General features: G+C 48.0%; 2 protein-coding genes across 4 annotated transcripts; one reads left to right on the top strand and one right to left on the bottom strand.

The window, feature by feature from the left end:
* Positions 1–5193: 5193 nt before the first annotated feature.
* On the top strand, positions 5194–29573 carry YARS1 (tyrosyl-tRNA synthetase 1). Its single transcript, XM_016217839.2, has 13 exons — positions 5194–5340; positions 8747–8893; positions 9038–9213; positions 14308–14437; positions 16391–16471; positions 19397–19489; positions 21572–21707; positions 22161–22246; positions 24497–24632; positions 25570–25667; positions 26552–26745; positions 27285–27426; positions 28731–29573. Exons 1-13 carry the CDS (start codon positions 5284–5286, stop codon positions 28839–28841), a joined length of 1587 nt encoding a protein of 528 aa, XP_016073325.1. The 5' UTR covers positions 5194–5283; the 3' UTR covers positions 28842–29573.
* Positions 29574–29860: 287 nt separating this feature from the next.
* NHSL3 (NHS like 3) lies at positions 29861–57614 on the bottom strand. 3 transcript variants are annotated; one of them, XM_087820272.1, is made up of 7 exons: positions 57380–57614; positions 36351–36521; positions 36212–36267; positions 35805–35928; positions 34897–35013; positions 32251–34806; positions 29861–31852 (listed from the first exon to the last, which is right to left on the bottom strand). In XM_087820272.1, the coding sequence occupies exons 1-7, from the start codon at positions 57612–57614 to the stop codon at positions 31830–31832; spliced, it is 3282 nt and encodes a 1093-aa protein (XP_087676398.1). In that variant the 3' UTR covers positions 29861–31829. The 3 variants fall into 3 exon arrangements, with proteins under 3 accessions (XP_087676398.1, XP_087676399.1, XP_016073313.1); XM_087820273.1 differs by lacking the exon at positions 57380–57614 and adding an exon at positions 47905–48097; XM_016217827.2 differs by lacking the exon at positions 57380–57614 and adding an exon at positions 38494–38669.
* Between the last annotated feature and the right edge of the window lie 315 nt (positions 57615–57929).

The raw sequence follows: 57929 nt of genomic DNA, 5'->3' as shown, positions 1-57929 counted from the left end.
GAAGGAAAGGAAGGAATTACAGAATTTTAGAATTAAAAGGGACCTATGTAATGCACAGCATGGCGATTATAGTAAACAACACTATATTTTATACTTTGAATTTGCTAAGAGAATAGATCCTAAAAGTTCTCATCACAAGAAAAAAAATTTTAACTATGTGAGGTGATGTATGTTAACTAAACTTATTGTGGCAATTATAAGACCATATATACATATATCCAATCATTCTGTTGAACACCTTAAGCTAATACAATATTATGTCAATTATATCTCAATAAAACTGGGTGGGTAATAAATAAAAGAAAGAAGGAACCTAGTTAAACTTACTAATCTTAGAAATTAGGTGGGACAGAAAGGAAAGAAATATTACGTACCTATTATAAATCAAGCACTGGGAGACATTTAGAACTCTAATTTAACTCCTTCAACTTAACTGTAACATAGGTCTTATCAAAGAAGCTGAGGTTTCTGTTGTATGTATTTAAACTTAGAGCTTCTAAGACCTTTTCTCTTATTTTACCAGCAATTGTGAGAGTTCAGGCACTGAAGAGGTACCTCTATGAACAGAAACCTAATTTCTCTGCCCAGTGACTGAGTTTTTTATTTCTTTAGGCAGAAGTTGACTTTTGAAAATTTCTTTTTTACTTAAAGTTTGTGGTTGTTAAGCACAAGTATTACAGGCACTGGAGTTAAGCAGCTACATTTCTAAGAAGCCCTTTCTGAGCCCTTACCCCCATTCTCACTCCACCTCCTTCCAAAAAGTCTAGTCCAAGTACCTGCTTGACCAAATAAAGAGTTCAACAGATTTTCACTCTTGGGAAACTAAAGTTCAAAGGCATAAAGTAACTCAACCAAATAACTCAACATAGAACTAAGAATGCTAGAACAAGGATCCAAACTAAGGTCTGATTGCAAAGGCAATGCTTTTTCTTGTATTTTTTCTACCACCTTTATGATAGACTTGCCCAGGGTTGGTCAGCAAATGGCAGAGCCCTCTAAATTCACTTCACCCTCTAATATACATGAAAGATATGGACAACAATGAGGGTTTTTGGTGCCTTGGTAAAAATAATTTAAGCCACCTTATTATGCACAGGTTTCCCTTGACTTCCCAGGCAGAATGGAAAAGCAACACAAAGGACCAATATCTTTCATAACCACTGAAAACATAAATTCCTATGCCATAAGACATCCAGAGTCACAGAGCTGGCTCTTCTGAGCTTCTCTCAAAGAATGTTCCACGGGGCTGGGAGCAAAAGCATGCAAAACAATACCATATACATATAACTTTTAACTTGCACAAACCACTCTCTTCATAATTTTCTCATTTTAAAACATACACAAAAATAGCATAATAGCATAATCAACCCCATATACCCATCACCCAGGCCCAACAACTACCATCAACCAACCCATAGCTAATCTTACCCTATCCACCTCCCGCCTTAACCAGAATATTTTGAAGCAAATTCCAGGCATCACATCATTTCATCTGTAAATAACCAGAATTCCTTATAATAAAATATCTGGTTCAGATTTCCAATAATTTTATAAATGTCGTATTTTTAAGATTTTTAAAAATCAGTATCCAAATAAGGTCCATACATTGCAATTGACTGATATGTCTTGTATTTTCATCTACAGCATCCCCCTTTTTTTGTTGCAACTTACAATACCATAAATTGTGTATGCATAGATACATATATCATTAAATTACAAAAACATGCATAGGGATAAGGAACACCAAATTCAGGATAGTGGTTGCCTCTGGTTGTGGGGAGGGAAGAGGAATGGCAAGGGGCCATAAGAGCTTTGATTCTATCTGTTTTATTTCTTAAAAAAAAAAAAAAAAAAAAGGCCTAAAACAAATATGGCAACATTAAGATAAAGCTGAATGGTAGGTATAATGGTATTCATTCCTGTTGGTATTCATTCCTGTACTTCTTATATGCTTAAAATTTTTAATAATAAAAACATTTTAAAATTAGAAGTCAGTGGTGATCCAATGATTACATTCTGAAGTTTCAACTGTCATCTCCCATAAAATAGGGACCATCATAATACCTACCTCATGGGGTTGTTGGAAGAATTGAATAAGATCATGAATATAAAGCACTTAGCATACTACAGGTACAGCATAAAAGCTAAATAAGTAGTGGCTATAGATATTATTTCACCCAAACCTTATCACCTCCCTGAACCCTTAAGAGTTTTGAGAAGCATAGGAATAGTAGGAAAAGAGAGTGCTAAACTGGTAAGGAACTTCCCCTAGTCCTTGCTTGTTAAGAAATTATCCAATATGCTCTAATCTCTTCTGGTTTAACCCAGTATTCAATCATTTTGCCACTAAATTAGAGACCAGTCTGTATGGACATCTGAACTATCAGGCAAATTCTATAAATTAATAATGAAGTTATCTTGTATAGAGGAAATGAACTAAAATCCAGAAACTTTAGCAATTCACTTGAAGTCTTAACCTCAAAACAGATGAGAACGCTCATTTGAAAAATGGGAATTATTCCTTGTTAACTTCAAACACGGATTATCAAGAGGATCAAATGAAGGCAAGTTTATGAAAACACTCTAAAAGACCTATACTAATGAAAGCTGATATTTAATGACTTTGCACGGGGGGGGGGGGGGGGAATCTCAGATAAAACCGAAGCTCTAAAATGAATTTCCACAAGACAGCCTTAGTACTCCTCTGCCATTCTACCATCACCTGCCTTTCCTGGCATTTACTTTGTAACCTCCACCAAAAATATGAGGATCTCTTTATTTTTAAGGGAAGAATATTTTCCCCATCTCCCAAGTCTCTCTTAATTCCTCTGTGCCCCATCCCTCCTGTGACCCTATTCTGTCCTTCTATGTCTCTCACCTGTCCACCCCCTTCTTCACACTTCAGTTTACCACGCCCGCCCTCACTGTTCTCTAACCTCCTGGTTGCAACCTCAGAAACTGGTTTCTCTTCTATTTTTATCATACCTAAGAAACCTATTGCCTTAGAGCACAAAGCTTTATTTTATGCAGGCCACTAAAACTGCAACACCAGACACAATCCCATATCCCTCTTTCAAGGCTCTAAAACCAGAGCATTATCAAGCTGAATCTGACTGATAGGCCAAGGGCAAGGATTATTTTCAAGGGACATGACAGGACTTCCCCACTGACCTTTGATTTCCAACCTTCCCCAAATGCAATCCGTGTGAAGCACACTACACAAAAGGCATTCAGTAGGTTTTACCACTCCATAAAAGGGACATAACGTTCAAACAAAATCAAAGTGAACTGAAATTATCTGTAAGAATTGTGCAATTCCCTTTGAGGTAACTGAAAAAGCTGGAGGACAGAAAAACCACCCAAAGCTGGAAATCTCTGCTTGAAGTAACATTTCACCAGATAAGTGCCCCAGGATTCTCCTCCCACATAGGCATGGGAGACCAAATGTCTAAGCTGCAGCAACAGGTTTCTTTTTTAAAAAGAAAATTTAAAAAACAATAATTCAGACAGGTTTACTAAAGGCTGGAGCCTCTGATACATCCACAAGAAACTGGAGGTCAGGTGTGATAGACCCTGACCCATCTAAGACCACACACCTTTTACTTAACCCACAGTAAATTTCCACCGTCCACCCTACCCAAATCTAAGTCTATTCTAGATATGGCCGCATCCTGCCGGAGGAACAGAGCGTGTAGTACATCTGGACGCCGCTGATGCCAGCTCCGCCCCGGATCCCCCACCTTAACCTAACTTTATAAGGTGAGCCAGAGGCTGCTGCCGGCTCCTTCCCGGAGCCCACGCCTTAACCTTTAAACAGCCCTTAAAAACCTCAGGCTCTCCGGGAGGGCCCTTAGCTCTCTATAGCTCTCGGCCCCTTTCCTCCCTTGGAAAGTGAATAAACCTTTTTGCCCAGTTACACTTCTCGGTGAATTCTTTCACAACCCGCGGCTTAAATCGAGAAAGCCATCAGAGCCCACCTAACAAGGTGGGGGCTGCCGGCGGGCAATTCAATCACTTTCTGGGCCCGCTCCAGGGCCGACGCTGCATGTCAGCTACCTTCCCTCCTGCCCCAGGAAGGAACTGGTGGAGCCTCCAGTTGTCGAGAGCCAGGATAAAGGGTGGCCCAAATCCACCCTTCGGAGGTTGCCGCTTGACCTCTCCCTGCACTCCCGTAGGAATGCCACCGCAGCCAGCACAGCGTGGCCCCGAGGCAAGGCCTTCGCACTTCCCTCCTCCCTCCTCGGAAAAGACCAAGAATTCCCGCCACCCCGCGGAAGGCGGGAGTAGCGCCGGCTTGATCCCCGCCCCTCCCCCAGCAGGGGCAAACCCTGCCCGCGGCGGGCCGGCGCCGGCAGCGCTGCTCCCGAGGATGGCTACCCGCACCACACCGCAGCGGGACCACGGCCCCGGCTCCCCCCAGGGGCAGGTCGTCCTCTCGTCCCCCCACCCGTCAGGCGCGGCAGAAAGACCACGATCTCCTCCCTAGCTACACCTCCCCCAGTGGGCTATGGGGCCGCCGCACAGCGGCATCGCCCACCCGCCTACACTTCCATCCCTCCCCACCGCTACCCCGCTGGCAGAACCGACGTTGCTTCCCGCCTCTCAGGTCGCGAAACAGCCTCCCTTTTCCTCAGCAGGGCGAGGAGCACCTATAGCCCGCCGACGTGGAGATGGGGGCTGGGACTCTCCCCCCCCCTCCCGCCGCCATCACCTCAGGAACGAAAACGAGCCCTTCTCCCAGCTGGGCGAGGGCCTCCCAACCCCTCAACGGGGCGGACGGCGGACGCGGTCCCCTGAAGAAGCAACAGCCAACCCCCTCGCCCCTCCCGCTCTTCACCTCCGGAAGCCGGACCAAAGCCTGGGCAAAAGACCTCGCCTCACTCCGCCCCCTGCGCCATTTTATCGCCCCTCTCCCCGACCTCCCCCACCCCACGGCAGCCGGGGCAGCGCCAGGGGGGAGGGCAAACAGGCAATGATTGGCAGGAGAACGCCCCGCCTCTCAGGGGGTGGAGCCCCACGCCGGCGCCGCAACTCCGCCCTCCGCACCGCCTACCCTGACTACTGGCTCCACCCCGTCTCGTCTCATCGACCCGCTCCACTTTCTTCTGCTCCTGACTTCCCACCACTTTCAGGCGAAGAGTCCAGGCCGAGCAAGCCGAACGACGAGCTCAGCTGACGCAACCTGACCGGCCCGCAGTGCATTTCCCTGCACGCGGCGGCGGGGGCGACCGAGAAGAGGATTGAGGTGCCGGATTGAGCCCGGGAGACTAGGGCGACCGAGCCATGGGGGATGCTCCGAGCCCAGAAGAGAAGCTGCATCTCATCACCCGGAACCTTCAGGTCGGTCCTTGGAATTGGAAACGCGTTGTTGGGGACTGGGGATCCGAGGCTTAGAGATCCTTAACCCCACTACGAGATCCGAAGTGTATGGGGCCCAGGGCTCCGCGCCGAGGCAGCTGTGAGAGAGCCAGCAGTCCTCACTGCTGGTCGGTCAGTCAGTCAGTTAATTATCTGGGTGCCGCAGAAATAACATTGGGCTTACCTCCTGTGTGCAGTTACCTGTGTTGAACTAGACTTTGAATTCAGGACTCCCACCCCATCCACCCTATTATGTGCCAGGCGCGGCTCTAGGCGCTGGGAATACGTCAAGGCCCTGCCCACCCAGAGCTTGTCTGCAGGGAATCAGACGTTAAAAATGACCTGTAATCAAAACACTTAATGACAGTTGAAGAAAGTACTGGAAGTTACTATACGTGGAACTTTGAAAATAAATTAGGGGAGAGGGCTGGCGTGTCAGGGAAGGTTGAGGAAGTGACCTCTAAACCGCGCCCTGAAGGCTGCAGATCACCTCTTTCCCTATATCCCTGCGGTTTCCCGGAACAGGGGGAGTGGAAGTTAAGCAGAGGAAGAATGAGGGGTGGGTCATTTCAGGTAGAAGGAACACAGATCAAGACCCAGAGGAGAGCAAGAACACTGTGGTTCATAGTGAAGGCTAATTTGTCTGAAGTAGAGTGAGCAAAGTGCCGACCAAACCCTTAATAAATATTTGTTTGTATTGCTCATTCCCTTGCTTCCCTCTGGCCTGACTATTGTCATCTTTATTAGAAGGCCTTTCCTGAACCACTTTATTTTACATAACAAATCCTCTGCCACCGGAATTGTCTCATCCCCCTTTTTGTTGTTTCTTCATAGAATTTATCACCATCTGACATACTATGCATTTTACTTGTTTGTTTAGACCAGGTCTTAAGGGCCTTGAATTGTAGGCTGTTTAAAATTGGGGTTTTATTCCGAGAGCAGTGATTAGGCCACAGCTTTTTTCCTCTTTTTTTGAAATACAATTCACATACCATAAATTTCACCCTTTTAAAGTGTAAAATTCAGTGGGTTTTATTGTACAATAGTTACAAGGTTGTGTGAATATCACCATTATCTAATTCCAGAACATGGTCATTGTCTCTATGTATTTGCCTATTCTGGACAAATAAATGAAATCATACAAAATATAGCCTTTGTGTCTGATGTCTTCCATTTAGCATAATGTTTTCAAGGTTCATCCATGTTGTTGAACCTCGTCAGAACCTCATTCCTTGTTTATGGCTGAATAATATTCCATTACATGGATAAACCATCTTTTATGTATCTAGTCATCAGTTTGTGGATGAAAAGGGGCCACGTGCTAACCTGACTAGCTCAGGGGAGGCCTGAATGGCGGCTTTGCAAACTCAGAAACCTAAAGTAACCACAAAGGATGATCTAAAATTAAAACTTTTTAACTAAAAACAGTTTATAGTGGGTAGTCATTTCCTAGGCTGGTATCTTCCCTGACAAGGGTCAATATTTACCTTAGTTAAGCCAGTCTGTTATCCTTTGCATCTGCGATGACATTCCAAAGGGTTCCTCCCCTTTTTCCAGACCCCTGAGGGCACAATCAACCCACGAGGCAGAGGCCATAAATCTTATTGTTATGTTGTGACTGTTAACTATCCTCTACCTACCTTTGTAAAAGATGTGTCTGTCATTTTACTTTTTATCCAATGCCAGAGGTTCCCCCCTCTTTACTTTCTCCCGCCTCCCCAATCTATCACCAATGGATTTCATGTAACCCACTTACTCTTCTTTGATTGTAATGCATAAAACAAGGTGCAAAACTGCCATTCTCCTAAGTATTATCTCAATGTTGAGATTCTGCTTCTCTGCATTTGTCAACAGGACAGTTTGGCTCAAATAAACTCACAAAAATTCTTCACAGGTTTGAATGTTTCTTACGTTAACAAGTTAATGGAACTTGGGTTATTTCCACTAATAACTTGCTGTTAACCAGAGATTTCTGCATGCTTCCCATCCCCTTAGCCAGATCCTTTGTTTCCTAGCCTCTCTCCATAAAACAGTGCTGGTTGGAAACAAAGAATATACAAAGCTAATGGCATTGACTCATTCAGGTTTTAAAGGGTAAGTGATATTACCTTTCTTTGGGTGGTGAGAACCCTCAAAGTGTCCAAATAGGACCTTGGAGGATGCAGGATCAACCTCCAACCAGCTTGGAACACAGGGTTTTAACAAGTCCTGCTAATAGATCATTCAAACCAGCAAAACAATTTTTGTCACTATGGCTTCCAACAGCCTCCCCAACCATCACTTGAAGAAACACTAAAATCTCTTTTTTTCTGCAGCATACCGGCCTGTTAAGATTTTTCCAGTATGTCTTAGGGCAAAAGGAAATTATTAAAATATTTAAACAGATAAATGAGTTCATCAAATTTTGGGTTTTAAAGATCTCTCTGGCTGCCTTTTGGAGCACAGATTGGAGAAAGCAAGAGTAGATATGGCAGACCTGTTAGGAGGCTGCTGTAGTAATAGTCTTGGTGTAATTTGATGGTTGCCTGGACTAGGGTGGTGGTATAGAGGCAGAGAGAAGTAGAAGGGTTTAAGAGCTGTTTCTGAGTAACTTAGGCAACTTGGTGAATGATAGTACCATTTACTGAACTAGGGATGAAACCATAAGTGGAAAAAAAAATGGTTGGGGAGTAAGATAGAAAGGTGAGAACATGAGTTTTTAATTTTGAACACGTTGAGTTTGAATCAACTGGATTGATAACAAGTACATGGTTCTACACATGGGTATGAGCGGAGACTTGGGAGTTACTAGAGCATAAGTAGTCATTGAAGCCACTCAAGGGGATGGAGGAGAATGTAGAGTGAGAAGAGGTAGGGCTGCAAGAATTGCTAATATTTAATGATTAGGGAGAAGACAGATGCAAAAAAGTCTGAGACCCAGCAGCCAAAGTAGGAAGAAAACTAAGAGAATGAAATAGAGGAGACCGAAAGAGGACAGTGTTTCAGGAAGGGAATGAGAATTTAAAAGTATTCGTTGACTTTAGCAACGTGGAGACCATCTGTGATCTTAGCAAGAGCATTTTCAATGGTATGATGCTGTATGGAATTCAAACTCAAATGGAAAGTAAGAAATGGAGACCAGAAGAAGTTGGCTTTGAAAGGAAAGCGCATGAATTAGAGGTAGTTGGGCAGAAAGATGCAATTAGGGACGTGCCTCATTCCCCTAATATGTGTCATTTCAACGCCAACTTAGATTGGCTCTCACTCCGCACTGAGGGCATGGCTGGACCCCCCTGCTGGCTCTGAGCCTGGACCCCCAGTGACACATGCCTTTGTTTTCCTTGTCACAGGGTAAAGGATGACAAGGTGGGGCACCGGCATTAAACCAGCTCTTCTGCTTCCACAACAGGAGGTTCTGGGGGAAGAGAAGCTGAAGGAGATACTGAAGGAGCGGGAACTTAAAGTTTACTGGGGAACAGCAACCACAGGCAAGCCACATGTGGCTTACTTCGTGCCTATGTCTAAGATCGCAGACTTCCTGAAAGCAGGATGTGAGGTAAGAAGTAATGTTTTACTAAACTAAGCAGTTGCCCTTGGGGAATGGCCAAAAGAGAGACTTAACAAGAGCAGGGCAGGGAGGGGGGTTTGGAGACACTTAGACAAGTTCACATTTTGGTGGTTCCTTATCTCTTATGTCCAGGTAACCATTCTGTTTGCGGACCTTCATGCATACCTGGATAACATGAAAGCCCCATGGGAACTTCTAGAACTCCGAACCAGCTACTATGAGAATGTGATCAAGGCAATGCTGGAGAGTATTGGTGTGCCCTTGGAGAAGCTCAAGTTCATCAAAGGCACTGATTACCAGCTCAGCAAGTAAGTGCTTGGTCATCCACCCTCCTTGTGGCTCTGGGCTCCTGGCTAATTACAGGTCTGTGGAATCTAGGCACTCTGAAATTTGGATTAGAAGCTGTTTGGCTCTACCTATTAACCATTAAAAAATATATACCTGCCCTGGCTGATGTGGCTCAGTGATTAGAGTGTCTGCCCACACACTGAAGGGTAGTGGGTTCGATTCCTGGTCAAGGGCACATACCTGGGTTGCAGGGCACAAGCGGGAGGCAACCAAGTGATGTGTCTCTCTCACATCGATGTTTCTCTCTCTTCCTCTCTCCCCCCACTCTCCCTTCATCTTTCCACTCTAAACATCAGTGGAAAAAATACCCTCGGGTGAAGATTTAAAAAAAATTATACCCTTTGTCCTTTTAATTCATCTATTAAAAAGGTACTGACTACTAAATGCCTAGTACTCCTCTATTTGCTGGAGATATAAATATAAACATAACCAAATTCTAGGCCTTATAGAGCATAGTATATGGGAGAGTAAAGGTGACCAATTCAGCCTCCCTTTTTCCTTCCAGTCTCAGCAAGTACTGATAAAAGAAATGTGAAAGAAAAATATTTCACTTGTTTTTCACCTCCTCAACAACTTTATTGCTTCTTATCTTTGTCCATTTTATTCTAAGTATTTCCCCCCGGCTGCCTCATAGTCTCCACGTTTTTGATTTTTAAAACCTCAAATAAGTCATGTATCACTTTCCCTGAGAACTTTTTAAGGTAAGTATTGTTTTATCCTATTTCGCAGATAAGGAAATAGATTCCGACTTAAGTTCATACAGCTAGTAAAGTAGAAGAGCCAGGATGTGAGCCCAGATCTCTTGCTTACAAGTTAATTTCCCCTTTTACTTCATCTAATATAATTTTTTTTTTACCATTCCCCATTATTGGACTTTTAGAGTTTTAAATAAAGCATATAAACAAATGTTTGAATATAGTCTTAGTAGAGTACCTGAGATTTCATTCATTTTTACATTTATTTTACAAATATTTAGGGAGCACTTACTGTTTGGTGATAGGTGCTACAAAGAAGGCAGATGGGAGGACAGTTCTCAGGAAGTGGGGGGGTTTCTGTTTAAATAGAGTGGTTAGAGAAGACCTCTGTGGTATGATGACACTAGACAGAGACGTGATGAAGGTAAGAGAATGAATCATGCAAATATTTTGAGTTCTTAGTATATGCCAGATACTGTTACCTACAATAAGTCGGGCAAGGTTTTTATTCTCCTAGAATAAAGGTGGGATACATAAAACTATCTTGCTTCAGTCACTTGATCTTTTTCTATATTTAAAAGTGACTTCAAAGGAAAATGGCTTTGTAAGTGCGTGCTTTGATGCACTCCCTCCATTCCAAACACAGCAACGATAGATAAAAATAAAAAACCAAACTACATAGCCAGGTTCAAAAACAAGCTAAACATCTCTATGGTAAGAGAAACAATTGAAATGCAAGTTGGTGAATTGGGCTGAAGTTACAGGTCTGCTGGGATCCAGTCTGGAGTGAGGGGCACTGGGGACAGACCAGGCTTACTGCTTAAAGCCAGACGATGATGTAGGGCTTTTCCCCTTTTTCCATTCTCGCCCCTACCCCTCAAAGAAAGTAGAGCTGGGGTATGGGGCACTATTGGCCACCTGCCTGGGTCTGTAGGGACTTTTATCAAGAATTGAACCAAGCTGTCCACCACTTATGAGTGTTATATCCCTGATATTACCAAAAAGACGTAAGTTCTCAAATACCAAGGAATCACATCCATTTAAAAAAGGAATTAGCCCTAGCTGGTTTTTCCCAGTGGTTAGAGCATCTACTTGAGGACTGAAGGGTCTGGCCAAGGGCACATACCTCTGTTGCAGGCTCAATCCCTAGCCCCTGGTCAGGCATGTGCAAGAGGCAACCAATCAATGTGTCTCTCATATCAGTGTTCCTCTCTCTCTCTTCCACTCTCTAAGCAACAGAAAAAATATCCTCGGGTAAGGATTTTTTTAAAAAAGGAAATTATAAAACCAGAGACAGATGAAACATGACTAAAAATAAAAATAATTTTGAAATCTTGGAAATATAAAAGTCATTAAAGTAAAAACAATGAAATGAAAGACCCACAAATGAACCTCCAATAGATGGGATCGACTCTAGACTGAACACAGTTGAAGAAAAAATTAGAAATTTGAATGATAATTCTAAGAAATTCACCCATAATGCAGTGCAGAGAAATGAACAAAAAACTGTAAGAGTGTTTGAGATGTTGATAAGGACTGTTGTTTCCAGCAATCTGACAAACTAGGTACTCTGACCAACCTGAAAACAACTTCTAGCTGAAAACAACTAAAAATGCTGGATAAAATATTTTTAGACTTCCTAAATCCTTCAAATTAGTCAATTAACAAATTAGTCAAGACTATTTACTCAGTGGCCAGGAACCAAGTGGAAGTAGAAATAGACATTATATTTAATTAATATAAGAGGTATTACATTTAATCTAAGGCGTCTTAAAAATAATACTAATTAATCTATAGTATGCCGTTGTTTAAAAGACCTAGATTTCAGAGACATTAAATATTTTAAAATATGCATTTTAGGATCTATATGTTGTGGTAAATAGTATATTGAAGACTACTTGCATCTTGAGAGAGTTCATTGAATCCTGTACTTGAACTTTGGCTTTCCTGGCCTCGTAGACCACATTGAGAGGAAAAAGGAAGAGATTCAAAAACCAGAGTAGTAGGGCAGGAGGTCCAATATTGGAATAATCAAAAGGGGTCACCTATAAAATGTCAGGAATCAAAAGGGTTTTACATTTCTCAAAAGGAACACTGAAAAGCAAAAGGCGATGGAGCAAAGCCCTTACAATTCTAAAGGAAAAGAATTTCCAACCTCAGAGTTTATACCCACCCAAACTACCATTCAAGTGTAGGGATAAAATATCTGTAGAATTTATTTTCATGTTTTTATTGGTCATTTGTGTTTCCTCTTTTGTCAAGTGTCCGTGCAAGTGTTTTGGCCCATTTTTACTTTTTTTAGGAGTTCTTTATGTGTTTTGGATACCAAATCTTTGTCATTTGTATAGTATGGGGATTGAGAATTAACCACTGGAACAGAATAGAAAGTTCAGAAATGGATCCTCACAAATATGAAAAATAGATATATGACAGAGTTGGCATTGCATATCAACAAAGAAAGAATAAACTTTTTAAGAAAAATGGTGCAGAGATAATTGGTTATACATATGGGGGAAAAATGATCCCTCCATTCCAAGTGGGTTAAAAATTTAATTGTAAAGGCCAAACTACAAAACATTTAAAAGAGGTTAGCCCGGCCAGCATGGCTCAGCAGTTGAGCATCGACCTAGGATCCAGGAGATAGTGGTTTGATTCCCTGACAGGACACATGCCCCAGTTGCAGGCTCGATCCCCAGCAGGGGACATGCAGGAGGCAACCGATCAATGACTCTCATCATTGATGTTTCTACCTCTCTCCCTCTCCCTTCCTCTCTCTGAAATCAATAACAAATATATGTGTGTGTGTGTGTATATATATATATATATATATATAATATATGTTTTTCCAAAGTGCCTTTTATCAATTTCAGTACTTCATATTGCCATTATTTTAAATTTTGCCAATTTGATAAAAAAATATATATATATATACACATATATATATTTTTTAATTGATTTCAGAGAGAGGAAGGGGGAGAGAGACAGAAACATCAATGATGAGAGAGTCATCATTGATTGGCTGCCTCCTGCACACCCCTGACTGGGGATCGAGCCTGAAACCTGGGCATGTGCCCTGACCGGGAATCAAACCATCTCTTGGATCCTAGGTTGATCGATGCTCAACCGCTGAGCCACGCCCGGCCGGACTATGTATTTTTTAAAAGACAGTTTATAGGACTATCTTGTGATCTCAGAGCAGGGAAAATTAAACAAAACACACCAAAAGCATAAATCACAGGAAAAGAGTGATGAATTAAGACATCACTAACTGGGAGAAAATATTTGTAACACATGTAACTGGCAAAGGATTAATATCCAGTATTATATGTCAAAAACTGCAGAGTCAACTGTCAAAAAATGAGTCATTCCAGAAGAAAAGAGAAACCAAATGACCATTTTGTATATGGAAAGATGCTTAACCTCCTTGGTTGTTATTCAAAGGAATGTAGATTAAAACTACAGTGAGAAGCCACTCATGCTTACCAAATTGGCAAAATTTAAAATAATGAGAATATGAAGTACTAAAATTGATAAAAGCCACTTTGGAAAAATAGTTTGGCATTACCCGCCAAAGTTCAAGATGCAAATCTCCTGTGATCCAGAAATTCTACTCCTAGGCATATGCAAAGGAACTTGCACATGTACACATATAAGAATATTTGCAACACATTGTTTAGAGATACAAACAGTATAAATCTGGAAAAAGACAAAAAGGTTGAGCATGGTGGTTACTGTGGAGGAGGAGGAAGTGGGATAGGATTGTGGTGCACAGGGTTTTCAGAAATAACTAGATCCTATTAAGCTGAGTTATGGGTCCACTATTCTTAAGATAATAGAAGATAGATTGAGAAATTCTGATGCTTGTTTAATAGGCATTCCAGAAGAAGAGAATGGAGGGGAATTGAAGAGAAGCAGCATTTCAAGAGATAAGTGAAGGAAAGGATTAATTAAAGCCATCTTTTTTTTTTTTTTTTTTTTTAATATATCTTTATTGATTCCAGAGAGAGGAAAGGAGAGGGAGAGAGAGAGATAGAAACATCAATGATGAGAGAGTAATTGATCGAGCCCGCAACCCAGGCATGTGCCCCAACAGGGAATCGAACCCCGATCGCCTGGATCCCAGGTCTACGCTCAACTGCTGAGCCACACCTGGCCGGGCAATTAAAGCCATCTTAAAAAAGGAAAAACATAAAAATGAAGTAGTATTTTGAACGAGAGGGTGGGCCACTTACATTTTAGAAGCCACTAAGCAGTGTTCTCTCGAACTGCCTTCGGATTGGGAGGGTGAATTAATGTGCTTTAGGGTTAGACTGAGGCCTGGGCCCAGTCTTAGCTGTCCCCTCTTCCTTTCCTCTTCAGAGAGTACACACTAGATGTATACAGACTCTCCTCCGTGGTCACACAGCACGATGCCAAGAAAGCTGGAGCGGAGGTGGTCAAGCAGGTGGAGCACCCTTTGCTGAGCGGTCTGCTCTACCCTGGACTACAGGTACTCGCGAGGGATGGGGTTACCCAGTGACCTTTTCTGTTTGCTTCTAACCACTGGTCGAAACCTCTCTCTCAGCCCAGTTAACCTGATGCACTTGCTGTTCCTTCACCTTCAGGCCTTCCTTTCTGTTTCCCTCCTTTCCCCCCACCTCCATTTCCTAGAGCCCTCTTTGACCTTTTCAGTTGTAAGTCCCCCTTTAAAACACTGCTCATCTCGCAAACCTTCTTTAAGTTGATCACAGTCTCTTCATTGCAAATTAATTTCAGAGCAATGTGTGAAAAGAAATTTTAGGCATGATCCTATTTTCCATTAAACAAAACAAGCACATCCTATTTGATGTGTGTTCATACTTGTATGAGCAAGGAGAAAAATGGAAAAGTACAAATCAAGCTGTTAATACTGGTTACTTTAGGAAGGCAGGATGAAAGTGCAGATAGACGACTTTTTCGTTGTACATTTCTATAATGTTTGATGTAAGAAAATTATTCTTCCCTTGTCACCTCCAAGTGTTCTTTCCAAAGGTTAATCCCATAGACATTCTAGATCTGCACTATTCACTATGGTAGCCTCTAGTTATAGCCATATGTGGCTATTAAAAGTAATTAAAATTAGCCCTGGCCAAGTGCTCAGTCGGTTGAAGCATCATCCCATACACCAAAAGGTTGCGGGTTTGATTCCTGGTCAGGGCACATACCTAGGCTGCAGGTTCGATCCCCGGTTGGGGCCCCTATGGGAGGCAACCGAGCAATGTTTCTCTCTCACATCAGTCTTTCTCTTTCTCTCCCTTCCTCTCTTTCTAAAAATCAATAAAAGAACATATCCTCAGGTGAGGATAAAAAGCAATAATAATAATAATAGGTCTCAGTCACATCAGCTATATGTCAGTTGCTCAGGAGCTACCTGTGGCTAGTGCTGGCTATCAGGTTGAATAGCACTGATATAAAGCATATTTATCATCACATTAAGTTCCATTGGACAGTGCTGTTCTAGATCTTCCTGCTGGCTCATCCTTCTCTTACCTCTCCTTCCTCTCTCCCCCATCAAATCACACGCTAAATTTTATCAATTCTATTTCCTAAAAATCTCTTAAATTTAGTCTTGCTCTACATCCTCCCTGACTTGCTACATCATTATTTCTCACCTGGACTTTCGCAACAGCCTTCCAGATATTTTCTTTGTCTCCATCTCACAGGCCTCCACTCCATGCTCTGCCCTCTTACTGATGTGGTCTTTCTGCAGCTTTGGTCATGTTTCTTCCCTCCTTAAAACTATTCATTAGTTGGGATGACGCTCGGCACCAGCATGACATTCAGTGTCTTTATCTACTTATCTAACGTCATCATCTAACCACTTGCCACATCCCATGGAGTTGCGTTTTTGCAGACTGAGTCACTCACAGTTTCCCTTAACACTTCATACCTCTCTGCCTTCTCATATTCTGTTTCAAGATAATCATTTCTTTCTTTGTGTTAGCACTGTTCTTTAAATGAATGCCTAGGTTAACCCTCAGCACGCTGTATTGAAATTATCTGTTTACATGTCTCTCTCCTCAACTGGGTAATTGGTTCCTTGAAGGCTGAGTCTGGTTTTGACTCATCTCTGCATCCACAGGGCTGGCACTGGGGCTGCATTTTTCATAGGCTGCATTATTCAGTGGGTACCTTTGACATGACTGTGGTTCGTTGTCTTCTTCTCTCTCTTTCCCACTGAACCGTGACCTTCCTGAGGGCAGAGACCATTATTTTTTACCATGACATCCACGTGGAGTACTGTTCACTACAGGCACTCAGCAAATGTTTGTGCAGCTCTTGAGGCCAACATGGAGACCGAATGCTGCTTTTTTGCTTCCTAGCTCTACCTTCTGAAAAATGTAGTGATTTTCAAAACTTTCTGATTACTCAGATGCATATAGAAGAAATACAGGAGTTTATGCTCATGTGTTTCTCTCCACAGGCCTTGGATGAAGAGTATTTGAAAGTAGATGCCCAATTTGGAGGTGTTGATCAGAGAAAGATTTTCACCTTTGCAGAGAAGGTCAGTGTCCTCTTTCCCATCTTTTTTTCTTTTGAGCCTCAGAGGTATGCAGTGAAAGGTTATTGAAAATGCCAGTCCCACCACTCATAACCGTATTGTATATGGTAAGTATTATTTTCCTTTGTTTTGCAGATGAGGAAACTGAGGGTAGAAAGACTAAGAAAGTTGTCCAGTACCTCAGTTAATAACCAAGCAGGAATTAGCACCCAGATCTGTCTGACTCAAAAGCTCGTGCTTTTGCTTCCACCAGAAAGCTGCCTCTAGACCTGTTTGATTTGCTTCTTTCCTAATAGCTCAGTTTCCAGGGGAAGGCACTGCTGTTCTTACCCAGAGCCTTTGGTCTGTTTGCTCTGGATCTTACATAAATCACTCGTCTCTAAGATGAGGTTTAACAGGGTTTAAAGGAGGAAATTAGCACAAGCCCATACTAGTTTTTTTCTGGGAAAGAACTTGAGTAAGTTGAAAAGGGCTTTTGAGAAGTGGTTTGTAATTTTGAAAGTGTCTCAAAACCTTACATTGGCAAGGATGGAGAGAAAACACTGCTAGTGGAAATTGCTGGAGGGTGGTTTGACAGCACTAAAAGGTTTCTGCCCTTTTCCCTAATCATGATACAGATTTGTCCCAAGGAAATAATTTTAAAAGTGCAACTTGAGCCCAGCCAGCATGGCTTAGCGGTTGAGCATCAACCTACGATCCAAGAGATCGAGATTTGATTCCCAATCAGGGCACATGTTTGGGTTGCAGGCCCGATCCCCAGGCTGGGCATGCAGGAGGCAACTGATCAGTGACTTTCTCATCATTGATGTTTCCATCTTGCTCTCTCCCTCTCCCTTCCTCTCTCTGAAATCAATAAAGATATATTTTTTTAAAATAAAAATAAAAGTGCAACTTGAATTATGTTATCAATTTAAAGCAAAAAATCTATAAACTTGTATCAAATGACAAGGGATTGGTTAAATACATTATGATAAAGCCTCACAATGGAATATTATATAATATTTTTAAATGATTTTTGGATACATTTAGTGATATATATATAGAGAGATATAGAATGATATATATGTATATATATTTTTTATTGATTATTAGAGAAAGAGAGAGAGAAAGAAACATCAGTGTGAGAGGGAAACATCGATCAGTTGTCTCCAGTACGTGCCCTGACTGGGGATCAAACCTGCAACCTAAGTATGTGCCCTGACCAGGAATCAAACCTGCAACCCTTTGATGTGCAGGACAATAATCTAACCAACTGAGGCACACTGGCCTGGGTTTTTATATTTTTTAAGGGTTATAAAAAAATGAAAAGAATGCAAGAGAGACCAAATGTGTGGCCCATGAATCCTAAAATATTTATTATCTTGCCTTTTACAGAAAACTTTTACCCATCCCTGCCCTAGAGATGTCATGTATTTTTGTAATTTATTACAATTAAAGTTAGATATTTTTACCACTTCCCAATAATGTAAAAACCTACAATTATCTCTGGCTCTGATTTTTAATAATTTGACTATGATGTTCTTTTGCTGTAGTTTCCTTTGTATTTGTCCTGCTTGGATTTTGCTGAGCTTCTTGAATCTGTGGGTTGATGTTTTTATCAAATTTGGAAAATTATCCCCTATTATTTCCTTAAATAGTGCTTCTGTCCTATTCTCTCTCTTCTCCTGGGACCCTAACTACATGTAGGTTAGGCCTCTTATATTCCATTGTTTTCCTTGCTTTGTGCCGTCTGTGCTTTAGTTTGGGATATTTTCTGTTGACTTTTCTTCAAGTTTTTAATCCCGTCTTCTGTTAAATCCATTCCGTACTGTGCTGTGCCATTTTAGAACTCCCATGTGATTCTTCTTTATAGATTCTGACTCTCCTTTGCAGTCCTCCGTCTTTTATCTGTCTTTTCCTCTGTCCCCTTTTCCACACCAGTTGTCATTATTTAGACACCGTGATCCACTTATTCCAAAGCTGGATGGTTTCTGGCTCAGCTTTTGTTCACGGTTTTAACTCTGTCACTTTTTTCTGCTTTCCCTTTCTAGTACCTTTTTAGTGTATCAGAGTCATCACTGATACGTTATAGAGACTCTGGATTATGTTTATAGAGTGCTGTGTTTTCTGTAGACTTAAATTACTGACTTTCCCCCTTGATCCTGTCAGCTGGTTTTAAACTTTGTTAGAACAGGTTTATTAAGTTTTGCCCTTATTCCCATGCTGGGGTTTTATTCTAGACTGTGGCGTTTCTGGAGTCTCATTCTGAAACTTCAGGGTGTTCACAAAACCCTCTCTACTTTGATTGGACCTAAATTTCAACGTCTGCCTCCCCAGCACTGAAATCTCTAAGTTCTCTGCTGGGCGTCCTGGAGTCTCTTTGTGTGCATGCACAGATATGAGTCAGTTTTTAAGTCAATGGGGAATTTTGACTTAGATTTTTAGAGGGGGGAAATCCCTTCTCTCTAGAATCCTTCCCAAACGCTAGCCTCCTGACCCCTCAATTTCGGTCTCTGCTTAGTCAGACTGCTGCTCTCTACTTCATCTCTCTTTCTCAGCACCTGGTTTGAAAAAAAAGGCCCTTAAGGGGAAAGCCAGGGTAAATGTGTGGTCACCTTAGCTTTCCTTTCTCTCAAGATTTGTAGCTATACACCTGTTTCTGTCAATGCCTACAAATCGTTATTTTATGTATTGCCAGATTTTATAGTTGTTTATGGTGGGAGGGTAAATCGAGTAGCCTCACAATATAATACTATTTAGAAAAGCTTAAGGGGAAAAAACTTTGTTTTCGTTATGATCACCATTGAAAATTATATATTCAGTCAGGGGAAAAAAGATTGAAAGGAATATATGAAACTATTCAGCTGCTGACCAAGTTAGATGAGACAGGGCTACTGAGGAGGAACTTATCCTAATATCTGCTTTGTGTGTTTCTTTCTAACCCCTCAGTATCTCCCTGCACTTGGCTACTCAAAACGGGTCCATCTGATGAATCCTATGGTTCCAGGATTAACTGGTAGCAAAATGAGTTCTTCAGAAGAGGTAGGTTGCTAACTCTGGCTTGAGTTTAAAAATCTGCAGCAAGAAATGAAGAGATTAAGGACTGAAAAGAAGAGTAATTTAGCTAACTATTATTCTCAAGTACTTGAGTTATAAATAACCTTACATCATTCAGTTAATTCCAGTGGTTCTTGAATATTGAAGGACCCTGAACCAGTCCTGATGATTTTAAGTTTTACTGCTACAGATAAAAAGCACAAGGAAAAGTAATTTCTTTATTCATAGAACTGTGATAAAATTCAGCCTTATTAATGAGAAGGCTGTGGTTGCATTTCACTAACTAGCATCTTGATTCTTAGGGTGATATTTGATATGACTAATATGATATGTATGCTATCTTTTAACATTTAAAAGTCCTGTTTAAGGAATGTACACTTTCATTTTGTTCACTTGGGTACAGAATAGAGGACTTAGTGGAACCCAAAGATGTGAAAGGTTGAGTAGTGTTTCCAAACATGGCTGATTTTCAGAATTAGCTAGGGAATTAAAAAAAAAAAAAAAGTTGATTAGACCCTGTCCCTAGGTTCTGATAAAGTGGTTCTGGGAAACAACTCAGGAATCTGTATTTTCTTTCAAATACTACTAGGTGATTCTGATTAAAGTCAGGTTTGGGCACTCATCTAGTTCTTTAAGTCTGACTTCTTGATCTTTGATCAGAGATTAATAAATATATGCATGGAAGCTGTTATCATTTTTAAAACAATATACTCATTCCTTTTTCTCTCAAGTTGCAATGCTCCATGTCTCAATTATTTCTCTAAGTATCATATTACTCATCCTATTTGGTGACATCCACCATATTTTAATCCTGGAAATCAGTACTAACAGCACTTCCCAAACATGAATGTATCAGAATTACTTGGAGAAGTTTTTAAAAATACAATACCTGGCCCAACCCCAGGAGATTTTGATTCATGAGGTTTGGGTGGAGCCCAGTAATTTGTATTTTTTTAAAAGCATCCCCAGGTGATTCATATACAGTCATATGTGGACCAGAATTTGGTAACCACTGAATTCAAATAAGCATGAGCTCACTAACTCGAAATAAGAAACAATTTCTGTTACCCTGAAAAGGAAAAATGGCTCTAGATAATACATAATACCTGGTGGTGGTGGTTGCTGTGAAACAGGTATCCTCACATGTTGCTGATGGCAATGTCAATTTGTATACCCCTTTTAGAAAATAGTTTGGGGCCTGGCAGTTTTTTGGTGGTTTAAGGAAATAATCCTAGAGAAGGCAAAAAACTTCTGCTAGGATGTTCTTTGTAACATGATATATAATTTGGAACAATTAGAACATAATCTGAAAGTTTAGAAATTGTTATATAAATTATGTTGTCACTAATAATTGGGAATATAATACACCAGAAAAGTTATACGTGAAGACTAAGTAGCCACTCAGAAATACTTATGGCATAGCCTCAAGTGAAAAAACACAGGACATCCATTCTCTAACCACAAATTTGTAATGATTCCATATGCCGTAGACCAGGCCTTGGAAGAACACAGAAAAATTAAAATAGTTTTATCTATTGGGTGAAAATACTGTGATTGGTACTTCACTCTGATTAATTTTACTCCTGTTAAAGTTGTTTAATATTTAAGTCTTTGTTTTTAAAAATTAAAATATAGTTGACCCTTGAGCATGCGGAGGTTAGGGGCACCGACCCTCCCCCCCCACACATGGTTGAAAATCTAAATATAACTTTTGACTCCCCCAAAACTTAACTACTAATAGCTACCATTTATTGGGATCCTTAACGATAACATAAACAGTTGATTAACACATATTTTGTATATTATATGTATTATATACTGTATTTACAATAAAATAAGCTAGAGAAAGAAAAGTGTTATTAAGAAAATGGTAAGGAAGAGGGGGAGGGGTGCTCTCGGGGGGACAGAGAAGAGGAGGTGCATTTACAGCACTGTACGTATTGAGAAAAGTTGTGTATAAGTGGACCTGCCCAGTTCAAACCTGTGTTCAGGGGTCCGCTGTACAGATTAGTTGAGCACATTCTCATTTCAACCACAAGAGGTCCTCTTCCCCTTTGTGGCTTCTAGGAGTCCAAGATTGATCTCCTTGATGGGAGGGAGGATGTGAAGAAGAAACTGAAAAGGGCCTTCTGTGAGCCAGGGAACGTGGAAAACAACGGGGTGCTCGCCTTCATTAAGCATGTCCTGTTCCCCCTCAAGGCTGGTAAGACACTCCCTGCTTTCTTCTCAGGGGCCACGCTCAAATAGGAACCAGCAGTGATAATACTCGTGGTCATACACTGTATCATACTTGTGATTTGTCACAGTCATCCTCAAGGGATGGCTTCGCCAATTCCCTGCTCTGAGTAATGATTGGAGTTGAAATACCACTTAGTTGTCCATGTGTTGTTCCCGGTTAGGTTGTAAGTGGGACGTCAGGGTGGCAGGCATGAACTAGAGGAATGAAAAGAAATGCAAGACACGATCCTTCCCCTCGAGTTTGGATGCCAGCTGGGTAGGCAACGTAGTCACACATCAGATTAAAAAAACCAAAATACCATATAATAAAGTTCAGAATACATATATGGCAGAAACAACAGATACCTGTATATTTGGGCTAGGAATGCTGATTCTGCCATTAACAGTGAGTTTGTTGGTGTGGATCCTTTTCTTACAGAGTTTGTGATCCTCCGAGATGAAAAGTGGGGTGGAAACAAAACCTACACAGCTTACTCGGACCTGGAAAAGGACTTTGCTGATGAGGTAATACCAGAGGAGGCATAATCCCCACTGAACTCATTCTTCTTCTTTTTTTTTTTTTTTTAATCCTCAGCTGAGGATATGTTTTAGAGAGAGGAAGTTGAGGGGGTGGTGGGGGGAAACATCGACGTGAGAGAGAAACCAATCTGTTGCCTCCCATACATGCCCCAACTGGGGATTAAACCCGCAACCTAGGTATGTGCCCTGACTGAGAATCGGACTCACAACCTTTTGGTGTACAGGACAGTGCTCCAACCAACTGAGCCACCTGGCTAGGGCTCCACTGACCTCATTCTGACAAACCTCCCCGTCTTGTCCTAGCCGGGTTTCTGGTTAGGCACCACGGGGCTCTGCCTTGATGCTTTCATGGCTACATATTTCCTTAATGTAGATGAGGGTCCAGATGGTTCCCAGTTTAGATAGGCAAATAGCACAAAGCTGATGAATTGTCCTAATCACTCTCCAAAGACCTTAACCTGGAATGAAAGAACAAACCCAACCCAAAAGGAAGCATTTCAAGGACAGGTGCAAAATCAAGGTTCAAACAAGAGACAAATATGAAAGGACAGAATAGAGGATGCTATTCATTTCAACAAACAGTGAAACAAGACTCACTCGTTGGCCATGTGTTAGGCACCATGTTGGGGGCTGGCAGTGCAAAGGACTAAATCCTCATGAAGTTCATCATCCAGTAGAAGCAGATGTATAAACAGATATTCCCTGTCTTACTGCACAATGAAGATATATACACGGTCTAGAAGTAAAATGGGAGGAAGTGATTAACTGGCTGTGGGGGAAGCTTTGTAGAGGGGGTAGCATCCACTGTTTCAGTTGAGGAGTAGGGGTTCCTGAGGATATCTGTGAGGGAATAAATTGTACAAAGAAATGGTAAGGTGAAACAGCACAGTGTATAAGGAATCGCAAGTCGTTTGGTCTGACTCGAGTCTAAAAGGTAGGGTGGAACACTGTGGATATGTAGGCAGAGCCATGTCATAAAGGGAAGGCATAGTAATGGTGTATATAGGGAATGAAATGGGGAGCTTTGATTCCGGATTTGAGCTGAGTCTGCAATGTGATAGGGCTGTCAGAAATATTAATGAAGTCTTGGCCTAAGCCACCAGAAATGGAGATTCTGGAACCAGGGAGTTAATAGTCCATTCAGTTCTCCATTGTTCTGAGTACATTTGGGGTTGTGCATGGAGCCCCGGACTTCAGTTTTATGAAGTTTATTTGACAATCTGGGGTGTGTTAGTGGGGAGAGGAAGGATGCCACATTAGGGACCAGGCTCAAAACTGTGTCACAGAAGCACAGTTGTTCCACTTATTTATGCATTCATTGGCCGTTGCGCGTGTGTGCCCTGACTAGGGATCGAACCCGCAATCTTGGCATATCAGGATGACACTAACCAACTGAGCTACCCTGCCAGGGCTCTGAATCTTAATTTACATTTAAATATCTACATGAGACTAGTAGCTACCATGTTTTACAGTACAGGTCTAAAAGTTTTTGTATCGTTAAAAATTAAACATTGCCAAGGAAACAAAGGAAATAGCATCGGAAACAAAAATGTAGGCATTGTTGTATTACAGGTATTCATACCTAAGGGATAGCCCCTCAGAATATCTAGCAGATCCTTTCGGATCAGATTTGGGATATAAAAGTGAATTATATCCCAATTAATTGAAATTGAGTTATTGAACTCCTCCCATGTACTAGCACTACTCACCATTTTCACCCATAGTATGACTTAATCCTCATTTTGATGCTGTGAGATAAAGGTATTATCATCTTCACTTTTTAAGCGAAGAATCCAAAACTTAGGGTGTGCTGGTTCAGGCTCGTACAGCTAGCGGGACTCTACCTGGCTGGCTAACTCTGGGGCCCTTGTTCTTGCTCGCTCAGCTCCCCCTTGGCGTTTAGCCCTACTGTTACCTGTGTGAGTGTTTCTCTGTAAAGGACACCTGGTTTATGCCACCACCCTCAGCATAAATAGAGAGACTAGAAGATTTTGACTAATGTAAACATTTAGCCTCTGTAAAATCTTCAAGTTAGTATCAAATTCAGAGTCAAAAGACCTGGGTCCCGGACAAGTTTGACAACCTTTCTGAACCTACTACCCCTTCTCTGCTCTACCAGCTTCACCAGGTGGTTCTTCTCTGTCCTGGGAGAACACCCTGTATTCTATACACACATTAGTAGTCTTGGGTGTCCTGTTCCAGTGCCTTACCTCACCAGGCCTCATACTTTTGCAGGTTGTACACCCTGGAGACCTAAAGAATTCTGTTGAAGTCGCCCTGAACAAGTTGCTGGATCCCATCCGGGAGAAGTTCAATACCCCTGCACTGAAGAAACTGTCCAGCGCCGCCTACCCAGATCTCGCGAAGCAGAGTAAGGCCAGTGGGGGAGTGGGAGAGACAGGAAAGGGGGATGACATCATTGGGGTAGATAGCCTGTCAGTGGACCTCAGAAAAAAGTCTGTCCTAAACTGAGGGCTCAAGAAGCCAGGGATTCTGGAGTACAAGACTGTCATACTCTCTTGACTCCTGGAATGGAACTTGAGCACACTGCTGGGAGATGCTGATGTAAGACATGTACTTGGATCCTTTAACTAAATCCTCTTCAGTTAAGGAGGCCGGTTGGGTTAGGCCAGGAGGGCGACACAACTGCCCAGGCAGAGCCTGCACAGCTTCTCAGGGAAGCTCATCTTCAGATTCACTCACTTCCCTTGTATGTGCATTTGACTGGCTCTGAGTTGGCCAACCTACCCCTCCCAGGAAAGACAGTAAATATATATGGAATGCATGAATGGAATCACCTAAAGGTGGCAAAGCTATGACTGTTCCCTCCCCTCCCCTCCAGCCTGAGTAAGAATAGATGGAAGTCTAGTGTGTCGCTTCTCTATGGTTGCCAACCCTGTTTTAAAGAAGATATAACTCAGAAGTAGCATTCATGGAAAGGTAAAGTTTAATGGATCAAGAAAAGTCTGGACCACTGTAAAATAGAGGCCAGGACTCCTGCCTTCTATAAAAATAATAATGGTGTTTCCTGTTCAGGTCCTCAGTTTGCTACTTCCATGAAATCCTACACGACTAATACATAATTCTGTAAATCTTTCCAGAAAGTTAAATGAGGAAGGATTAGATGATGATTGATTAGACAGATGATAGGTGGGTGGGTGGGTGGGTGGGTAGATGAAGGTATAACCTGTGGGTAGATTCTGACAATTCTGCACGAAAGCCTGCTAGTGTTCTCATTTGGTGGAATCAGCAGTTGACCTCTCATGGGGAAGGAGGACAGTTCTGACTCTTGGAGTTCTCATTCCCAGAGCCAGTTGCCAAAGGCCCTGCCAAGAATTCGGAACCAGAGGAGGTCATCCCATCCCGGCTGGATATCCGCGTGGGGAAAGTCATTAGTGTGGACAAGGTACTAGTTTTCACTGCATTCCAGAGGCAAATAGAGGTTAGGTTTGTCAGTTTCCATCTGGAGGAAACCTGGCCTGGGATGGGAAGTAACATCCCTGAGGTCATATTGCAAGTCAGAACCCAGGTTTCCAATTCCAGGCCTCAGGCTTTTCCCTTTGCTGCCTCTGGACCTTACACAGCCCAGCACAGCCAGGAGCTCAGAGTGGGAGTGGATGTTAGTCAGAGGGCATTAAATCCGGTCTGATGGACTCACCTGGCCTCTCTACCAGCTTGTCGGGACTAGCTGCAGGCCTTCACTTGGATCAGCCACTTTGCCTCCCAAACCAACCCCAGCCTCACCCCCAACACACACACACGCACAGAAAATGGTGTAGGGATAAGGACTTCCTTTTTCCCAGAGACAGAAGGTTATGCAACTAGTGGCTGGGACCATTTTTGTGGGCTTTTTCTCCTCCCAGCTTGATGGGGTTTTCACTATATAGACCCAACCACAAAATTACTTTGAGAGCCGCTGGTGCTTTCAGTTGGTGACACCAGCAGTTTTCTTCCTCCATCTTCCAATGCACCTGGGACTGATCTGGTGCAACCGTGGCCATAATGGTAGCCACCCCAATAATCCAGGCCATTTCATCCCTCTCAGAGATTCCTACCACCCCTTACACAAGTAATTAGGCTCATTTTACTCAAATCCCACCTCTTGGTTGAGAGTAGAATGTACCTTCAAGGCTTGGTCTCCTGTCTGCTGTCTGGGACCTGGAAAGAGAGTTCTAGAGGTTCCCTCAGGGGCTTCTCTAGGTAGATGCCCCTTTCTGGAGCCAGAGGGTTCACCACACCCCATGATCTATTCCGTTGTGACACTCTGGGACGGACCTCTCTTGCTGGCAGCACCCAGATGCAGACAGCCTGTATGTGGAGAAGATTGATGTAGGGGAATCGGAGCCACGGACTATAGTGAGCGGCCTGGTGCAGTTTGTGCCCAAGGAGGAACTGCAGGGTAGGCTGGTGGTGGTGCTGTGCAACCTGAAGCCCCAGAAGATGCGAGGAATCGAGTCTCAAGGCATGCTTCTGTGTGCTTCTACGTGAGTGAGGATTTGGGGTGGGGCACGGGACCGGGGGAGGCCCACAGGGTGGGGACCGACAGGCCCACATGATGCCCCTCCACATGCCAGGTGGAAGCCCTAAGAACACTGGCCCAAAGATGGTGCGTGGAGGAATTCTTTATTGTACAAGTCCTGTGAATGAAACGCTTTACCTACAGTTAACTTTATTAAAACAGAAATGGAGGGTTCGAAGCAGTGTGTATGTACATGGCCCACCTCTTGCCACTCGTAAGAGGTGGAGCCAGGATTCAAACCCAGTTCTGATGGACTGTTAAGGCCTTGCTCTCTCTGATATGCTGTACTTCCTCCCCTAAGTCCTGACATAGGGCTTCAGTTTAGCCCTGGTTAACCCAACCCCGATGATGTCCAGACATGTGGTACAGTTGTGAGGGTGACCAAAATCCCTGTTGGGCCTCCATGTGGAGGCTCTAATGCTTTGGCCTCCACGAAGCTGGAAGCAGTCGTGGCCTCACTTTCTCCGTGGCCTCACTTTCTCCTTATCTTGTGTGTCTTCCCAGAGAAGGGGTCAGCCGCAAGGTGGAGCCTCTGGACCCTCCCGCAGGCTCTGCTCCTGGTGAGCGAGTGTTTGTGAAGGGCTACGAGAAGGGCCAGCCAGATGAGGAGCTGAAGCCCAAGAAGAAAGTCTTTGAGAAGCTGCAGGTAAACAGCTGCAGTTGTTCCCCTCGTACCTGGGCTGCCTGGACTGTGTGTGTCCCCTGGCTGCTCTGTTACTGAATCCAAACGTGCCCTCTTCCTTCTTCATTCCAGACCTTTCTAAATGAGGTGCCTAAGGGGCGTGGGGGCCCTTGCATGTGCTGAGCACTGACAGGACACTTGAGGCACTGCGTGGGGGACTTGAGAGGGTTCCTCCTTTGATCTTGTCTGTGACAGATAACCCCCATTTTACCTGGCAGGACACCTGCCAAGGCGACACAGGGTCACCATGAGTGGTGGAGCCAGGATCAGCACCCTCTGGGTCACTGCACCCACCTTCATCTTGGGCGCTCCTCCTCTCTGTGTCAGGCATCGTTCTGGGCGCTTGGAAAACTCACTCCTTGTGGAACTAGCACGATACGTGTGACCTTTCCTGGTTCATAACTTGTTTCCTCACGCCCACTTCAGCAGCACATGCACTAACATAACTCGTTTCCTCAGTTAGATGAAGGTCTTCTAGGGGACATTTTGAGTGGCTTCTCCTCTCTGTCCTGCTGTATGTGCCAAATGGCTTCATCCCTCCCTCCTTTCCCGGTTTTCCAGGATGGTGTTAGGAATCACTTAGTTTTTTTCTGGCCATAAAGGAAATTTTTTTATGTATAAAATATAGGAGAAAATGAAGAAAACAAAATACCCATAGTCCTACTACCTAGATACTAAAAAATGTCATTATTTCCTTCTGGGCTTTTTCCGTACATAGATATTTACAGTTTGAGTCATCCCTTATGTTGTTGTTTTTTAACTTTATGCCTGAAAAACTTCCCTATTAAATACTGAGGAGGGATCTTACTGTGATTATTTTTTTAAACTAAGTCCCTGAAATGAACTTTGTGCCATTGGGTTGGCTCCGACTCCTGGTGACCCTGTGAGTGAGTGATGTCCACAGTGTCCTGTTCACAGCAGCCCTGCTCAGCTCCTATAGATTCACGCCTGTGGCTTCTTTTATGGAGTCAACCCCTCTCGTATTTGGGCTTCCTCTTCTTGCCTTCTATTTTCCCCAGCATTATTGTCTTTTCCAAGGAACCCTGCCTCCCCATGATGTGCCCAAAGTAGGACAGCTTCAGTTTTGTTATTTTTGCCTCCAGCAATGTTTCAGGCTTACCTGAGTCAAAAGATGTGAACATGGGAGCTTTTGACAGACTGCTCTCTAAGAGAAGTAGAGTCTGTTTACATGCTGGTGGCATCAGAGTCTTTGTTTTCTTGCAGTCCCATCACCATCACTATAATCCCTTTTTTTGTTTCTTGTCCAGGCTGACTTTAAAATTTCTGAGGAGTGCATCGCACAGTGGAAGCAAACTGACTTCATGACCAAGCTGGGGCATGTCTCCTGTAAATCGCTGAAAGGGGGGAACATTAGCTAGCTAACCCAGCATCTTCCACCCTCTCCCTTCATCCTGAGTCATCTGTCTCCTCAGTTTGCTCCATCTATCATCCATTTACCCATCTCCCAGGACACTGAAGCAAGAAGTTTGGGGCTTTATTAGGTGCAGAACTTGCTGAGAGGCAGCTCCACCACCCCAGAATCCAGGATTGTTCCAGTCTAGCTACAGTGGGAGGCCGACCTCCCAGGTAGTAACGAGGGCTGGGCAGCAGCAGGGAATCTAGCTCTACCTTCTTCCCTTGGCAGCTGACTTGAGAAATCTGGTTTTAATATAACTCACAGAAAATGTTTATGCCACAATCCTTCTAATTGGAAAAACACTGGTTTCCAGGTTTTCCTAGAGTTATCCCAGCAGCTGTGCCGCTGCCTAGGATCTGGTGCCTGAACTGGGTTAATTACAGCTTCTCTCCAACAGGAAATTGTGGGATTTGAAAAGGGAAGGGAAAACAAGAGAACCTAGTGGTCTGCCACGTGGTTAGCAGCATTGGCCAATGCCTGCCAGCCCTAAGGCTTGGCATTGGATGCAGGGCCTGCCCTGCGCTCCTGGCATTTCCCTTGATCTGCTAGTTTGGGACAATCCCTAAACCAGCTGTGTTGTTAACATCAGAAGGATGGTAAAGCCTAGTTCTTTCTTCACAGAGGGTGGGGTGCTCCTCAATCAGTATCACTAACCATCCCTGTTGTGAATTCAAATAAAAGGTTTGAAAAAGGGTATCTGGATGAGGCCTGTCTGTGAACTGGACTATCTCAGGAGAGAGAAACACAAGTGTGTAGCAGCTGCTGAGCCCCTCGCCTAGCGTGGGGCTGCTTTTATCTTGTACTTTTGACCCTTAATGGATGGGGTGAGGGAGGGGTGGAGGGTGGACACCTGACTCCCTCTGGCAGTGCTAAGCACAAGAGGCCCACTTTGGGGGTCCAGTGTGGAGAACATTTTCCATCCTAAATGTGGGCCCCAACCACCACCCTGCCCCTCCCCCATTAACAAGCAGTAGCCACAGCCAAGTTTTAATCATTTAATTAACACCTTTGAAACACAGCTTTTTCATGTGTTTCATTCAGGCTTCAGGGCAGAGGGAATGGATTGTACAGACATATCAAAGACTCAAAAATTTAAAGAAATATATATATATACTTCTCTAACATTCTTATGGAAATTAAAAATCAGAGGCTTTTGGTCTCTCCACTTGCACTAGATAAAGCTCATTTACCCCAGAGGACAAAAAAGGGTTGCTTCTAGATCCTTCTCCGTGCTCTGTCCCACCCAGTGGGGAAATAAACTCAGAAGATTCTAACAGGAAAAGGAGCTTGAGTAACATTGAGAGGAGAGGAGAGGGAAAGAGACAGAATTTGGGCTCCCTCCCACCTCCAGCAGCTCCAAGGGTACTGCCAGGACCTGGTTTCATGGAGGCTTTGGCCTGGTCCTGATTCCTGGGGGTTTTGAGCTCTAAGCAGAGCAATGCTTACTGACCATCTTTCCCCAACTCCCTGGGCAGGCACAACACATACCCAGCAGCAGCTCTTCATTACCGAAATGGCTAGGGAAGAGCATTGGTTTACAGCTACAGGGAGGAAGCTGTGAGAGAGGGCCAGAGAAACCTGGGCTCTCTCGTACCACATCCCGTTGCCCTCTTGTTCTAGTGGAAGAGAAATAGCTAATGGCACAGTTCCTTGCCAGACTCAAGCCTGGATCACTGTGGAGCCATAGAGGCCAGTGGGGAGGCGAGCTTACCTATCTAGGTGGCACAGGCCGAAAACAAAGGTCATTAAAATTCCTGGAGGAGAGATCAGTAGCAGAGACTGATATTGGGGTAACCCCTAGCCTGCTCCCTTGGAGCACTGAGTGGCCCCCCTCCATTGACTATGGAAGAGTCTGGAATAGAATGCACCTTTGGCTTCCCATCTTTGTCACTCTGTGAGCTCCCCCCCAGTGGAACCACCTGTGCCGAAAGCAGCTGCACAGAGGACGTGAACCAAGGCAAGGAAAGAAAGGTCAGGGATGAAATCTGTAGAGCGGGGGCTGGGCCCACTGCCCAAATAAGGTTTCCCCCTGCCAAATCCCCCAGCTTTGCCAGTCTTTGAAGTGCTGTGCCTGCCCACTCCAACCTGATCAGGTGAAACAAGGAACAGATGCTTGGCATTGCCAAGTGCCCCCCAAGATGACTCCCTATTCTGTTCTCCTGCTCTCTGACGACAGAGCCTGTGGACCTCCTCTCTGGCTCTTTCCCCACCCATTTGGGCCCTGGCAGTCTCCCACTTCTTGTTCCCTGCATGGAGCACCTAGCGTAACTGGAAGGCAGGAGGGTGGTTGGTGGTAAGTTGAGGCACAGGAAGGCTAACCCTTCTGCACCTTTTGTGCTTTGGAACCCCACAGCCTTGCTCCTGCCTCCAGCCTGGGGGAATACAATGACTTGCCCACCTCCAAGAACTAAGAAAGGAGCAAATTGGATGGGAGGGAAGGGATGGTCCCATTTATGGGCCAGCTACTGGGAACCGATGCTGCTGCCATGTAAACAGGCCCTTGGAATGTGGCTTCATGGGCCCTGGAGGATGGACATGCAGTCTCTTTTCGAAAGTGCTTTGATTCTGGACTACAGTAATTTTATGATTTGGACATGAAAAAAAATGAGACAAACAAGTGAGGTGTTCTCCCAACTTTGGCCTCAGGGCCAGCATGGGACACAGCCACCCACTCCCACCAGCTACCTCCTTCAAGATGAGGCTAAGGCCAAGACAGAAGTGGCAGCCGCCAGAGGTGACTCCATTCGGGAAAAGGCATGAGAGCTGGATGACTTGGAGGACAGGGTCAACACCAGGCTTGCATAAACATTGAAGGCCGTGGAGGTTAAGGCTGCAGGCATCCTCTCTATTAGGTTAAGTGTCTGCCGTATCCTCTCATCCTTGGAGCTGCTCAGGTCCCTGAGATTGTATTCCTGGGATGGGTCAGCAGTGCCAGTGAGGTGCCTGGTGGTCAGATCAGCTCTTTCTGTGGGTCTGTGGGAAAAAAGGGAGACTCAATAAGGTCCTCTGCAGTTGGCTCTAGACAAAGCCCAAGGCACATTCTTACCTCCCTCTCCCCCCTCGCTTTACTGAGCATGCTAGCAGCACTGCACTAAACATTTTACAAACACTATCTCTGACACCATTGGCCACACTTGTCAGTGAGGAGCTTGAGGCCAGGATGGGTAGATAAAATGGCAAAGTTGGAATTCAAACCCAGTAGTTCTGACTCCAAAGCCCCACACACTACTGTAGCTCAAGGGCGAATTCACCCTTTCCAGGCATCCTGAGACCTAGTGTTGAAGATCCAGGAGCAATCCCAAATGGTGAGACTTAGATATCTAGTCCTATCACCAGCAACAGGACCCACATACCACCACTGCTCACTGTACCTGAGCCAGGTGAACCCAGCTTCTCCTCTGGGCCCACCAGCTGAACGACGCCTCCATTCTCGGCCGGCTCCCCCTTAGTCCTGCCCTCGGCATGAGGGAGCCCATTGGTTGGAGGAGCAGTAAGGGGCTCAGCCCGAGGGAAGCTGGGGGATGTGGGTGAGGGCATTCCCACAGAGGGCTTGCGGGCCACAGGTGGAGGAGCCTTAGGTGGCTTCTTTGAGGCCTGGGGTGGCCGCTGCTCTGAGATGCTCCGAAGTTCAGCCACCAGATTCCGCTGGAGGTCAGCCTGGTTCTCAGGGGACACAGGCCGCTCCAACTGCAACTTCTTAGTGCCCTTGGAGAAGATAAAGCTGGCCGTAGAGGCAGGGGACTGGGGAGACCGTGGCTCTGCCTCAGGTGGCCCATTGGGCTGGGCATTCACAGGACCCTCACTGGCAGCCAGACTGGAGGCCTTGAGTCGGACAGCAGCATGGAGCCCTGGGGAGGCGGCAGGTGCTGGGCTGGCCCGCCCTGACAGGGCCCTTCGTAGTGGCTTCTGGGGGGCTGATGGCCCCAATGCTGGAGTTGGAGCCACTGTGGCAGCACCCACAGAACGTAGTCGAACCATCTGCAGGAGTGAGGGTGTGACCAGGGGTGCACTGGCATCCTCCCTGGGAGCCCCATTGCCCTTGCTGCAGCCCACTGGTTCCTTCCGAGGGAGCTTGGCCAGCCCTGTGACAGAACCAGCAGGGGGGGCTGGTGGAGCTGGAGGATCTGGGGTGCCATGGGGCTGGCTCTGAGACGAGACAGTAGCTGAGGGTGAAGCAGCCAGGGAGTTGACAGGGGCTGGAGGGTCTGAAGGGCCTGCAGGCTCAGGGCCAGCTACAGAGAAAAAGGCCTCCTCTGGTGGGGGGAAGTCAGCCATGGACAGGTCCTGCTCCTCAGGTGCAGGGGGTGGCGGTGGGGGCCAGCTGGGATCCTGGAGGGGCTCCTCAGCAGTCTCTGGGGCAGGCGGGGCCTCCTCAACCACCCCCAGCTTCTTAGTGGGTGGTGGGGGTGGATGATAAGATGGGGGTGGGGATGGTGGGGGTGACTGGCCTTTGGAGGCAATGGGAGATTCCTGTGGTGGAGTCAGGGATGTCTGAGGGGTGGGAGGAGACTCAGGACTGACACCAGTGGTAGAGGCAGGCCCAGGGACCAGGGCGGGGGCAGCCAGAGCAGGGGCAGCTTGGTTAGGAGTCTTGGGCTTAGAGGGAGGTGGCGAGAAGGGGGCAAGCACCTTGGGGTGAGGAGGTATAACAAACCTGTCACCAAGGGGGGTCGATATCTGTGGACCAGAGCGGTCTGAGGGGGCTGGGTCAGAGAAGGAGGAACACAGAGATGTGAGGGAGGAGGAGACAGAGGCCCCAGGAGATCGGAGGGAAGTGACACGCTCTGGTTTAGGGGGTTGGACCTTGCCTGGGGAAGCAGGGGCGCCTGCTAGACCCTTTGGAGGGAGGGTAGGGGTACCACTTTGGCTCGAGTACCCACTGGAGGGTGAGAGCGTCCGTTCTGGGGAGCGTGGGGGGCGCCGGGAGCCACCTGGAGACAAGCCAGGCACCCAGCTGCCTGCTGAGTTGGACGGACAGGGTGCTGTCCCTGTCCCTTCTGACCCACCAGTAGTGGGCGGCCGAGGCAGCTGTGGCTGCTGCTTCCGCTCTGGCTTGGGAGGCAACCCCAAGGGCCCATCAGGGGCTGCTGAGCCCCGCTGACGAAGCGAGTAGGTCCGGCGGGGAGGTGGGGGGGGACGCTTCAGCTTACGTAGGGACACACTCCGGCTGGACAACTGCCCACTGCTCCGAATACTGACAGTGTCCGAGGCCTCAGCAGTGCTGCCCCCACTGGGAGAGCCCCTCCCGCTGCCCCCCTGGGGAGGGGGTGCCACACTATTGCTAGCTACAGAGCCCTCTGGACGGCCCTCAGAGCCACCCTTAGAGGATAGGGTGGAGCCATCAGACACAATGGTCTCAGAGGACTGAGAGTGGCTCCAGGTGTCACTGGAGGAGGAAGGGTGGCGGCTGCGGGGCTGTGGGCTGGAGGCCGAGGAGAAGCGGCCCAGTGAGCGGACAGAGGCCGGGCTGGCCGAAAGCAGGCTGCAGCGGCTCAGTGTGCGCAGGCTGCAGCGGCCCAGGGCCACCACATCCACTGTGGGTGGCAGCACAGCATGTGGGATCAGTTTTGACAAGTAGGTGGCCTGGGGCGAGATGGACATGGCCGGGCTCAGAGGCTCTGGAGGCCCTGCCCCTCCTGTCAGTCCGGGCACTGCTAGGGACATAGGCCGGGGAATGGGCGGGGGTTGAGCTCCTGTGGACCGGCCAATGAAGGTGTCATCTCGGTAGATGCGGTCGATGTGGCGCTGCAGCATGGCCTCTGCCTTGGCCCCGGCCTCTGCCTCTGCCTCCAGCGCCTGCAGGGACACCCGGACTCCAGCTCCTGAGGCCAGACTCGCCGGGCGGCCATCCACCGTGGGGATTCGTACAGCATCCCGTGGACCAGGAGGCCGAGGAGTACCTGGTGCCTCATGCTCATTCCGCAAGCCTGGAACGGACAGGAAGGACTTGGGAGTCAGCAAAGGGGTTGGCCAGGGCTCCCCACCCACCACCACTGCCCCCCTAATCCAGGGCTCACCGAGTTCCTTCTGCACGTGTTGTGGCAGTCCCAGCACCGTGCTCCGCCGTTCCCGCCGCCGCCGCCCTGACTTCCCGGATGATTTGGGAAATGAGTCATGGGGCCGGAAGGTGGAGCCTGGGGGCCAGTACAGGGGAGAGAAACCATTAGAGCAGGTCTCAGGATATTTGCAGAGCAGTACGTTTGTAGAATATCAGTAAGAACTCTGCAAAAACAGATTTCCAGAGTCAAATAAACATGGGCAAAGCTAAATGCTAGATGCTTCTTTTCTAGAAGGCTTTACCGTTTACTAGGTCAGTAACGGTAATTTCCATTTAGTGAACACTTATTATGTGTTAGCATGCTAAATACTTGGCATTCATTCCAATAATGTAAGTACTCTTCTTTTTTTTTTTTTTAATCCTCACTCAAGGATATTTTTCCCATTGCTTTTCAGACAGTGGAAGGGGTGGGGAGGGAGGGAAGAGAGAGAGAGAGGAACATCGATGTGAGAGAGACATATCAATTGGTTGCCTACCATTGCCCTTGGACAGAATTGAACCTGGGACCCTTCAGTCTGAGGGCCGACGCTCTAATGACTGAGCCAAACCTGCTAGGGCTCTTGTCTTCATTTTTATAGAACATCAGAAGCTCTAACAGAGGTTAAGGGTTGGCCCAAGGTCACACCGCTGGTAAGTAGCAATATCAGGCTCAAACCCAGGGTTCTTGACTCTTAACTGTCCTGCTTTGCAATTAATGTGCACCATGACTCTCCAAGAGCACACAGGGTAGTGTTTCCTGAATTCACTGAATCAGAGCCTTGAGAAACACTAGATTAGGAGGAAAGGGGGAAGCTGCAGGTGCTGGGACCCAGATGGTACCCACCCACCCCACCTCCCTGTCCAAGAATCCTGCTGGTGAGCCGACACCTTTGCGCTGGATCATCTCCGTGCGGATGGAGAGAGCATCCTCTGCTGTGGAGCTCTCAACCGTGTAGGATGTGGTCTGGCTGCAGAAGGAGATGCTGTCTTCATCTGGCCCTGTCCTGGAGGACTGTTGAGGGAAAAAGGAGATCAGGCCCAAGACCAACCCAGAGGCCTGGGTGGGGTCTACAGTTGCCTTGTTAGAGCTCCCCCTAGGAACTTCTGATCCAGTTTGCCCTCAGCATACCTAGCACTGAGCAGACAGCAGCTGGATAAGCTTTCAGGGGTCATCTAGTCTAGCCCTTCATGATACAGGAAGGAAACTGAGATCCAGAAGGGTTCAGAGATATAACTGCCAGAGGTAGAGCAAGAAGGGAAAAGTAGAGTCAGGCTGAGCTGGGGGCAGGGCTCACCTGGAGGCTCTGGGTGTCTCCATGGTCCCAGCCACCCTTGTTCAGTTTCTGTTTTTCTGGAAGATACCATAAAGGTGTGTTGGGCTAGGCCTCTCATCCTGGGAGCCAAGAGTAGCACTGGAGGAGAGGGGAAGGTTACCTTGGTGCTGTAGGGAACGGAGCCCCTCCTGGGCCTGCGTGTGCAGCTCTTCCAAGTGAGGCGGTCGCCCACTGGGGAAGAAGACATTGTCCTGGTGCTCATCCACTACAGACCCGGGCCCCTGGCCGGGCCCTACACTTAGACGTTTGTCACTCTCAGCCTTGGCTGAGCCTGGTGGGATGGAAGAGGAAGAGAAGTGAGGTCTGAAGGCATCTGGGCCCTCAGGGTGCACAGGCACCACCACAAGGGCACTCACAGTGCCCAGACTGCACAAGGGCCCTGCACATACATGCAGCACCCACTTCTGCAAATCTGTAGACACAACCCACAATTCTGGGGTATGTACTCAATACACACACAGCCCCATGTGCATATAGAAACTACACCCAAGTGTACATAGATCTGAGTACCCACACCACAGAAAGGGCCCCGCAGGGCACCACAGCCAGGGCACACAGGCCCATTGTGTTCCCACATAACACCCACAGGCTTCAGTGTGTATATAAACAAAGCACCAAAATATAAATACATCTGTGTACACACATTATACACAGGGGCCCCCACAGAGCACATCCAGTCCCCACGTACACACACAACACCCACAGTCCCCATTCTACACATATACAAACAATATCCAAACACACACACAAGTGCGTATCCACGTCACTCAGGGCCCTATGCAAGACACCGAGCATACATACAGTCTTATAGCAAATACATTTCTCTGATCTCCAGACCTCAAGCTCTACTTTATAGGAAAAACAAAAAACAACAAAACACCCTTTTCATACACACCCTGGCCCAGGTCCAGGAAGGAGAGACCATGGGACACTAGGAAGAGGTGGGGGCCAGCAGGATTTATAACTAGATTACCAAGAACTCTTAGCAGGAAGGGACAAACCAGGCATATGGCCTCTTGGGTCCCCTACTCACCCATGTGGTTGTCCTTTAGTGGAAGAATACGCAGGGTATGGGAGAAGAGAGACCCAGGCCCCTATACCCCTAGAAAAGGAAGTTCCAGCCTCTCTTGAAAGAACAGTCCCAGGTATCCCCCTCTCCTGGAGGCCCCCCCCTACAGAGAAGCCAGAGATCCATTACAAATGATCTTGTTACAGGCCCCGCCCACTGGGAAGTTGGTCACCTAATCCTGGGAATGGGGGGGCTGTGTCAGCACTCTGCAGCCCCAGCCCCCCTTTAAATGGACCCACAACATAAGCAAAAGCGCTGGAAAGGTCATGTGACCCTGGCAGCACCCTGCAGAGCAGCAGGAACAAAACAGCCCTTTAAAGGGCCACACCCAAGGTTCAGGGTCTTTAGTTCAGACACCTGCACTTTCCTCCCCCAGCCCGTTCTTCAACAGCCAGCTCCTGCCTTAGGGAATCTCCAGGAATCCCACAAGGTCAGAGCCGGGTCTCTCAGTGATCTTTTCACCTAATCCCAATCTCCAATGTATAAAATCGGGAAACAGAGTCAAAGACGATAGGTCTTGTTTAAGGTCACCCAACAAATCAGAGTCAGACTAAACTCCAGGAATAAATTCCTGGTCCCCAGAGGGGATTCCTGGGTCACACTCAAACTGGGGATCCTCTAGCCCCCCAAAATCCAATAAACTCTGGTCTCCATGTCTTAATCCAGGCCTAAAAGCCCAGTTCCTATGACAAGTAAGTGGGCATCGGTCGCTCCTTCCGAAACTTCACCCCCAAGCTTCTAAACAGAATTTCATTGATCATGCTCCCCAACTTCCAGTGGTACTGTTTTCCTCTCTACTCTGCTCCCCACATTCCTTCCTCCCAGACACACTGACCCGGGAGGGGGTGCCCTTCCGTCAGGAACTGAGGTATTGGGATGTCCCCAGTAAATCATGGGTACCCCTGCAGGGAGGCAGTCCCGCCCTCGGGCTGCAGGCTTCAAGGTCAGACACCTGGATCCACCCTCCCAAACACAGGCAGAGCCCAGACAAAGGCAGCAGCAAAGAGGCCCGACAAAGGCACGGCCGCGGGCAGGAGAGTCTGGCCTCATTACTGGCCCCCACGCCCCATCCATTCCCCTTCCCCAGCCTTGATCCCCCCATTCTACATCAGGGTCTGGCAAATGGAGGTGTCGGGGAGCACTCCTCTCCCCCCACCCAGCCACACCCACTCACCCTTCTTCTTAAAGAGCCCGAGGAGCGCCGGGAGGTGGCGGCCCAGGAACACCACCATGACTGCGGGCGCCACTCAGACCACCCCTATCCCGACCGCTCCGGACCGCCAGGCCACGCCGTCAGCACAGCCCAGCACGAAGGGATGCGGGTCCGCCAGCCCGCCCAGCTGCAGAGCGCGGAGCCAGGCGGGGGAGGGGCTGGGCTCCAGGTCCTCCTCCCACCTGCGCCGGCTCCGCCCCTCAGCCGACCCCGCCCCTCAAGGGGAGTACGGGGGCCGGAACCCTCTCAGACTCACAGGGAACCTGATGGCCTGAGCTTGTGGGTGCTCGGCTCTGGTGAACAATATGGCTAGGGGGGCTGAAGAGACTCAATTGCAGGGGCAGACCACTAACCCTGTTCCCAAGTCCTTTTCTAAACAGTTAGGGGCCAAAGCTAAGGCAGGGCTGCCAGCTGCCAGATGGTAGGTAGAAGAGCCACTAGACTTGGCATGGCGCCCACACCAGGCCCTCCTGGCCAGTGATGGTAATTCTCTGGGGAAGGAGTTCAGAGCATGGAGCAGCCAGGCAGACCGGAACTGCTATGGGGATGGCGCCTGAGGGGTTGGCAAGGCCACTGATGAAGGCCCCTGCAGAAGTGGGAACAGGCCCAGGACACTAGGAAGCCGGGAGATGCCCAGAGTGGCATCACATTGGTTGGTGGTAACCCTCATGTGTATGTGCAGCTCCATACTTTCCAAAGGACTTTCTTCCCATTTGGTAATGTGACAGCAGCAGCCCAGAGCAGCACTGTGAACTCTCTAAGATCACACAGCAGAGGCAGGCCTTCAGTACAGAACTCCTGCTCCTCCAGCCCAAGATTCTTCCCATTGGCCTCACTCTGTGACTCAGTGACTCTGCTGAATCACCAGGCAGGGAGAACAGAATTGGCCAAGAAACAACTCATAGGTGAGGGTAGTAAGGGATGCGGTACTTGGAGGGAAGTCAGGTCCAGGTTCAAATCCAGCTCCATCACACACAAGCTATGACCTCATATAGAAACAAGGCCAATAACTCCTCTTTATAAAGTTATTATATCCATTCAATCAGCAAATATTTATTAAGCTAGTACTGGGGGCTATTCCTGATGGAAAACACCTTGTTTACCAGTGCCTAAATCCGCACCTGGTACATACTGTGAGCTCAGTAAATATTTGATGAATACATGAATGGGGTAAACTAACAATATAATTTTGGAAAGTGAAGACTGAGGAGCTGTGACAGGAAGGGGTGACCTTAGGGGGCATCAAGAAAAGCCTTTCCAAGGAAAGGTCATCGAACTGAGACCTAAAGAATGAGAAGGATGGGAGTGGGCACCAAATCTTAAACCTGCATTGTAGATATTCAACTGTGTTGGAAAAAAAGATCAAAGCCTAGAAATTGTGACTAGTGAAGAAAACTTCCCAACTATGGCTGAACTCCTTCTTCTAAGGGTGTAGTGTCCTGTCAATCCATTTATATAAACTAAGATCAAGATTCAACTTTGCTAAAAAAAATAAATAAATAAATAATGAAAAAACAAAAACAACAAGGAGCCAGGCAGCAAAAGTACAGAGCCTTCTAGACAGGGGCATCAGCAAGTATAAAGGCCCTGAGGCAGGAGTGGTGGGTTTCCCAGAACACAAGCCAGGGTGGCTGGAACATGGTGAGCCAGGGAGAGAATGGCAGGAGGTGAGAAGTGAGAGGAGGCGGGAGCCAGAACTGGTAGTGCCCCACAGGTCTTGGCAGAGCCTGAATTTTATCCAGAGCCCCAAGAGGTTGGTCAGTAAAAATGAAGGTTGGTCAGTAAAAATGAAGGTTAAGTTGGGTAATGACTGTGTTAAAAGAGATCCATCCCTTGCCAGGCTGCTGTGGCTCACAGGTTGAGCATCAACCCATGAACCAAGAAGTCCCAGGTTCGATTCCTGGTGAGGGTACAAGCCCAGGTTGTGGGCTCGATCCCCGGAAGGTGTGCAGGAGGTAGCTGACCAATGTTTCTCTCTCATCGATGTTTCTATCTCTCTATCCCTCCTCTCCCTTCCTCTCTCTCTAAAGTCAATAAAAACATATTTAAAAAAATTAAAAAGATCAATCCCCCTAGCAACTCCAAAAGGTGTAGTTAAGACCGTAGAAGAGAAAGTCTGTGAACTATAAAGTGATGCCCCCCCCTAAATTGCCTGAGGACATCCCTCTCGCACAGCACCCCTCTCACTGAGTCCCTAGGGATCTAAGAATTCACAGTGGCTCCCATGCTGCAAGACCCCTCTGTAGCCCCTTCTCCCTTTGCTGCCCCACCTCTCAGAAACCACTCAAGCAGATGGCTGAGTCCTTGCTCTCTGGAAAACAAACTGGAGCTGTATAGTTTATATCCACAAATCATTGAAATCTAAACAATCCTAAGAAGTTGGCACTTTAATCCCCATTTTTAATGCAGAAATGGAGACCAGAGAGGGCAAGTATTATAAAGCTGGTACATGGCAAGGTAGCTTTTGCACCAAGAACAACTTGAATCCAAAAGCCAATGCTCTGTCCTCTGTGTCAGCTACAAACTTGATCTCCCCTCTGCAGAAAAACTAAGGGACTCCATCCCCATAAATTCGAGGTTTCTTGACCATATACTTCCCTCTTCCCTCTCTTAGGCCAGACCCTTCCACACCTCTTACTAGTCCTACTCGACCAGAAAAGAGCAGTAGACCAACACTTGCAGGGTGATTAATTCATGCCAGGCACCATGCCAGGTGCTGGTGGAAGGAAAACAGTCTCTCTGCCCTCATGGATCTTACAACAGCCCTTCGAGGCAGGTACTCGAAGATACTCTCCTGCTAACTGATCATGAACCTGTGAGGCTCAGAAAGCTAGGTAACTTCCCAAGCTCTGGCTGGCTCCAAAACTGGAGCCTTTAACCATGTAGAACACAGTGATCCTCAGCTTCCCCCTAACCAAGGAAATCAAAGGCTGAGCTCCTACTAAGTCAGGGATGGGGGCACATCAGTTCATCAAGGTCCCAGGCCCAGACCTGAGCGTCAGGGCCACAGCTGCAAATTCCCCAGCCAGATCCAAGGCTCTCACTCTTGATAATGCCTGGTTGCCCCAGCAACACCTCTCCCTTCACCCTCCCACAGCTTGGCCAGAGCCTGAGGCCTCTCTGAGCTATCCCAGACACAGGTCTACACACCTATGGCTTGTTAGGGGCAGAGCTTAGCACCCCAAATCTCAGGTGGGGAGCAGGTACCTCACCAAGAAATCCAGGCCCAGAGAGTGGAAGGACCTTTGCCAAGGGCACACTTAAGAGTCCATGTCCCAGGATCTTCTGCTCTAGGAGTCCAGAGGTAGAACCTAAGCCTCCCCTCCTCCTCCACCTGCTTGAAGGAGGGAGGCTTCCTGGATCTGGGACGATACCTTGCTCCCCACCAAGCCCCCCCCCCCAACACACAGGGCACACCAGGAAGTACACATGCAAGTTCCTGAGCTTAGATCTGGTCTACCAGCAGAGGTGCATGGGCATACACCTCCAAAATGTCCACTGGACCAATTCATAGGTGGGTGCTCTCAGGACCACATCCACAAAGCACACACAAGCCACCCTAGTCCAAGTCCTCTTCATAAAGGAGCTGGACTGCAGACTCACACAGGGCCCTGCCAGGGGGTTGTGTGTACATGAAGGTAGATGCATTTACCCACTACTCTGGGGCTTTCCTGAACCTGGAAACAGGGAAGAATGAGGGGGAGGAGGGGAGCCCCAGCCCTCAAGGCCACACCCACATTGTGTGCATGTGTTCTCACTGTCCTGGCAACATCCTCTTTGGGGTGAGGCCTCAACCTGCCCCATTCCAGAGCAAGGGGCGGGGGTGGTGGCACGCCCACAGCCAGGCAGGCCTGACTCAGGGGAGAGGAATGAGGGGGGCGGGCACAGCTGCCCAGGTGGCCTTGCTCAGGAGCTGGAACCCTCCAGGCCTGACCTTGTCCCCCCTCCACTCACCCCCTCCACATTCTGACTGTGCCGCTGGCCAGCCCAGGAGCCAGGATTCAAGGGTGTTCAGAGGCTCTAAGTCTCAACCCCTGGCTGTACCAACAGTCAAACCAAGGCCCACAGGGCCAGGCCTTCCCATGGGAACAGAACCCAGAGCTATGTAAAGTTTATTCTCTTAGAGGCAAGACAAAAGAAACGACATTAACAAAACCTTTCAGGCGGAGGCACTTCTACAATTCTCAAAACACTTTCTCTTCTACAGTTTTGTACAACGCCCAACAAGAAACCTGAAAAGTACCTGTGACATTCCTTTTTTACAAATGAGCAAGAGGAGGCACCAGGGAAAGTGACTTGCTCAAGGTCACCCAACCAGGAAGTGGCCCAGCCCACATTCGAATCTAGGTCTCCCTCCAAAGGCATTAGCAGTCCTAAGTCTGAAGGAGTTAAGAGGTCGGGGGCTGCAGCCTGGGTCCCTGCCCAAAGAGGGGGAGCTCTGCACTCTACCTCTGCAGAAGGGGAATCCCCCTCCTTCCTTCCCTCAGTGGGAAGCCCCACCCAGCAGGGGCAGAGCTGACAGGCCGGTTCTAAGGTAAATATTGGGGGGCAGGGAGTGCCCCAACAGGGAGGGGAAGATCCCATCCCACAGGCGCCTAGGGGAATGGCAGTAGTGCAGGGAAGAATTAGCTACAATAATATTAATAAATGTCATAATGAGTTTCCGGGTCGGTATCTGCTCCCAACAATGATATAATAATCTCTTTGGGCCAGGAGCAATTCTGACTTTCCAAAGCCCTTTCCTTTGTTCCTTCAAGGCATGATTATCCCCATATAAATGCTGGAGAGGTCTATATATGAAATCAGGAGAGGAAAAGGCTGGGGGTCAGGTATGCATTCCAGGCCTTAGACAAATGAACCAGTCTCCCTGGACCTCAGTCTCCTCGTCTGTAAAGTGGGACTAACCCACTTAGCATAGTGCCTGGGAAAGTTAAAGCCATGCAACCAAGTGTAAACACAAAATTTCATTCAAGGGAAGCTCTGCCTCTCAGAGTGTGGGGTAAAGGGCCCTCTCAGGCCCCTATGCCTCTCCACTTAAAACTAGCAGTTATAGAGTGCCAATTAATTGAGACCCACATGGTCTCACTCAATCCCCCTCCTCATACAGAGGTATTCCCCGAGGATCAGTGACTTGTACAAGGTCACAAAGCCAGTAAAGGCCGAATCAGGATGTGAGCCCTCTGACTGGCTGACAAATCAGGTTCTCATACTGCCTCTTCCACCCACCTCCAGAGCTCTCTTCAAATCTCAAGTGGAGTTAAGGACCATTAAGATAAGGTCTGATAAGGGACACTTAACATAAGCTCCCTATCAGGATCTCAGTAACTTAGCTCTATCTGGCAGACCTGACCCCCTAAGTTTGGGAAGGAAGGGAATTTGAGCTCAGACCAGATATCCCCCTGCTCTGGGAGTCAGGAGTCCTAGGTCTGAACTCTCACTGCCCCATAATTGCAGCATGATCCTGAGCTAGGCACTGCGCTTTCCTGGGCCTTGGTTTCTCCATCTGTGCAGTGGGAGGGTAGTATGTATGACTCTGCTCCTAGAAGGAAGACAGTGGTCCCTCACTTTGAGTCAGCGCCTGGGGCAGCAAGGGGATTCAGCTTATCTCAGACCCCGTAGAACAAAGAAGGAAGCCCAGGGCTCCCATATGCAAGTTCAGACATACTTCTCCCTGGGTCACAACAGGGAGAAGCTGGGCAGGGGGGGGTCTGTGGGACCTACCAAAGACCCCTGGTGCTCCTGGTGCAGGGGCAGGGATGAAAAGAATTACAGGTGGTCTGACTCCACCAAAGACTTGGTCATTCCCTCAGTCTCCTCATCTGCAAGATAGGAATGATCAACCCTACCAAGAGAAGAGCCATGTGGAAACCTGGCAGGACAATGCATGGGCAAGGGAGGGCAGTGGGAAAGGGGGAGCTCCCTGGGCTCTCAATTCCATTCCCCCACCAATCCCCTAAACTGTCCAGGACCAAGTACCCAGTGGCCTGGGGAAACAAGGGGTGGGTTGGGTCCCAGCAGGTTACAGCGTCTTTACACCAGTGAGGAGGCATCTCCCCTCTACCCTCACTCTCACTCTTCTCCAAGGTCCAAGGTCCTTTGATCCATGGGAGGAACCCTTTCTGGAATCTCGTTTTCCCTCACACTTTGCACTTGCTCCCTCTCTGAGCCTTAGGGGCTTCCATGCTTAGTCCTTAATCCCATCCTTTCCCTCACAGAGCTCCTTCCACTTGTGTTCTGCAGAGTCCTAGGGCCTCAGGCTTTCTTTTGCCAGATGACTAGCAGGCCCCTCAATCATAAGAGGAAACCCATCTATCTCTAACCAGATTAAAAGCACAGGTTTTGGACTCTGACAGGCTTGGGTTTGAATCATGTTTCAGCCATGTCCTTGCTGAGTGGCCTTGGGCAAATGACTTCACTTCTCTGAGCTCCAGCTTCCTCATCTGTAAAATGGGGAGAATAATAGCTTCCAGCTTGTAAGACTGTTGGAAGACAGATGAACTGACGTTAAGGATTTAGCATAGGACCTCATTTTTATCTCTGCTACTATCCCTCAGCCAAGCAGCCTCAAGCACACAGCCTTCTCAGCCCTCTCTGGCCCTTACTCCCAACACCTGATTAATCCCAGGTCCTAGCACTTCTGTCACCTCCTCCGCAGTATCTCTGCAACTGCCACTCCTCTCTACTCCCACAGCCCCCACCCTGTCCCTAACCCTCACCTCATCACCTCTTCCCTGGATTACTGCAACAGCCTCCTGACTACACTCTGAGGTTCCACTCTCACCACCCCACCCGACAACCTGTTCTGCCTTGCACTTGCCCGCACCCAGAGCCATCTTCCTAACACACCACTTTCATAGGCTCCTCCCTTGCTCAAACACCTTCATTGGCTCCCTGTGGCATTTAGACTCCAGCCTTTTCTGCTTGCCTTGCCTTCTTTCCCTCATCCTCTCACAGACTGATCAAATAGATACGTACTCAAATCCCAGTCCCAAACCTGGACCTGTGATCGTAGAGGCTGAGGCCAGGGAGGCCTTAGAATCCTCAGCACAAGTAAAACCAAAGGGACTGAAGTTTGCATTCACAATGGAACTTCTCCCAGGCACAAAGAAAGAGCCTCAACTATTTTTTCTCTCCAACTTCCATGCTCAGTCTCAACTCCATGCCTTTGCTCACAACGGTATCCCAGAGATAAAATGTATCTCTTATTTAATCAACAATTCAGTACTAATTCCAACCCTGCATTTACCCCAAAGACCAAATTAAGACCATCTCCCTAGTTGTCTAAAACTGACCCCAACCCAAAAGCATTTTGATACATGACCTAGAATATTCCCCAGCCCCCATACTTACTTCTGTGTTGCCTTGACATTGCATTGGTTTTGTAGGAACACCCTGAAGCCTGGTTGACTTTTGAGCTACAGCAGGAACTCAAAGAGCACAAGGGCTGCTAGAACCCTCTGGCCTCTTCCTTCAGGGCCAGCGGGCGGGAGACTGTAAACACAGCCCTCTTAATCTCTCTCTCCCCACCACAAATGGTCACAAGTCTGGACCCACAGTTGGTTCTCAGGAAACCATCAGTTTAAAGTGGCCATGGGAAGGCAGATGAAGAGCCCCAGACCCAGACCCACCCCCTCAGTGCAGATCTCAAAGAAGAGACAGGTGGGCAGAGCCTGGATTTCAGGATTGTTGGGACAGGGAGTCTACTAGAAAATCCTGGAGTCTCTCATCAACCCACCTTCTGAGAAGTCCTCAGAGAGCCTACCAGAACTTAACCCTTTTCCTACTGTTATTTTGATTATCATGATTAGTCTTCAAACCACAGCAGGCAAATGACCTTGGACAAGCCCACCCTCTCTAGACTTCAGTCTCTTCATCCATGAAATGGCTTGCCACACTGTAAGGGTCCCAAGAAATCACCTAAGCTAAGCCCCCTTAATTTCAAAGATAGACATCCCCCGCCATAGGAGTTAGGTAGGTCCAGAGAAGTGAAAGCAATCTGCTCAAGGTCACCAGAGCCCATACCAGAGCCACATTGAGAACCCATACACCCAAATTCTCAGCCCAGGCTCTTTTCAGGGCCCCCTGCACAGAGGGATGAGATCATCAGGCTCAGTTCAGAATTTTCTAGGAATGTGGGCCATCCTGGGAAGCTATGGGTGGATTCTCCCACCACAGCAGAGGGAGGCCCCCCCACCCTCTCCAGGATTCTCTTACTCCCAAAGAGCAGCTGACAGGTGCCTGTTAGAGACCTCTTATCTTCCCGGGGGGGGGGGTGGGGGGGGCAGAAGAGGTTTGAATCCACTGCCCCACCCCTGCCCCATCTCTGGATTCACCAGGTAGGGGAACTAGGCACCCTGGACAGTCCCTCCTCCAGCACCTCTTGGGATTCTGAGAGCTACCCTGAACTGCTTCCCCCCCTGGGGGAAACCAGGAACCTCGTCTCCCAGCTCTGGGATGGGAGGCCTTCCCCATTCCCCCCGCCCCTTGCAGGCTGGAATGTGACCCATGGATGGATCCGGCAGCACACTGGGAAAGGCTGTGTTCCAGCTCGGTGGCTGCACTGAAAGGGGGGAGATGCGGCAGCGACGATGGGGACCGCAGGGGGGGGGGAGTGGGTGTTACAGAAAGGCTGCAGAGGCACGAGTGGGGGTGGAGAGGGAGCCCAGAGAACCAGTCTGACTCCCGATCACGCCAGATGGAGGTGGCCCTGAGCCTCCAGCCCCTGGTTTCCTGCTTCTCCCCTTCACCTTTGTCTCCCCTCCCTCCTGCAAACTTTCAGCCTGTTGGGGGCTGAAGCCTGAGAAACAAAGTGGTGTGTGTGTGTGTGTGTGTGTGTGTGTGTGTGTGTGTGTGTGTTTGTGTATGTGCCTTAGGATCTGTCTTTAATCCTGAGTGAGTCTGGTTGGTTGTGCAGTTCTGAACCTGTGAGTACATCTGTGTGCCTAATACGTTGAACTGTACCTACATGACTAATGTGTGTACGACTGTGTCTGAATCTGTGATGTGATACAGTTCGTGTGGCTGTGTAAATCGTGTGCATAGGTATATGTGCCTGTATCTCAGGATCTGTGCGTCCTACAGCGATGGTGTGGGTGTAAATGTGTATGTGATTTTGTGTCTGTATGTCCATACATCTGAGTGGGTGTTGTGTGTGACTACAAATTGTGAATATGTACATATGCCTGCCCATAGGTATTCATGTGTACATGTGTCTCTATGTGCATGTGAGGAGTCGGGTCTATGCGGGGAATACTCGGCCCCCCACCCACACTCACACCCGCTAAGCCCCGGGAGGGGGCAGCAGCCCTGGCGGCTGCTGCAGCAAGGAGACCCTCCTCCCCGCCTGCCCTGCCCCCACCCCCTGGCCCCTACCTGCCGGACGCTTCGCCGACCGCCCGAACCGCCAGAAGCTGCGGGCCCGCGGGCCGCTGGGGGCCTTCCTCTTGTGGTGTGAGTTGCCCATGGCGGGCGCAGGAGCCAGCGCGGGAACCCAAGCGCAGCTCAACCAGCCGGGCCGCGGGCCCGCAGCCCCGGGAGGCAGGCAGAGAGACTAGCAGGCGGCCACCGCAGGCGCCCCCAGCCCCAGCTCGGCCACGCCCCCAGGCTCTGTGGCCAATGGCCGGGCCAGGGGCGGGCAGGCGGAGGGGTGGGGCCTGGCGCGCGTCCCATAGGCTCCGCCCCCCAGGACCTGGGAGACCAGCTGAGCCGCCCCGCCCTGAGAGCTCCGGGAAACGCAGGGCCTGTCCAGGTGAGGCGGGCAGGTAGCTTGCTCTCCCAGCCCAGGGGCCGCCAATCTGAGGACTGCAGTGGAATGGAGATAACTAGGAACCAGGCTCCAGACAGGCGGGTTCTGGAGCCCTCCTGCTGTTGAGGCCCATTAAACACTACACCGTGTCACGTGTCTGTGTGTGTACTCCTGTCTCTGTGCCTGTATGTACAAATATATCGATCTGACTGTATTTCTGTAGTAATGGTGTTCAAAATAATAGTAGTACCCTTTTATATAGTGTGTACAATGTGCCAGGCACTACATAACCACTTTCATGCATTACTTCATTCATCCACAAAATAATTATGTCAGGTAGGTATTTTTGTCATCCCTATTTTACAGATGGAGAAATTGAGGTTCCATGAAGTCAACTGACTAGTCCAAAGTCAAACAGCATTATGCTACAGAGCTAGGACTCAAACCCAGACTAACTCCAATGCGCACTGCTCAGTGCTACCACTCCTCCAGTTTATCTATGCCCCGTATGACCCCGAAGGGCATGTAACTGGGCATTTGTAGCTGTGTGCTTGAATGTGGTTATCTAGTTGTGTACCTGTGTATATCTGTGACTCTGAATATATGGTTTCCTCTCTATGTAATCAAGTGTGTGTGACTGTGTGCCCATATCCCCATCACAGAGTCTGTCTTCAAATGTCTGGATGTGTATTTTTGGGTATCTGCCTATGTAATTGTGACTGTCTCTCTCAAGGTGGCTGGATATCATTGGTTTTATGTATCTGAGTGGGTAACAAACTGCCTGTGCGCATGTAAGTGTAAATACGTTTATCTATACATTGTGTAATTGCATGTGCTTTTGTGTATCGGTATGACTGTACCATTGAGTGTATGCCCATATCTACATTTGTGTGTGTAAGTTTAAGTGAGGGAGAGTATAGTAGGTAGACACGTGAAACTACCCATGTCTGTATACTGGAGCTGTGTGCCCTCGTGCATCTCCCCTTATACAAGTCTTTGTTTTTCAACCCCAGGCCAAACTTCGCCTCTTCTGAAAGCCTTCCAGGCTGCCTGGCTGCGCTTGTCTGTGTCCTCACAAGCACCCAGGGACCTTCCCAGAGCTCCACAGCCTGGGAAATAATTCTCCTTTACCATCACTCTGCCCTGTCTCTCCAACTAGGGGCAACATGGTGTAGCAGAGAATGCTGGGCCGGGAGTCCAGAGCCCTCAGTTCTTATCCCCACATGGCTCATCCTTTCTGCCACCTGGGCAAATCCCTCCACTACACCATGCTGCCTCTTAGGCCCAGTGGGTCCAGAACACCCCATCTCTGCAAAATGAGAGAGTCAAAGCTGTTCTCCCCCACCCTCCCTGCTGCCCATCTCTTGCTAAGAGTCTGAGGCTGACAACAGTGCAATCTCTGTGGGGCTGTATTTTATTCATCCATCCAGAAAATATGCACTGAGCACACACTGTATACCAAGCTGTGTGCACAAGGCTTCTTGCTTTGTACAGAGAAGAGGGTCCTAGTGTCAAAGTTGGAAGAAGCCTCAGAGATCTGCGAGCCCAATTCTCTTAACTTACAGATGGGGAAACTGAGGCCCATAAGGGGAAAGGTGGTGGTGTGGGGGGAGCAGAGAAAACACTTAAGGGTAAAATACAAATCCCTCAACATGAATTGAGTGAGGACAGATATGCAAAGAGCACTGAAGGACGTCTGTGTAGCAGGTGCCTTGGCTTTCACAGGAGGCCATACAGGAGCTGCCCCCACCCACCAGTTCAACTGCACCTCCAGCCACACCCCTCTGGGTCTCAGAACTCCAACTACACAAAATTGCTTGCCACTCCCCAGTACACACCTCCAGACCTTCAAACATGCTCCTTCCTCTTCCACCTTTGTCTGGAAGATTCCTTGTTATCCTCAAGGCCTGCTCCACAGTCTACTCCTCCATGAAGTTTTCCTTGCATGCCCTCCTCCCCCAGTTCAGTTCTCCGTGCTCCCACAGGCATTAGTGCTGCCTGCTGATACAGACCTGATCATAGCTCAATACTCCCCAGCAGTTATCTCAGCCAGAAAACAAATTCCTCAAGGGCAGTGATGGTCTCACTTCTCTTAGTATCCCTAGGCTCAGCATAGTGTCTGGCACACAGTAGGCGTGCCATACATGTTGAACAGAAACTGGGGGAGGTGCAGATGGTGGGGCTTGCATACTAATGGAGGTGGTGATGATGGCACTTAAGTACTGGTGGAGGTGAAGAGGCGTGGGGAGGAGAGTCCAGGGAACTCTCCCAGTCTTACATACTTTCACTACTAAGGCTGAGCTTGCTCTAGGGTCCTAGAGGAAGAGTACTGCCCATAGCCATGAGCTTGGGAGAGCTTGGGGTAGGACTGGTGGGAAGAAGTAAGTAGCATGGAAGGTGTATGCACCAGAACTCCTGGAAACACAACACTGAGCGTGGGTGCCTCATGACCTCTTAGAGAATGGTGGTGAAGGCCTAGCCTAGCTAAAGGCTTAGAGGAGAGGGTGTCCTAGGCAGACTGGAGGCCCTACTTGGAGCAGACCCCACCAGTAGGCTCCTGGGAATCATGCACTTTGTCAGAAGATTTGAGGTTTAAACCCTTTGCAAATGATTTTCAATCTTTTTCATCTCATGGTACACATAAACTAATTACTAAAATTCTACAGCACACTATGCCAAGCACAGAGCCAGGCACCCTGTAAGTGAAGCTTATAGCCTTTGATGAACCGACCTCTGAGGACAGTGGACACAAGAACATAAAGTATAGTGGAATGTAATAATTGGGGGAGTGGACAGAGATTTTCCCCTCCTGCCCAAGGAATGTTCCTACCTGCTTCCTTCCCCAAGTCAGCCAAAGGGCTAGAGGAGGCCATGGGGTCTCCAGATGGAAGGCAGAAGTGCATATACCTGCCCTCCCCACCCACCCCGTTCACTCTGGCCCACATAATAGACAATGCCTCTTCTCATTAGTTTTCAGCAGCATGTGACAGGCCAGGAGCAGCTGAGACAGCTTTCAGGGTTTGGGGAGAAGGGGATTTCCAAGGGGCAGGTGGTGAAGGGAGGCTCCCTCTTGGCCCTCTGATGAAAACAGAGTGTAGATTTTTCTGGCCACAGGATTTAGCCACCCCTGTTCAGCAAACCTTGCTGGCAACCCTGCTTCAGGGGCAAGAGAGGAAGAGAATAGTGGGTGGAGGGGCCCCCAGCCTGAGGGGATTTCCAGGAGAACGCTGGGATGTGTGCCACAGATGCAGATTCAGGGCCTCCACAAAGAGGGAGAGGCAGCTGGAACCACCCCGGCCCCTGAAGGTGTCGGAGGTAGGGGAGGGAATGGCGGCTTTCTTGGCCTCAGCTTCCTACTCATCTCATCCCACCCCTGCTAGAGGCGCCTCTCTGGGATGGGATTTTCCATTTGAAGTCTCAACACAGGAGTAGCAAAGCTGAGGCAAACCTAGCAGGTGTGGGCTCCTGTTCAGCCTCTAATGCTGGCTGTCTCTATGACCTTGAGCAAATCACTTCCTCCTCTGGGCCTCAGCTGCCCACCTGTATACGCCATGAGGGCTCCCTGTGACATCTTTGCCCATCAATTCTGAGCGTCTAAGATCCGGAGGTGCCCATGCACTAGGAGCCCGTATCAGATCACCTACCTATTACCCAAAGCCACTTAGTGCCAGGCCCTGTGCTGGATAGAGGGAAATGACAGTCAACCCAGCTGCTGCCCTCAGGGTGTTCAGAACAGTAAGGTATGATTTATATACCTCACAAGTCCCAGGCCCCAGCAGGTGCCTTGCTGATTCCAGCACTGCAAATTCCTCAACCTCAGCTTCTCTTCATCCTTCCATTTTAGTTCACACGTCACCTCCTCAGGGAAGCCATCCCTGACCTCCCTCTGGGATCACTGTACTCCCTCTTTTGTCACATTTTTTATCCTTAGTTGCCTCTTTGACCCTGATTCCTGCTCCCCTCAAACAGGTTCATGAGGACTGGGACCTTTTCTCTCATTCATCCCCAAGACAGTGGCACATAGTAGGTACTTATACCTAATATTAAATACTTAATAAGTATTTGTGAAATACACTAGTGAGGCTCCCTCTCCCATCTGGACCCAAGGCTGACAATGCCTATCCCTTCACAGGGGCCTGGAGGAGACGAACCCAGACTCCTATATGGAAGTCACTCCCCCACTGGATGATACACAGGCCTCTTCCTCAACAGGGAGGTGTGGCATTATTACACTGCACTCTCCTCATCCACCTCCCTATGACATCCAGGCCACGAGGTGCCATGACTTGTCCATGAAGAGAGCCAAAGGTAGGCTCTTTTCCTGGACATAGTTCCCACCTCCATACCCCCAGATGCGACCAGCTTGCTCCTTCAGCCCATTCTCAAACCCAGAGAATTCTAGAACTAGATAGGATCTCAGAGGCCATAAAACCCTATCTTGGTCAAGACAGGGCATGTCTGGCTCAGAGGGGCAGGACTTGCTCCAGGTCATACAATAGAGCAGAACTCAAGCTCAGGAGTCTTCCCACAACCCCATGCCACGGACAGTTTTCCCTGAGTGGCCAGAGTTCCTCAGGTTAAATGTGCTGGGCCTGGCAGGATGGCTCCTGAATTCTCACTATTAATATAGGAGTCATTCACACTCCCACCCCCAGCCACTGCCCACTCCCCAACAGAAACACTTCAGGAGGGATACAAACTCCTCTCCCCAAAGCTGGTCCTATCTAAGATGCTACGATGGTTACTCCTCTGCAGAGTCAGAAACACATCCAACGTCATATCGCTTTGTTAGGAGAGTGTGGCATCTGGTAGCAGACTGAGTGCTTCTGTCACTGCCGTGCTGTGAACATCACTTCCATGTAGGTGTCTTGGCCTGACTTGGCCCAGGTGTTCACATTACTCTGAACAGTGCTTAACACTATATAGTAAAGAATATGTATTTTCAAATGAATGAAACCAAGTGACCTTGATCAACTTACTTCCCTCCTTGATCAACTTACTTTTCCTCCCTCACCTATAAGTGGTAATAAATGCCTATCTTCCAGGTGGTGGTTGTTTTAATATTTTATTTATTGATTTCAAAAAGAGGAAGGGAGAGAGAGAGATAGAAACATTAATGATGAGAGCCACTGATCGGCTGCCTCCTGCATGCTGCCAGGGATCAAGCCCGCAACACAGGCACGTGCCCTGACCAGGAATCAAACGGCGATCTCCTGGATTATAGGTTGATGCTCAACCTCTGAGCCACGCGGGCCAGGCTCCCAGGTTGTTTTGAGGACAGGGGAAACATTCATGAAAATGCCTGGCCAGGATCCGGCACATAGAACCTTCATGTTACCTCTCTTCTTCAAATTAGCCAGCACCCTGCCCGTCTTCTACACCCTGCTCACCTCCTCCAGAAAGCCTCCCCTGATTACTGAGCTCCAATCCTGGCATCCGGCCCAGAAATACTTCCTCCCCACACTTGTCTAGAGACCAGATGGTATTTCTGGAAAATATGGATTCCTGTTTACCTTTTCTTATGCCTGCATCCTCCTGTTGGACAAAGGTAAGACCACCTTCTGTGGATCCTCCCCTCAATAATCATCATTACCACACTTGTTTTGCAAGTGAGTTGTTTTCCAAACATGGATCAGGATGAACTTAGCTAATAAACAAGTCCTCAGCATCATGACCACAGAAACCTGCTACTGTCTGGACCATGCTCCACAGTTCACAAAGCACTTGCATGTCTGTTATCTAATTTGATCCTTGAAACAGCCCTTGTAAAGCCAGGATTTATTATCTCTATTTTACAGATAAGGAAACTGAGCCTTGGAGGGGTTGATAACCTGCAGTGTCTCACATCTCATGGCCTGAGGGGAGCAGACGAAGGTAGCAGAGTTGTCCACTCGGCCTCAGAGCCCATTCCTTCCAGACTGGGTCCTTAGATCACAGGTGATTAAACTTATAAACACAATAATAGCAATCTCTTGCATTTCTATGGTGACTTCACTTTCACATAATCTTCACATCCTCTCTTGTGAGAATCTTGGAGAGACAGAAAGGTCACAGACCCATCAAGGCAATGTCCCCTCTTTCCTGAGACAGTAATGAAATCAGTGAGGCCATAGAGAAGTTGCTTGTCATGGGGCTTGCTAGCAGCTGAAGCAGAATTAGAACTCTCACTCGCCTGACTCTGATACTCTTCCAGCTCTATCAAGTTCCCTCATTTCTCTCTGGGCCTTTTGCCATCTGTAGAATGGGTTGAGTGAGATCTTTAAGCCTTACCCACTGGCCCATGTCCTTGGGAGTGTTATGAAAACAGTACCAGTTTGGGAGGCAGATGATTTGAGTTCAAATCCCAATTCAGGCCAGTGATTTTCAACTTGTTTTATCTCATGGCACACATAAACTAATTACTAAAATTCTGCAGCACACCAAAAAATATGTTTTGCCTATCTGACAAAAAACAATAGGTATAGTTCTGATTCATTCACATGGGACGGCCATTGTTGTGTTGGCTGTACTTGTTTTTTTGTTGTTTTTTTTGTCTTTTTAAAATATTTCTATTGATTTTTAGATAGAGAAAGGAAAGGGGGGGGGGAACATGACTGTGAGAGCCATGCCCCCCACCAGAGATCAAGCCCCGCAACTACCAGGAATAGAAATGGCAACCCCTCAGTGCACAGGACAACACTCAACCAGCAGAGCCACACCAGCCAGGGCTGTCGTCATTTTTTTATTTGACAATCTAAGGGAAAAGAGGTCAGTGCCCCTGACTAAATAGTCAGGTATTGCATGTTTTAAAAACTCTTGCAGCATACCAATTGAAAATCACTGGTTAAGGCAAATTACTCACACTCACTGTCCCTGAGCCTCAATTTTTTCATCTGCAAATGGGCTCAAAATAGATAATAGATATAGGCGTCCTGGCACATTCAGAATAATCAATAAATGTCAGATTTCCTCTCTTTTCTTCATAAGTCTGTGCAGGCCAGTGAGGGGAGCAAGGAGATTCTGGAAGACAGGTGATCAAAATTCTATTCCAAACTCAGTCTTCCCATTTTATTGTAGGGGACTCAGATTAGGGGAGCCAAGACCTGCATCTCTGGCTCCTTGCTTCAGAGAATGCCATAGGGGAGATAATGGTCTTCCCAGCAAAAGCCAACCTCCCAGGAATTTTCTGTGTATCCCTCCTCCCCCTCTCCTCCAATCTCTATTTGAATATTTTCTCCAGAAAGAGTTAAGCCTTCTTTGTGTTTCCCCTTCCGAACCAGTGGTGCCAGTGGAGATTAGTGAGATCAGATTTATCTCTCTTAATAAACAGAAAAGAAATAGAGCCAGGCAAGTAACAAGGAAACAATTGGAATAATAGGAGGTTGGAGCAAAAAGGAGCAGGACTTCTTCCAGTTGTACCTGGGGCCACCCCCAGACCTGTGGAAACAACAGCCAGGGGGCAGGGGAGGTGTTTCCTGCACGTGGGCTCAAATTAGGCTGACCTGCTGCCTGGAAAACCCAGTGCTACCTGATACCAAAACACAAGGCAGGGGGAGGCCTGGCCACTAACCCAATGACCTCTAACCCAGGCTTTTGGAGCAGGGACCTACAGGTCAGCTTTTCCAGCCTCTGCCTCCAGGCTGGTCTCCCTGAAAAGGGCCCATTGCCATGGGATTCACCACTACCCTATCTCCAATCCTGATAGTTTGACCACAATCCATCCTGTTGCAACTCTGATTCATGCCCACTTGAATTAGACAGGGATGACTTCAGACTGAATCTCAGTGGGGCAGCCCTGAAACAAACCCCAGGTCCTGTTGGCGCTGCAGAGCATTTGGAAACATTCCTCACGAAACCCTTACTCAGAACCTATCCCAGCCATCCTAGGCCCAGCACCCTGACTTCTATTTGTGGCTGGGCTCCAGGGGAGCAGGGCCCACATCCAAAAGGAAGATCAGGCCGGATGCAATCACACAAGAGGCTTTTCACCCTCTTCCTGATCCCTAAAGTGTTCCTTTAATTCTCCTCCGGAGGAAATGGTTAAAGGACACTGGGAGGGTAAAAACAGGCAAAATGGGATGGGCCACACACACCGCCATTTCCTCACCTCCAGCGCAGCAGCAGAATGGAGGTAAAGGTAGACTTCGGAGCATGGCAAGCCCCAGGGGAGCCCCACCCTCTTACAGAGACTCATGTCCTCTCCCTCAAATGAGGGACAAAAACATAGGAGGAAATGAGGGAAGAACCATGCAAGTGGCCAAAAGAAAAGTGACCCCATCTGGGATGGGCCAGGTCAGCCCCCCACCGGGCTGCCATCCATCAAGCCACAGGGAGTCCAGAGGCAGAAATTAGCTGTTGTATTTTAAGTACCCACCCCAACCCAGGTATAGCCTCTCAATTAACTTGGGCCTCGGTTTCCCCCATCTGTAAGCACACATCCAACACATGTTCTAGCAGGGCTGGGAGGAGTGAAGGGGAAGGGGTGATTGGTGCACATCCATGAGCGCACCCCCCCCCCCCAAAGGTAGATGTTTGTGGCTTGACCCAGGTGAGTGGTAAGAGGGATCAGGTGGGAACAGCTAACACTGTTAGCTTTTAAGAACCTAAAGCATATGCTCCATGATGGGTCCTTTGTGGAGCTGGAAACCCACCTAGCCAGCTGAAACATTTTTTGAGTGCAGTTGACCTTCCAGACCCAGAGGGAACCCCACCAAAGCCACAGGGCCACTAGCCTCTCCTATTGGCCCCAGGCCAGAATCAATCTCTGACCCCCTGACTCAGCAGAGGGCAGAACCCGGGTGAGCCTGGGGGATGGGGGATTGCCTCAGCGAACCAAGAGCCACACTGCCAGAACTTGGTGATTAAGCCAAGGATCCTTGCCCCGGCCGAGGGTCCCCCAGCCCCCCGCCCCGCCCCCCTTTAGAGTGGGGCAGGGCTGAGTCTAGGAAATGCTGCGGGGCGGCGCAGAATAGGGCTGCCTGGGCTGAGCCCTGGGCCCTTCTCTGCCTCAGCACCAGCGCCCAGGGGCTCACCCGCCTCCAACAGCCGCGGACCCCCAGCGGAGACACCCTGGCCGCAACCTGGGCGCCGTGGGGCGCCCAGCCCAGGTGCCCGGCGCCTTACCTCGGCCTTTGCCCTTGGCCCTCCTGGCCTTGTCGTCCGCTTTCTTGGCCCGGGGGGCGGCCGGTTCGGCGCCCTCGGCCCCCGCCGCCTTCTTCTTGCGCCGCTTGCCCCGCAGCCAGTTGAAGGCGCGGCGGAGGCCGGACGCGCCCGAGCGGGACTTCTTCCTGCGCGGGGGGCCGCCGGGGCCCCCCGGCTCGTCGGCCGCAGGTGCGGCGGGGGGCGCGCGGGCGGCCATGGCGCGGCGGGCGGACCTGGCGGCGGGGTCAGGCCCCCTGCGGCCGGGCGCCCATGCGGGGGGCGGGCGGCCGGGCGGCTGCCGCGGGAGACGCGCCCGGAGAAAAGTTTGGGCGTCCGAGGCCGAGCAGGCGAGGAGCGAGCGGGCGGCGGGAGGGGCCGGCCGGGCGGCGGGCGGGGCGCGGGGACCGCCCGGAGGGAAGGAGCCCGGGAGGGAGCGGCCGCGGGGCGGGAGCGGCGCTGCCCGCTGCCCCTCCCCGCCGCCCGGGCTCGGGCGCTTCGGGCTGGAGGAGGGTGAGGTCTGGTGCCCAGAGCC

Source organism: Miniopterus natalensis, chromosome 9, assembly GCF_054644295.1.
Source record: "Miniopterus natalensis isolate mMinNat1 chromosome 9, mMinNat1.hap1, whole genome shotgun sequence".
Taxonomy (NCBI): domain Eukaryota; kingdom Metazoa; phylum Chordata; class Mammalia; order Chiroptera; family Miniopteridae; genus Miniopterus; species Miniopterus natalensis.
The sequence above is the reverse complement of the archived record's forward strand: the minus strand, read 5'-3'. Positions and strand labels throughout refer to the sequence as shown.

Coding starts and splice junctions, on each gene's coding strand:
- YARS1 (XM_016217839.2), top strand. CDS start 5,284: ATGGGGGATGCTCCGAGCCCAGAAGAGAAGCTGCATCTCATCACCCGG. Junction 16,472..19,396: donor TTTTCACCTTTGCAGAGAAG/GTCAGTGTCCTC, acceptor CTAACCCCTCAG/TATCTCCCTGCACTTGGCTA. Junction 26,746..27,284: donor ATGCTTCTGTGTGCTTCTAC/GTGAGTGAGGAT, acceptor GTGTCTTCCCAG/AGAAGGGGTCAGCCGCAAGG.
- NHSL3 (XM_087820272.1), bottom strand. CDS start 57,614: ATGGCCGCCCGCGCGCCCCCCGCCGCACCTGCGGCCGACGAGCCGGGG. Junction 35,929..36,211: donor GAGACACCCAGAGCCTCCAG/GTGAGCCCTGCC, acceptor TTCCCTCAACAG/TCCTCCAGGACAGGGCCAGA. Junction 34,807..34,896: donor ACACGTGCAGAAGGAACTCG/GTGAGCCCTGGA, acceptor TGTCCGTTCCAG/GCTTGCGGAATGAGCATGAG.